General features: G+C 32.6%; 5 protein-coding genes, 1 long non-coding RNA gene and 1 pseudogene across 7 annotated transcripts; 2 read left to right on the forward strand and 5 right to left on the reverse strand.

Annotated features, from left to right (window-relative positions):
* Positions 1-6,015: 6,015 nt before the first annotated feature.
* On the reverse strand, positions 6,016-7,488 carry LOC131655953 (glucan endo-1,3-beta-glucosidase 11-like). The gene has a single exon (XM_058925752.1). It carries the CDS (start codon positions 7,323-7,325, stop codon positions 6,282-6,284), a length of 1,044 nt encoding a protein of 347 aa, XP_058781735.1. The 5' UTR covers positions 7,326-7,488; the 3' UTR covers positions 6,016-6,281.
* Positions 7,489-10,309: 2,821 nt separating this feature from the next.
* On the reverse strand, positions 10,310-11,267 carry LOC131658207 (uncharacterized). Its single transcript, XM_058927529.1, has 2 exons — positions 10,857-11,267; positions 10,310-10,744 (listed from the first exon to the last, which is right to left on the reverse strand). The coding sequence occupies exons 1-2, from the start codon at positions 11,265-11,267 to the stop codon at positions 10,310-10,312; spliced, it is 846 nt and encodes a 281-aa protein (XP_058783512.1).
* Positions 11,268-11,366: 99 nt separating this feature from the next.
* LOC131658208 (uncharacterized) lies at positions 11,367-12,904 on the reverse strand (annotated as a pseudogene).
* Positions 12,905-15,608: 2,704 nt separating this feature from the next.
* LOC131661672 (uncharacterized) lies at positions 15,609-21,391 on the reverse strand. 2 transcript variants are annotated; one of them, XM_058931280.1, is made up of 10 exons: positions 20,875-21,391; positions 20,595-20,722; positions 19,886-20,027; positions 19,537-19,809; positions 19,305-19,452; positions 17,868-18,818; positions 17,485-17,723; positions 17,328-17,401; positions 16,534-16,642; positions 15,609-16,058 (listed from the first exon to the last, which is right to left on the reverse strand). In XM_058931280.1, exons 2-10 carry the CDS (start codon positions 20,648-20,650, stop codon positions 16,035-16,037), a joined length of 2,016 nt encoding a protein of 671 aa, XP_058787263.1. In that variant the 5' UTR covers positions 20,651-20,722; positions 20,875-21,391; the 3' UTR covers positions 15,609-16,034. The 2 variants fall into 2 exon arrangements, with proteins under 2 accessions (XP_058787263.1, XP_058787262.1); XM_058931279.1 differs by having other exon boundaries at positions 20,803-21,391.
* A 13,907-nt stretch (positions 21,392-35,298) lies between these two features.
* Positions 35,299-37,331, forward strand: LOC131661675 (uncharacterized). The gene is made up of 2 exons (XR_009301219.1): positions 35,299-35,706; positions 36,795-37,331. It is a non-coding gene; the product is annotated as an uncharacterized LOC131661675 (long non-coding RNA).
* A 960-nt stretch (positions 37,332-38,291) lies between these two features.
* LOC131661673 (nucleobase-ascorbate transporter 1) lies at positions 38,292-43,010 on the reverse strand. The gene is made up of 14 exons (XM_058931281.1): positions 42,823-43,010; positions 41,415-41,512; positions 41,077-41,253; positions 40,626-40,726; positions 40,469-40,544; positions 40,261-40,320; positions 39,988-40,175; positions 39,809-39,905; positions 39,632-39,718; positions 39,482-39,540; positions 39,287-39,378; positions 39,078-39,155; positions 38,804-38,964; positions 38,292-38,714 (listed from the first exon to the last, which is right to left on the reverse strand). The coding sequence occupies exons 1-14, from the start codon at positions 42,896-42,898 to the stop codon at positions 38,502-38,504; spliced, it is 1,563 nt and encodes a 520-aa protein (XP_058787264.1). The 5' UTR covers positions 42,899-43,010; the 3' UTR covers positions 38,292-38,501.
* Positions 43,011-46,973: 3,963 nt separating this feature from the next.
* On the forward strand, positions 46,974-52,750 carry LOC131658209 (uncharacterized). Its single transcript, XM_058927531.1, has 12 exons — positions 46,974-47,163; positions 50,336-50,496; positions 50,581-50,821; positions 50,958-51,048; positions 51,131-51,258; positions 51,349-51,442; positions 51,526-51,664; positions 51,747-51,904; positions 51,982-52,102; positions 52,190-52,360; positions 52,440-52,499; positions 52,598-52,750. Exons 1-12 carry the CDS (start codon positions 46,974-46,976, stop codon positions 52,748-52,750), a joined length of 1,707 nt encoding a protein of 568 aa, XP_058783514.1.
* The last annotated feature ends 19,339 nt before the right edge of the window (positions 52,751-72,089 follow it).

Below are 72,089 nucleotides of genomic sequence, written 5' to 3' on the forward strand. Positions count from 1 at the left end.
GTGTGAATCAATCAAAGCTTATATGAGAATTTGCTGTGCTTGAACCGAATGATGCGATGAACTGTGAAATGCTTCATGTTAAATCAGAAATGATACAGAGTATTAATAAAAAAATATTGTTGGTGTGATAATGCTTGAAGTTGATTCGTGAAGGGAATAGATGGAAATTAAGTGTTGATTGATACATTGATTAGAGAAGAATATTATTGTTGAAATATGCATTCCATGTGTTTGCCTAAATGATTGTATGATTTTATTGTTTTTTGTTGATGACATTTAGTGTTAGAATAAAGCATGCTTGTGGTGCTCATAATCATTTAATCTTGTTGTTTTAAAAGTGTTGGTTTGAAGAAATTCATGAAAGTTTCGGTGGTGATTAAATGCTATCATTCTAAGCTTGTGCGTGAGTATGGTTAATGAATGTTCGGTAACAATATGATTGTGTAGTGTCAATGGAGTTCAAATATACATGCTGAAAATTGTGGTTGTGTTTGATGGATAATTGTTGGAAATGATAATGATAATTGTTGCATTTGTTGTAAGTTCTAGATTGTTGCAAATTAGTGATTGAGATAATTGTGAGATGATGTGATAAGGTGCTGGGAATTGCTTCATGAAGAAATCTGAATTGGAAATGTAGTTTGTCAATAGAGGGAAGCATGGTTTATGTGTGTATTTTTTTTAGTTAAATGTGAAGTTTGATCTTACTTGATGATGTGCATATGCTGGAAATTTTGAGATGCCATTGCTTATACTAGTTCATGGAATAATCACAAACTATTAGTTGAAAAATGCTTGAGGAGGTTGTCACTGTTTGTGTTGCAAAGAATGTTGTTATGAAAGGTCCTATGTGCTAAAGGTGATTCGAAATGCTTGTTAATTGTGATATGGTCTCTTGTTGCTATTCTTGAACTTGAAGCCTTATGCATATTCCGTGGATTCTTAAGTCCTTTGTTTCGTGGAGTTACTTGTTGGATGATTTACAAACTTAAGGTACAATATTAAGGACTTGTTGTTTGTGCCACTTAAAAAAAACATGTCTTATGCCAACATTCCAATTTGTGTTTTGTATGCTCTCTTGTGTCCATCACCATGTATCAATGTCTTGTGCTTATGTGTGTTTTTGTAACTTGTTGGGACTGTTATAGAGATCTTAAAGTGCAGAATTTTGGTTGGCATTGTTTGTGTCACATTTCATTTATTTTGCCTTATGAAAGTGCTTGGAAACTATGGAAATAAAATGTGGATGGGTTCTAATTGTTGATATGAGATATAACATGGTTTGTGAAGTTAATGGGGACTGTTTTTGAACATGAAAATGCAGTTTTTGTTTTGTTTATGTAGTTGTTGGTGCACTTCAATCATTTTGTTGATTCATGGGAATGTAGAAACTAAAAGAATTTGTGATGTATTTGGCTTATGATTGAGTTGTTGATACAAGGTGGACATAGAGTTTATTTGAATGTTGATTGATGCCTCAAGTGCTGGAAATTTTTCTGCTATGCTTAGCTTTGCTTGTTTTTTCCAATTTTCCATAGCGCGTGGTGTGTCGGTTTCATTTCAAAACGTCATAACTTTTGAACCGTGATTAATTTTTGAGCATGTGAATAATGTTTTTCATACGTAATAATATTTTCGGAGCTGATGGTGAGTTTTATTTTTAGTTTCGGCTGACTTTTTTTACCGTTTTCGCTACTGCCCCTGTTCCGAAAGTCGTGCTTCCGAGCCGACTTTGTAATTTCTGATTGCATATTTGACTTCTTTAGCACGTTTTAACCTTGTAATAAAATTTTGGCTTAATTCTGACAATTTTAGTTTTCACTGTTTTTACCCGGTTTTGCCGTTTCGGTGTACCGTTGTGCATGTAAATACTTGTGTTGGCTTCCATAGTTTTAGTGTACATATTTGATTTGCTTTTGAATACTATCTCATGTTTCTTCTTATTCGCTTTTGTTATGTTTTCACTTTCAATTCCGTTATCCATTTCCGGTTCAGCTTATAATGCAATAACGCAATTCCGATTGCGGTGTCTTGTTATCTCTAACGTGTGTGCTAGTATGCAAGGCAACATGGAGGCTCTGGTCGATGCCCGCTCTCGTGTTCCGCTTTATTTGCGGGACACGACATTTATCCTCTCTCTGATTCGCGTTTCTACACGCATCCTTTATCATTATACTTGCTTGTCCGGATTTCTGTTTCCCTTGCAGGTGTATGGTATTCGTTGTGCCCGATGCACACGTTGGCGCGTGATTTACTTTCATCGCGTCGACTCTTGATTGCTTATGCGGATTTTAATCGGAGTGCTGACATGTTTGCTGTTGCTTTTGCTAGCTCGCTCGCGGGATCCTATTTCACTCGCTCTCTTCGCTTTGGTTTACGGATCATCATCCGTTTGGTATTGATTCCGTTTCATTTTACTTTTCTCGCACTTTATCGCTTTCTCGCATCATCCTTTAACATGAGAAGTAGGACCTAGACATGCATCTGGCCAAGCCCTCGAAAGAGGCTCTGTTTTTGTTGGTGTGTTTATATTTGTGCTTTGCGGCAGGGAGTCACGGTGTAATAAGTCCTATATGGCACTCCGTTAAGTCCTCATGGAAGGCACGCGGAAAGGGTTCGTAATCAACCCCCGCCTAGTCTCATCGAGTCTGTTTGGTATGCGCACGCCTCGCGTTGCTTGCTTCCGAACGTGCCAAAGATCTTGTTATCGAGTATGTCAGGTAAAGGGTTCATGCAATCGGACCCCCGCCTTTCTTATAGCTCGCGTCGCTCGACGTTGATGCTCGGTGTACGCACGCACCGTTTTCCTTTATGATCCGTGACGGCTTGGTTGCTGAGAGGGGTCCGCCTTCTTGTCTATGGCCCGATCATTTTCGCGAGGTCTAATGCTTGGTTGACTTGGGTTGAGCTGCTCCCCTTGGCTATGGCGGGACCGCCTTTCTACCACTTGGCCAGTGCCTTTGGTTTGTTTGCTTTACGAGCGGATGCTCGTTTGTGTGCTCATTGTTTGCTTCCCTTTTCCCTCGTAGGTTGATTAGTTTAGTTTAGACTGATACCCTTTGTATGATAACATTAGGTAGCAAGCTTTCCCCCTTAGTTTAGGTTTTCCTCATGCATTCTTTAAAACACAAACCACACTCTTTGATTTTCTTTTCTTAAGAACTTGTTATTTCCGCTCCATTCCCAAGCATAAGTCTCCAAAGGTCGAGCAGCGGAGTGTGAATGTAACTCGTTCACCTAAAAAACACAAAACAAACAGAAATTAGTTAGCCGAGCTACGGTTTCTCTGATTCCTCAAAAAGGATACGTAGGCAGCGGGGTAGGGCCCGTGCGAGCATAACTCTTTCTTTTCCCTACATTCTGCATTCATTTTAGTCCAGATTAGCGTAGATTTGTTACACACCCATAGTTTTAGACACATGCGTGGATACCATCGAGTACGATGGGCGCGAGGGGTGCTAGCACCTTCCCCTCGCGTAACCGACTCCCTTACCCTTTTTCTCTGGTCGTGAGACCGTTGTTTTGTTTTGTGGTTTGCTGGCATTCCCTTCCTTTTCAGGATAAATATGTTAGTGGCGACTCTGTTAATTTTCGCGGTAGCGACACCGGGCACGGTCCTCAGAAACATCCAATAAACTTCGTAAAGTAAAATTATCTCCCGGACAACATACTTAGATCTTACACAAATACTTCAGGTAACAACGGTATCCAAATATCAAATTCAAGTATACATGTTTTTAAATGCATGGTGTTGTATTTACAAACGCCCAGAAAATACTAGACATAAACATTTTTAAAAAAAACTACACTCTCGTTTGGCTAGTCTTTGAGTAATATGATATTCCCATCTTCTAACACCTGGTTCGTACATACAGACTCACTCTCTTTAAATACGCAAGAGAGGATAAAAATGATTTACTTGTTGGAAAACATTCTCAAAAAGAATCTAGAACGGAAACAAGAATGACATTTATTGCTTTATCCGGCTCATGAGTCAAAGTGTGATTCTCAAGGCGAGATTTTGAAGACTTTCTTGAGTTGTAGCTAGAGATGCCTCGAGGTCTTCCACCTCAAGAATGGTATGGCACCTGTTGTTTTACGATTTTGAAAAATTGTTAGGATGAGTCGCGGAACAGTTCGCTCTCTTTAAGACGTTTCACGGTACTCTCTAAAATTATGCAAAACTAATCTTAGTATTTGGTATAAAGAATAGTAGTAATAATTTCTCATACAAGGAGAAATTTAAATAATTCTTCAAAAAGAATTCAATAATGGTCGATCACTCAAAATAATTTCTCAAACAAGAGAAATACAAAAAATTATACTTGATCACTTCTCAACTCAAGCAAGGAGAAATTAACATAATTTTCTAAAGAGATTTCAAGAAAGTACTTGAAAAATTCAACGAGTAGAAAGAAAGGGAGGAGAAGTTGGCATTTCGACAACTTGAAAAACACAGAGTTGTAAGAGTGAGGAAGAAAAAACCCAGCAAAAGGAATTTTTTTTGTGTTTTGAAATGAAACAAGAAATTTCCTTATTTCCTTATATAATAAAGTGAATTAGCTAAGATATCTCATTTAAGCAATGTAAGACTAAGGAATTTTTTCAACTAACACATAATATGGGACTTGATTTAAAGAACTTTTTCAAATTCATCTCCCTATATCCTTATAATCTGAATCACTATATCCTTCTAATAATACAGTAGGAAATCTTTGATAATGTAAACTGAGATTCATGATCCTTTTAAAGTACCGCATGACTCGCTAAATAGTTTATCAATGCTTATTACTCAATCTACTAGTAAACATACACAACAATCTTATGACATATGCAATGACGGGTCTAGTACAATCAGAGGCATACCTAAGACTACCAATAATTCTCACATATTGAGTTTTTCTGACACTTTCATTAGTGTTCTTAAACAGTTTCACACTTAGATCGTATGGCGTGCACGCAGATTTCCAGTCAAAATAATTATATTTCTGTAAGATCTTTTCCACATAATGAAATTGATCCAAAGAAATTCCTTTTTCGGATCTAGTGATTTTGATTTCAAAATTCACACTCACTTCATATAGTTTGCTTTAGAATTATACTCTCTCCGTCTCATAAAAAGTCTCATTTATTTTTTTGTCTCAAAATAATTGTCTGTTTTTTATACCAATGTAACATTTATTATTATTTTTCTACTACTATACTTTTATTTATTATCTTTCATTACAATTAATAAAACTATTCTAATAAATAATATTAATTTTATCACTAAAATTAATAAATTCAATATTTTTTAAAAAAACTCTGCATTACTTACGTAAGACAATTTTTTGTGATATGAATAATATGAATGGAGTATATAGAAGATATATAGATATGAAACTCGGATTTTAAAGATATGTATTTAAATATTAAAAATGGATATTAACATACTAAGTGAAGCTATGTAGTAATAATAATAATAATAATAATAATAATAATAATAATAATAATAATAATAATAATAATAATAATAATAATAATCTTCAAAAGTAAGTTATCAACACTTATTCTACATCTTGACTATTAATTCTTTTTAATCTAATGGTTAAAAATAATACGTAATTAAATATGGAGAGAGAAAATATTACTTATTATTTTTAACTATTAGATTGGAAAAAAAATTAATGGTTTAAGATGTGAAATAAGTGTAAATAATTTACTCTTTGGAACAAGAATATTTCTCCTTAAGCTTCAAATATGAGAACTAGTTAAAACATAGGCTAAATTACAGTTTTGGTCCTTTATTTTAATATTTTCACGATTTTAGTTCCCTTATTTTGTTCTTAAACACTTTTGGTCTCTCATCTCCATTTTAGCTTAAAAACACTTATGTTTTTAAAATGTGATACATAAGCGTTTTTTTTGCAAGCTAAAGTGGGATGAAGGACCAAATATATTTAAAAACAAAATAAAAGATCTAAAATTGTGAAAACACAAAAATAAGTAGACCAAAATTATAATTTAGCCTAAAACATATTTCCATAGTCAACCACTCTATTTTATTACTGTTACACATAATAAGGCGACTAGTAACATTCTAATATGAATTACAAAATCAAAATGTATCTCCAAAGCAAATTTTAGTTACAAATAAATTTAATTGATACAAACAAATTCAAAGTAACACCCAAGATTACAAATGATACAATCCAATCCAGAATCCATTGAAACAAATTTCCAAGTGATCACATAAACTATGAATTAATATCTCAGGTCAACTAGTTTCTCTTCCATCCCTTTTATCCCTCCACCGTAAACGGAACATCATAAACCTTCTCCATATTAGGGTAAAACATTCCAAAATTTCTCTCCGAGGTAGGCCCCACCTTTCCATTCTCATTAAAAAGTGCAAACAAATAAACGGTCAGATTTGCATTGGGTCTCAAGGGGGTCCCACCGTTAGTGAGAATCTTTTTAACAAGGTTACCGTTGTACGCAGCAGCGTTCTCTGGGGACGCACCCACCTCATCACTATCTCCTTTCGAAGGCCACCCTGTCTCACTCACAACGATCCTAACGTCGTCGTATTTAAGACCCGAAAGCGCCGCAAAAACGGCGTCGATTTGAGCATCAAAGATGTTAAAATACTTTAACCCGTTACCCGGATCCATGTTACCCGGGTTCTCACGAAACAGAGCGTAGTCTAGAGAAATGACGTCAGCGTTTGACTCGTAAGCGAAAAACGGATACACGTTTACCATTAAATACGACGACGTTTCGCGGATGAAATCAAGCATGGGTTTAATAACCGGTTCGATTAGTTCCGGTTTAAATGAACCGGTTGAAGATGGATATGAGGATCCGAGAGCAGAGAGTGCGATTGGGGAAGAAACTTTGATGGTGTTATGGAGGTTGTTCTTGATAAGAGCTTTGTGAATGTTTCTCATGGCGGGGATAAGGTATTTGGTGGTGTTATGTGGGTCGACGAAGACTTCATTGCCAACTGCGATGGCTTCGATGAGTGTGTGGGGTTGGTAAGCGACGACGTTTCTGTTGAGCCATGAGATTGCGTAGGAGAGTCTCTTGGCTGTATAGAAGAGCTGTTCGTTGGGGAGGTTGACGGTTACTTTGATTCCGGAGCCGGATAGTGCTCGGAGAACGGCACGGTCGGTGTCGAAGAGTTTGACGCGGTTGATTCCTTGTGATTTGAGGAGTTTGACGACTTTGAAGGCTGAGGGGAGGTTGTTGGCTATGCGACCATAGTTAACACCAATGTAGTTACCTTCTGTAAGTGCAAGTAGTGCTGTGAGTGAGAAGATGGAGAGAATGAGTAGACGATGCATGGTTAGAAGGATATGAAAGAATGAGAGTGAGTGTGTGTGAGAGTAGAAGAGAGTTGTATGGTTTTATATGCATGAAGCATGATGATGAAGATGATGTTGGGAAGGGAAAGGGACCCAGTGAATGATGATAACACGTTGCTCAAAGAAACACGACCGTTTTTATGTTTGTACTGGTTGCCGGTGCGATAGATTCGATGAAATGTAGTCTACACTTCGACTTCAGTGTAGGACTGTGGGGTGTTTCTTTTATTGGATTCGATTTAGTCCACGTGTTTTCTGCAGCGGTTTGGTCAAAAAACATGTGAGATTAGAGTGACTATATGACAAATAAACGTTCATTTTGTTGAAAATAGAGAAGGAGTTAATTGGATTTATTGACGTTTACTGGATGTTTTACTCCCAAAACTACTTTATCTTTATATAATTCGAACGTTGGATTTTGTTTCATTGCTGCTAAAGTTTGAGTTGGCAAATTGTAGTTGTTTGAATTATTAATTGAATAGTTTTCCAATAAATACTTGAGAGTTTGTGGAAGTTAATCGGTAATTGATCAAGTGTTCCATAAATTCTTACTATATTTTGTAAGGGGAAAATTTAAAATTTATTTCTAAAGTTTACTTTATCAACATATACTTCACAATTTATTTGTGCAACCATTGTCATGTTTTTCACTCACATCTGATTCAAATATGTACACCAATCCTCCAACACAAAATTTAATATTTTTTTAAATTCAATTAAAATTTTTTTTTTGATAATTAATGAAAGTGATTTTGATAAAAATATATACACTTTGATGAGAAATGTACATTTTATTTTTATATAATGTATCTGCGATGAGTACACAGTATGGATCAGAATTGATTACACATCTTCTAAATTTGACTCTTTGGGATAACTATTGAGGTGAAACATCATATTATGTTGGGAATGACTTTAGTCCAATGATTACTTCAGTTATTCCTTAAGGGTGTCTTATTCCACTCAATTAGTATATGGCTTACTACTTCCTCCCATAAGAGGGGCTGGGTCGGGTTAGATCACATGCTCGCCATGTGATCTTGTCATCCACTACCGAGGAATTCACCATGTCACTTAAATGATGGAGAGTTAGTTGATCGGGCCCTTTAGGACTTTATCGATGATATCTCAATCCCCAATTATTCAAACACAAGGGCAATGACGTCTACTCTTATAGGGTGGCGTAAGGACAGTCCTACTTGTACTTGTTCTCTACCATTACCACCATGACAATTGGAGACAAAACAACTGGATTTGTGTTTCCTATTCTACCCTTCAACGGATTTATTTCTTCAGCTATAAAAAGAAGACTTGGAAGAATTTGAAATTAACTAATCAGTTCTAAAAACTACACCAAAACGTTGCACAAATTTTGTTGAGATATTCTTTGTATAGTTTTGTATTTTTAGCAAGGAACTTTTGTTCATATTTTTCTTTCAACACTTATGTGTTGTTGTACTTAAATATTGTGTAATATGCTTATTAGAAGCATCTCTGTAATACACATTTTTGTAATCAACGGTTATTAATAGGTTCCTTGAGAGACTATGTTTAGTCAGGATTCTCAAGAAGGCTTTGGTTGCGATTATAGTGGTTTGGCAATAAGGATCGGATGAACTTGTTAGGATTTTCAACAAGGTTTATCGGACGCGGTGTGGTTGTCTACAGCTTGACATTAAGGATTAGTTGAACTTGTTAGGGTTGTTAACAAGGTTGATCAGACTTAGTGTGGTTGTATTTGTCTTGACATTAAGGATCAACAAACTTGTTAGACTTGCCAACAAGGTTGATCAGACTTATTGTAGTTGTCTGTAATCAGTTGATTATATTGGATTAAGTCCTTGTTGATAAGGCAAAATCACCTTGGTGGGTGGACTAGAGTAACTTCGTCAATAGTGAACCAGGATAAAGATGATTGTGTTCATTTATTTTTAGTCACTTGTTAGCTTTGTGTTTGAGTTGCGGAAAGGTTATATTTGGTGAAACCCAATTCAAATCTCCCTTCTTGTGTTTCTCGCACCTTCAAAATGGGACAATTTTTAAAGTTGAGGTTGAATGAGTTTTGGAGGGAAAAGAGGTTGAGGTGGCTAGAGATCATTGAATATTTTCCCTTGGATGGTGATCCAACGCCAAGAGCTTACCAAGGGTTAGGATTGAGTTTTGAGAATTAGTTAGAAAATGTGTTTCTTTGAGTGTGAAATTGAGTAGAGATTCATGTTTGTATTCAACTGAATTTAGTGAAAAAAATGAAGTGGAAGTGTGTTAGTTTGAGTTTCAAAAGTTAGTTAGTTTGAATGGTTTTGGAGGGAAGTAACTTTTAGGGGTAGTTTGGTCATTATGATGGGATAGGTGGTTTAAGGTTTTTTTAGAGGTAGTTAGGTTGTTACATGGTTACAAGTTGGTTGAAAGTTTGTTAAGGAAGTTAAGTTGGTTAGAGAATGATTAAGGGTTAGTTTGTACCGAACTTTAGGTAGTTAGAAATGAGGTTGAAGGTTGGGAGCGTGGTGGTTTAGAAAGTTTAACATTTAAGTGTGGATAGTAGTTAAAGTGAAATTATATAAAATGAGTGGCTTTCTTGAATTATTCCCCTTGTACTTTAAACTGTTTCAAACTTGAATATTCATGATGCATTGTATGCTGCTTGACGTATGTTGACAATCATGTTGCAAAACTATGTTGGATGTCCTTGCTTGAATGGCATGATGGCACCTTGTATCCTGTTTTTGGTTTGCACATGGTATGAGTAGCGCTATCTCAAAAAATTTGGAGGCCCTGATCTAATTTTAAAAATGGATCTTTAATGAAAAATATAAAAATAATTTAAATAAAAGTATTCTCTATTTATTTAAATTGTAAATAAAATCAAAAAATAGTCATTCTTATAAATAACATTGAAAATAATTATATTTTAAATAATAATATTAAAATACAATTTCAAGTTAATATTACGATCAACATTCTATCTATTTAAAAAGAGCTATCCTTCGAACACTTTTTGAAGCAAAATCATCAACCAAGTCTTCATATTGTATTGTCTCTAAGATATCATTCTCAATTGCTATTAATGCTAAGCCATTAAGTCTTTCTTGTAACATGGTAGACCGCAAGTAAGACTTCAACAACTTTAATTTTGAAAAACTTCTTTCAGTAGAAGCAACTGTTACAGGAATGGTTAGTAAAATCCTATATGCAATAATTGTATTAGAAAAATAATCCATGCCTTTTAAATATTTTAATATATCAATAGGTCCTGTTATTTCTTCAGGCAAGATATTTCTTAATAACTTTAACTCCACGCATAACTCTCTCCCATCAATATCAAACCGATCATTATGTTTCAATGCATGCTCAAAATGATTACAACAAGACTCCAAGGTTGCATCATCTAATGATTGTAACTTATGTGAAGTAAACAAGAAACCAAAAATACTTTCATACTGTTGGTACTGCTCAAATCTCTTTTTACGAGATACAATGGCTTGATTAAACAAGGTAGAGAAAATAATTAACCCTAAAAGATTCCTCTTCAGATAACTCAACTGACGGGGTAATCAAATTTTCATCAAATTGTCTTTTTCTTCTAATTATTCGTCTTTGAGGAAATACTGGATCAATATTCATTTCAATAGAAATTTCTTTAGCATTATCCAAGGTCTTATCAAAACGACTTTCTCTATATCTCTCAAAAAAAGAAATCAGCCCTTTTATTTTTTCCATAGCAACATCAATAAGCATGTTCTTTGACTGTAAAAGCTTGCTAACCAAATTAATTTCGTATAATATTTCAAACCAAATAATTATACTCATTAAAAACTCAAAATCACCAAGCTCATTTGTGGCTAAGGATCTAGCTTCACTTCTTATTTTAGAATCGAGATCTATTTCCGACACTTCAAGCAATGCTTCTCTAAAACCTGACATATGAGATTTTATAGCGTTGACACTATTTATATGACTCTCCCATCGAGTAGATGATAATGATTTTGGAGTCAACCCTTTGACATTATCTTTTAAAATTTTTCATCTCTTAGTGGAATTAGAAAAAATAGTATAAATGCGTTGAACAACTCCGAAAAAGCTTTTAGCTTTAACACACGAGTTATCCATGTCACACAACGTCAAATTAAGACTATGACAACCACATGGAGTATAAAAGGCTCTTGGATTCATGTCTAGAAATTTCTTTTGTACACCTTGATGTTTTCCATTCATATTTGACCCATTATCATAACATTGTCCTCGCACATCAAATAAGTCAAGATCAAGCTTTTTCAATTCATTTTGTAAAACATAAAAAAGCCCTTGGCCAATTGTATTATCCACATTCATAAATCCTAAAAAAGATTCCTTAACACTTACGGAATTTGAAGAAACATTCACATATCGTATTATCAAAGACATTTGCTCATGGTGACTAACATCAGGAGTACAATCAAGTATCACTGAAAAATACTTTGCTTGTTTGATTTTTCTAATGATCTCATTTTTAATTGCAGAAGCAAGCAAAAGTATTATCTCGTTTTGGATACTATGTCCAAGAAAGTGAACATGAATATTATCATTTGTAATACGTCTAACCTGTTCTTGGATAACTGGGTCAAATTCCGCTAACATTTCAATTAAGTCTAAAAAATTGCCATTGCTATTTTGGTACAATCTCTCATTAGAACCACGAAAGGCTAAACTATGTTTAGCAAGAAATTTCACCATTGAAATAATTCTTTTTAAAACACTTTTCCAGTGATCCTTTTCTTTGTTAATCAATCTTTGAGATGTTTTATCAATAGTCTCAAAATTTTGCATTCTATGACTCAACTCATGCCAAGTAGTCATATTCTTAATATGTTCCATGCCTATTTCATGTTCTCTAAGTCTTTCACCAACATGTGCCCAATCACAAAAACCTAATTTGCTAATTGATCTTTACCAATCCCTTTTTTAAAAACCTTACAACAAAAACAAAATGCTCTATTAAGCTCTTTTGAGTAAACAAGCCAATCTCTATCACACTTCTCTCCATTTGATAAAACTCTAGTATACAAATTAGCTGTAAATCGTCTAGACGATTTATCTTTAGGACCCTTCACAATAGAGAAATCTCTTTTAGGACCTTTTGTAGCTAATAAATCAATACTTTTGGAATTAAGAGAATCCCAAATTCTCGGATCAAATATATCTTTTCCATTGTCACTAACATTATCAACATTTTCAACATCAACTATTTCAAAGTCTAAGTTATCATTTGCAGTAGCATTAACATCACCATTATCTTCTATATTTTCAGTAGTTACCACGTTTTCAAAAATTTCTACATCAACATTATCAGCATTTTGATTTTCAACTAAATTTTTTTATTCTTTAAATATGAATTTATCAAGAGCTCCCAATTGAGATTGAGTTAATTCATCAAGTCTTTTCTTTTTCTTACGCCTCTCATATCCAGAATCAAACTTTCTAGTTTTAGGAGGTAATTTAGAAGACATGTTTCAAGAATAAAAAAAAAACTGAAATTTCCTGTTGTTCTTGATCAAATCTGAGATGTTGAGTTTGAGAAGACATCAAAGTTGAACCGATAAAAAAACTAAAGATAATGAGTGATTAAAGAATAAATTTATAATTTAACAAATTAGCAATTCAAAAATAAATTTTTATTTTCACGAATAAATTATGAATTTTTTTTTTTTAAGAATTTATATAATTAAAGAGTTTATATTAAAAGATTATATAACTTATAAGAAATTAACAATAAAAAAACATTAAAATTTGTAAAATAATAATAATAATAATAATAATAATAATAATAATAACAACAATAATAATAATAATAATAACAATAACAATAATAATAATAATAATAATAATAATAATAATAATAATAATAATAATAATAATAATAATAATAATAATAATAATACTAATAATAATAATAATAATAATAATAATAATAATAATAATAATAATAATAATAATAATAATAATAATAATAATAATAATAATAATAATAATAATAATAATAATAATAAAGAAGTAAAATTTGTACAATTAATAAAATATAAAAATATTGATGAACCTGGTAATTTAGGAAGTAACTTTATTCTTTCTAATGTTAGTGCAGAATTTTTTAAAGCTTTCTTTCACTTCACAGTAATGACAATGCCGTGACCACCACTATCAATCTATCATGTACGGCGCGTAACCTATCTAGCAACAACATATTATATTACTATATCATTATATATATAACCAATGTCGTGTGTATTTTATGGGCTGGACTTGAATTGTTATTTAACTTTAGGCCTTGTGCAGTATTTTAGGCTTGATTGGGCTGGATTTGAATTGTTATTTAACTTTAGGCCCTGTGCAGTATTTTAGGCTTGATTGGGCTGGATCTACTCAGCATAAAATAAAAATTTGAGGCCCTGAATTTTTTGAGGCCAGACTGCACAGGCCCAAATCCGGCCCTGGGTATGAGTATTGTAATGAAGTTTGGACATGAATAGTTGACTGCACATGTTGAGATGAGGTACTGAACATGAATGATGCATTGTATGTATTTTATTTGAATTGTATGTATGGTTCTTAGACTCTTATGCTTGAATTGAATGATGATTATGGACATGTCTGAACTGTGGATGCATTTCTCTTGATTTTAAGTTGCCTTGAACTTGTGCTGTGTGATTGGCTGCACTGCATGGATTGTATTATTGCATCATGAGTGTTTGTTTGAATCTATTTACACATGTCCAGCTTGAACCATGTTGATGATGACATGAACGTTGTACTGATGGATCAGCATACGCTTTACAATTGGAATGGTTTTACAGGTTGATAACATGGTGTAAGGGAGCAAGTCATGCATAGAACCAAGCATGGTTTGGAATTTTTTAAGCCTTCTTATACATGAAAAAAATATAAAGGTCAAGATGAAGTGGCAATGGGTGGAATTGAAGACCAGGATTAGTTTTATTTTAGAAGTAAAGGTCAATGGTCAAGGTCTATGGTCAACTGTTTGTTGACCAAAAGCCAACAATTTATCCAAAAAGTCAATTGTTCTAAAATGTAATTTTTTCATTGTAATTTTTTCTCTCTTTTGTAATTGCACTTTTTAGCCTTGTAATGACTAATGACTTGTGATCCAAGTGATTTGAATGAAAATAACAATTTTCCTCCTTTTTCAATTTGAAATCAAATTGTTTTGAAATCCTTCAATTTGACTCTAATAACCATTGTATGCATCCAACATTGTATCTAAAATTGTAGCAGGAATTGATCATGAATGGGAAAGTCAATATAATTTAGTCAACAAAAGTCTACCTTCCATGGTTGACTTGTTGATCAAAAGTCAACTTATTGCCAAATGTAAATATCTTCAATTCTTCTTCTTTATTTAAAGTCTTTCTTCTTTCTTCCCTAGTGAAACTTAATAGAATCCTAATAACTTGCATCACAAGCAACATGAAGAACCAAATATCATTGAGGACAAATTAACAAACCTTTGACCTAAGATGTCACATGAATGCCATGATATCTAAATGAATGATTAAGAGAGCTATGCATGTAAATGAGCAAGAGCTATAAGCTAGATAAAATGTGAAAAAGATATGGCAAATTTGGGGTATAACACCGGACCAGAGGTAATGTTAACATAACACTTTTTATTTATCGATTAGAGGTGTATTAACCTAACCAGGCCAGAGGTATATTAACATAACACTTTTTACTAATCGGTCATAGATATATTAATCTAACCGAGTCAAAGGTATATTAACATAACACTTTTCACTTATCGATCAAAGATATATTAACCTAACCGGATCAAGAAGTATATTACCATAGATAAATATATTATCCTAACCGGGTGGATTCTGGTATATACAAAGACCGACACCGTCGAAGGTGTCGAAGATGAAGCCACTGCTATAGCTACCCTTCAAGTCAATTTGAATTAATCCCCTACAGAGATGGTTGACTCTACCGATAAGGCCTTTGAAAGGGCTAAGTAAAGTACAAGTGCTAGACAAATATATCAAAAGAAAAATTAAGAATATGTTGGTAAGTAAATAATTAATATACTTACAAATTTAAAAGGAGTCTTAACGAAAAGAATTTTATATTTAAAGCAGTAGTAGTATTTTATTTCAATTGTTTTTAAAATAAAGAGGTCCCATCTTAAATAGGAGTACTTCTTAAATATAGAGTGAGAGGATTGAATGCCATCTTAAATAAAGAGGTCCCATCTTAAATAGGATCTAACTATTAAAATTTAAAGCATTAATATGTAGTTGCTCACTTCTAGATAAAACACGGGCACAATGCTAGTTAGAAATTTATATACTCGGTGGTTGTCAACTATGCAAAATTGATGTGTTGAATATATATACATTGAAGGAATTAATTACTTTGACTAAATTTACACGTTTCCTATACATATATACATATGATAACTTAGACTATGCAAATCGTAGTAAGAGAAAAGATGGAGCTTAGGTGAAAAGTGTATAAACAAAATTTGTCACCAAGAAAACGAATATCTCAGACTCTTTGTATGTAATCGTATGGGATCGCAGAAGAAGCAGCTGTACACCCGGATGCCTGAACGCCCAAACACCGTGTTTCTGTGCAGTTGATTGATGTCAGGATTGTCAAACTAGTTTTGCAAACGCAAGAGCGGTATCTTGATAGACATAGCTAAACTTTCTTTTTTTCTTCTGCCTGGAATTGAAATGAATATTATATAAGTGGCCTTGAGAATCAATTAATGTCTTCAATAATGATAGCTTATTTCCATACAAAGCAGCACAACTCAAGAATGCTATCAAATTTATTTGATCTATAGAAGCAATAAGAAAAAATAGGCTTATTCTAATTTATTTAACAGAAAGTAACATGTAGCAATGCTGTAACTTTTAGAAGGAACTACACGCTCCAGAAACAATTTTGATTTGTTTTGTGCATTTTAAAAGAATTCCATTTTTCGGTCAAAAAAAAAGAAAAGAATTCCATTTTAAATCAGTGAAGAGAGTTTTGCTCCAGCTTATTTATCATTTTTCCTCAATCAAAACTATATAAGCGTCAACATGGAACAGGGATTTTAAAAACTGAAGGGAGAAAAAAAAGCTTATTAAATAAGAGCTAGAATAAGATTTTCCACAACAAACAACATTCTACTCAATTTAACGGTTCTCACCAGATCCACTGCCAAACAAGTTTTTCTATTGCCGGTAAGATCTGACTGATGTGATCTTTGGCATCGACCATATAACCTTTGGATAAACTCCTGCATATGATTATAGATACTGCATATGACCATGCCAAATTAAAGTTAGCGACAAATATTTATTCAGCCTTTTCACAAATGGGAAATAATTGTAAATTATCTTTAAGTCTATCATTGTGTTACTTTTTACCAATTCCTTACTCCTTCATTGAATAGAGTCATCCTATTTTCCAACTAGCTAAATTCTTTGAAAGTCCAAGGCCCCTTCTAAGATCAATTTTTGTGAGCCACAAGGCTCATTCTACTGACACGTTGATTATGGAGTTTCCTAGTCAGAATCAATCCCTTAAACTATTCTTAAAATGTATTTTCATAAATATATTGCCATAATACATTGTCAACAAAATGGTAAAGCCATCATAGAGTTGGATTTCTCAGTTCTCACTTAGATGAACCGTGTGCCATATTTACCAAATTCCTTACATCTAAAACAATGATTGGCTTCACTTCCAATATTAATTTCCCTATTCTACCAAAAATGACCAGTGTTGCCTTGAAATTCAATTAAAGAAGTACACATCACTTTAATATTGAATGTCTCATGTCAATGTTACCCTTAAATATAATATTGACTTTATCATTAAATTTATCAGTGCAATGGCTCAATGAGTTTTAAGTAACACCGTCTTTCAAGCTATAGTACAAAAATGTAAAAACGTGATAGATAAATTATTTGCCAGTATAGGAATAGAATAAAAATATACCTTAGTCGATGCCTGTTGCAGGCTGCGAAAAAGGCAACAAACCCATATACTATGCTTTTGAGTGCTCGGAAAATCTGAAAAAGTAAGTATAAAAAACCCATCAATTCTTTGATGAAACTACCTACATCCAAAAACTATTGATAGGCCATCTTACAACCTGCGAAAAAAGATCATTCCAAAGAGAGCGCCACACGGAAACTTCATAACTGCTGACTGTGGCTTCAGAAGATGAAGCCAACCGGATTACACTACCAAGAAACTGCCATGCCTCTCCAAGTATATTAAAAATGCGTGTGCATATTACAGCCAGAAAACTGAATAGTGTCATGACTAGACGAACAGGGGCATATAGAAATTCCCAGAGAATCCAAAATAGAGGATATAAGACACAAGTAGCTGCAGTACATTGAAGAAAAGAACATGCAGGTAATTAGTATAGTTTGTATATCAGATGAAAATTATTTACTAAGCTGTTAAAAGCAATGGTCAACTTAAAAAATAACAGACAGCACTAGAAGTCCAAAACACGTGATGACCTACCAATCCTCCAAACAACGGTGAGGATAAACCATAGTGGCAAGAAGAGTAGTTCCACCACATCTCCCACTAGATTGCAAGAAGTCTCAATCCCAAACCAAATGACAGAGAATATGCTTTCTAATAGTTCAAACAAAATATTTAAGCTTGGGAGAAGAAATCCAAAAATCTCCACCACTGACTCTATAAGAGGTTGAACAAGAACTGAAAAAAAGGACCGTGTAGTATGTGTAAAGGCGAGAAACCACCTAACAGCCTTCTGGAAGTTATGTAGAAACAGCATTGTCCCTAAGTATTTGACCCTTGAAACCATCTCCCAAGTTTCAATCCAATCAAAAAGAGGCCCACATATACGAGATGCAGTTGCCTTGAGAACTGGAACATTTTTGTATAAATCATAGAATCCAATGAGGACAGTGACAAATGACATTATAACATATAACAGTCTAACAAGTGGACACATCCAAGGACGATAAAGATTGCATAACACTGGATATGACTGAAGGAAGATCACCCAAGATGGAAGACCAGCCTCTAACAAAGTAAGCAATCGCAGATCAGATACAATAACATCCCTTAATTTGAATGGGAGGTCGTGATCATTAAACCTAAATAACAGTAGAGCATCATTATACTGAGTGGTTTCAACCCCATCATCAGAAACAGATGCAGACCTCGGGGAACAATTCAACGAGTTATTAATTTCAGCTGCTGAATAGCTATCAACATCAACTTCAGCACTAAAGGAATTCAGTAACTTTCTTCTCTTATAAGGCCCAGAAGAAGGAGGTGTGTGCAGCGTGTCAGTTTTCGCTTCGGCATCATCAGAATATGCTCCAGTTATGGTATCCAAACTATCTTCAAAAGTTACGGTATCATTGCAAATGTTATCGTCATCGTCATCAATGGATACATTCTCTGAAAGAATCTCACTAGCATCATAAAATATTTCCCCTGTCAAAATTTCACAAAGAAATGTTTATTGAAAGTCCGTGTTAGTACAGAACTAAAAAACAATGCAGCCTCTAGTATCGATCATGTAAGATACAATAAACTCTTTAGTCAGTGGTCATGTTTGGAAAAAGGATAAAATAGTAAACTAAGCTTCTAGAATATAATTCTAACTTTTCAAACTCAACCCTCGCCTCCACCCAAAGAAAGGTTAAGGAAAATTGAATGGATAGAGAGGGATTAAGTGGGAAAAAGATGCCTCCAGTCTCTTTTGCTTCAACTCTATAACTAATTAATTCATATATCAACATTTTATGAGATGTGTGTGTGCGCTGAGCTATATGCCTGTATCAGTACATATGTATATGTCTGCTCTCACAGGAAATCTGAAAGCTACAGACAGCTAGATGCTTCTTACAAATGCTATCCTAAATTTATATGTAACATGTACATTGACATGAAAGCAATGATAGGAATTCCTGTTACCACCTGAGGCAGAATCCAGGTGCCCTTTCAAAAGTTGCCGTTCGGAAAGTGTTCCTGAGAACCATGAAGACATACAGCTTGCAGCTTGAGCAATATTGTCAAATTCCCATCTTTTCATAAGTTTAGCTTCTATAGCCAGTGATGTATCAGTCTGAAAAATAAAAGAAAAATCAATAAATGATTGTACAGACAACAAACTTTAAAAATAACAAGCTTGCCAGAGAGATTGTAACACCTGGAGCTCATTAAAGTAGTTGATACCACGAACATTGTTCCATGCAACTTCAAATACAATAAAACCATGTAGAGTTCTATGTAGTTCACTGCTGAATTGTAAAGAATTCCTTATGTTTTTAACAGGAAGCAACACTCTCTTTCTTGATGACACTACTGCTTCAATCACTGAGAACAATTTCTTTGGTTTACTCGTGCTTGGTTGAGAAGAAACCTCCTTCCCTTCTTTTTTTTCTCTTCGATTTTTGCTGTATGCAAAAGGAGACAACCTTGACTGCAGATAAACAAAAAACAATTAACTTGTATTCCAGGAAACCATTACTTCAAATGATTGTGGTGTGTTTAGCAACCTTGGTAACCATCAATTGCCAAAAGTGTGCTCCCCGTGAACCAAGATCTCTCAACCATGGTCTATTGTCAACAAAAATATACATTTTTTTACTATCATTTGCGAGGAAAAGACTAAGATCTGCAAAATAAGATTGCAAGTCTCTGCAAAACAAATCACATACATGAATTAGATCAGTATGAGAAAAACACAGTAGTAGATAAACCAACAACAACATAAACATAAACATTTTCGGTTACAATAACAGAAAACTTTGTTGAATTCTTAAATCACTATAACTGAAAGAATCAATAGCCTCACGCCAGCTGAACATTCCAATTCCAAGAAAACAATGTGACTATCATTGAATCTCTAGAAAACAAAAAACAGTAAATTACCTATGAACCAGAATCCAAGAACTCAATACTAATTATCAAATAATTTTTAAAAAAACGTAGAACGTAGCACCAGGCTCAAGAATGAAACAAAACTCATTTCAATTTTAGTTGACAAAAAATTTCACATAAAAAAAGAAATAAACGCATGATCCAATAAAATTCAACCCTATAATTATAACCAAAAAATAAAAAATAAACAAATTAAAGTCAAAGTCAAATTAAAATCAATTCCATCATCAATTTCACAACAGCATTTCATTTCATCAATACACCATCAAACATTCAATTTCAAAGCACCAGCACCATCATGCATGCATAATCATGAAAACATACCTAATTTGCAACCCTGTAAGAGGAAAAATGCAGCGTTCATCGTCACATTTCCCCATCTAGAGAACCAACAACACCTTCAAAGCCTTTATTAGTATCACCAAAACCTTGAACAAATTCTCCACTATCACCTGTTTCAAATTCCGAAAAACAGAGAGTCACTCTCTACAATGCATTCATTGATTCACGGACGAAGCATTAGAAAGAAGACCTGAGAGATTGAAAATGAAATTGAAATTGAAATTCCAGAAAAATGAAGAATGAAATGTGAAGAAACAAGAACCGCCACAGAGTAACTTCATAACAGATAGCAGAGCAGAAGGAATTAAAGAAGGAGATAAGAGTTCATAAATGCGTAGCACAGATAGGTTTTAATTTCAAAGCGTGTCAGCGAATTTCTGTTAGCGATTGTGCCAATTTCAATTCGTTTCAGAAGAGAGAGAAAGAAAATGAGGAGAAACAAGAGAGAGAAAGTGGTTGAACCCAAGAACACGTTCGTTTTTTTATTTAATTATTATTATTATTAATATTTTTTTGGATATTTGTGTGTTAGCGTGTGTATGTGTTTTGTTAGAAATCTTTAAAATAGAAACAGGGAAAATAAATGAAAACAAAAATGAGACGGTGGTGCAAGGGTAAAATGGTAATATGTGGTGACGCATTGAAGAGAGAAAAAAGAAAGTAAAATTTTCTTTTCTGAAACACAAAGAAAGAAAGGAAGGAAATGAAGCATTGAAGGCGGGAGCACGCGGTTTATTAAAATGTGGGTTCTGCAAAAATTATTGATGCTAATTTTGCTGTTTATTACTTTATTTAGTTGTCATTTTATTTTATAAAAATTAGTCATCTAAGTTGATATTTAATTTAATCAGGAAAGTTTAGTTTAAATTAATTTCAGTATTTATATATAAAAAAATTATTAATCTTTTGTAGTTGTATTTTGAAACATCCTATTACAACAAAAAAATAATACTCATTAATACAGTTTCATAATATCGAAATAGCCTTTAATTAAATTAAAGAGTGTTTGTTTCAAGGTTGTAAAGGTTTATTCCTAAAAATATAAAAGTTATAAATATAGATTCTTGTATTTATTTCAAAATTAAAAAATTGATTCTCGAATATAAAATATTTTAGGAATAAAACAACATTCATATTTGTATGCTTTTATTTTCAAGGTAAAGGATGGGCATATATGATTCTCATAAAAGTTGGAATAAATTTAAATAATTAGATATAATTTTACTTTTACTTTTATACTCACAAATGTGATAAATATCAACAAAAATATATTTGGGTTAAGATTCTCATAATTAATTTTTCAGAAAACATAAATATTTATGTGTAATTAATGAAACAAACGTCATGTGTGTTTATTTTAAGAATTAAAATTATAATCTTTGACAATATTATTTTTGCGACCATTATTTTCAAAAATTGCATTCCTAAATTTTTGGTAATTACTATATTTTGATAGGAATATTATGAAGCATATTTAATTTTAAATTTTAATATAAAATTAAAAAAAGAATGAACATAATAGGAAGTAAAAAGTTATATGTGTTACATTTTATTATTAATAAAAATATAGGATTTTCATCTTATGTAAAAAGAGAATTATATCTAAAATAACTTTTTAGAAATAAAATAGTATCTAAGAATTAAACAACAACTGAGTCTTATTTTATTGATCGATTGAAATTGATTATATGGATCAACTTTTATTATAATGTTCTTTTTATTAAGGATCACGCTTTTATTCAAATTGTCCTATTGTAGAATTAGAAACTTCAGTTATATGTGTCGGTACAACCACTTAAGGGTATTCGCAGTGCGATTTAGGCGATTTTGACGAAAAAAATCATTCAAACTGCAAGAGAAAAAATTGTGCATTTTTGGTTTGGTTCGGTTGACTTTTAGAAAAAAATTGAACCAAACCAAACCAAAGCAATACGGTTTGATTCGGTTCGGTTGATTTGATTTTTTACAAATATTTTATTGAATCATACATACACATATAGATGACAACATAACTTTGTATTTAGACATTCATACACTATCAAATTAGACAAAAGTGGAATAATAAACATAAAATAATAGCATAAAACAATATAAAAATTATTATAATGAAGCAAAAAGGCTTAATATCCTTTTTGGTCCCTTACCTAAACCTATGGGTCCATTTTAGTCTTTTTTTCTTTTAAAAGGACCAAATTAATCCTTTATTTTTTATAACCGTGTCATATTCGTCCTTTCCGTTTATTTCTCACTAACGGTGTCAATTTTTCTTACATGGCATCCTAGTCATCATCTTCTTCATTCTCTTTGAACCCAGAAAAATCCTAAATTTTCAAACCCAAAATATTTTGAAACACTATTCATCTTCTTGGTTAAAATCAAAAGCACTAAAATATCAAATATTGGACACTCATATTCGTTACTCACTTTCTTCATATGTTTATCAATCATAATAAGAATCATTGTCCTTTTCGTTACGTGTGTTTGTTTAAGGTTTACTTTTTTTTAACGAAAGTTAAACACCTCAGATTTGAAATTAGGTGTATAAAATTCAATCAATTTGTCATAATCAGTGGAGGGAGAGAGAGTTAAATACCCCATATATGAAATTAGATGTTCAAACCACTAAACTTAATAGTCAAATATTGTGAACAAAAAGAAATTATTGTGGATATATGTGGGTATGAATTTTGTTAATCTTTCTCTGTTCTCTCTCTCTATTCCACTATGTATTACATTTTTTCTGCAACTACTGTAGATAATTTTCTGGAATATGATTTCTTCATTATTTAAACAATATGATTTCTTCAATTTGGTTGAGAACTATTCCTTAAGGAGCTACTTTTAAGGGTTTAATTTTAAGTATGTTTTGATGATGGTTTAAGATTGAGAACAAAGGATATAGAATTTCTCCGATTACACAAATTGCAAGAAAAATAAAAATTGAAGAATATTTAGATGAGATTTTAAAAATTGTAAAAAAGGAGTTTTAGAAATGGGATAAATTTCTGGAAAATAGTATGAATGTTGCAAGAATGAGATGAATTTATGAGCAATGGTATGAATGTTGCAAGAATGAGATGAATTTATGGGCAATGGTATGAATGTTGCCAGAAATCTGGGTTTTTGATGAATACGTGCCACATCAGCGTTATGTGTATGCCAAGTGGGCTGTAATTTTGACTTTGACTAACAGACCTAACGGAAAGGACTAACGTGACACTATTTAAAGACATAAGGGATTCAATTGGTTCTTTTAAAAGAAAAGGGACTAAAATGGATCCAGAGGTATAGGTAAAGGACCAAAAAGGGTATTAAGCTAACAAAAAAAAATAGAAGAGATGAGAGATTAGTGAAGATGAAAAAGAAAAAACAAAAGAGTTGAGAGATTAGAGAAGAAGATGTGCGATAAAAACGAAGCTGAAATAGGAAACATTTGCAGAAAATTGAGAAGGTGAAAAAGAAAGAATATAAGAGAGTAGATATTAGAGAAGAAGAGGGAATATGTATGTGGTAAAGAAGGTACGATAATACTATTAGAGATTTGAGATGATCGGAACTGAAATCATATGTGTAAGGATGAGAAAATTGTTCGTAATCATAAGGCTAAGGTATAATAGGTTTAAGTTTGGGTTGGATGTGAGTTAAGTAAGAGTTGGGTTGTAACATAATGCAGTTTGATTCAGTTTACAAAATATAAACCGCAAACCGAACCTAATCGTGCAGTTTTGTTAAAAGATTACCCAAACAAATCCGAAACAAATATGGTTTTTTGCGGTTTCAGTTTGGTTTGCGGTTTTCTATTGGGTTGGGTTGGTTTTGAACACCCCTACATCCACTGTTCAAGTTGGCACATACAATTCAATAATAAAGTTTGTAACCTTTGTTTCATTTGGGTCGACACATGTATATTACAGGTAGACACATACTAAAATAAATTATTTTTTGTGTCGACACATACGTCAAACAGGTCAGCTCATGTAAGTGCTCAAATAAGGTTGTAGTTTCTGTTTTGTTTAGGCCGACACATAGACTTCTTCAGGTTGGCACATGCCGTTACTTTCAATACCATGTGTCGGCATATGCATCAAACAGGCCGATACATACTGTTTCTTGAGTCACTTTCTTTAATTTTTTTAATTACGAATTTCCTTCTTTTGCCAAAATATTTGGTAGATTTGGGGTTTTTGTACAAGACAGACCAAGAAGGAATCGCAGCCTAGTGAAATCTCTGTAGATAAATCACGCAAAAGAGTAGCGTGAGAACGATAAATTAAAGGGTTAATAGTAATTCACCCCCTGTAATGTTAGCAAATTTTGCTTTCCCCCTCCCTACCTTTTGGCAACGGTTTTTTCAAAAAAATCGTTGCCAAAACCTGCCTTTGGCAACGATGGAGGGGTAAACTGAAACACGCTCATATTACAGTGGGTAAACTACTATTAACCCTAAATTAAATTGGGAGTCTTGTGTTGCAATAGGTACAATTGGTCGTGTGTGAAATCTTTATAGATAAATAACTAAAAGGAGTAGCGATAGTCGCATAGTCTGATAGCTATTGTGTCTTGGTCTTGTTCAAGATCAAAAGAAAAGAAGGGGTTGAATCAACATCAAACAGTTGGGTTTGTGGGTTGCTTTCCGAACACTTCTCTAGTAATCAACTTTTTGCATAGTAAGAAATTATCTTAATTCCAAATTGGAATTAGGGGCAGCCTTACCCACACGCGAGAACAAAGTGGGGAACTGCCTAAACAAGTCCTTGTGCCGATCTCTCTCTTATCTCTTTACTCGCTTTTACTTTTTCATTATGTAATTTGTTAAATAACACTGTTTGATCGATCGACTCGTAAGAATTTATGTGTAATTGTTTTGTTAAAGTTGTGTGTTTATTAACTTATAATCATTTGGATTAAAAGTGGTTTTCATATCAACACAACTCAAAGAAAAATTCGGAAAAGCCGAACGCGCAACAAGTGTTCGACAAAATGCTTAAAATTTATTGGAAATAGGTAACCATTGTGATTTGTGGTAAACAATAGATTGAGAAATGACCGTGTTAATGTTTTTACAATTGTATTAATTCCATATGGCTTGCGCATATCCCACTTTCAATAACTAAGTTCGTTTAGACTATTTTTATCAATCTAGATTAAAACGTTCCGCTTGCACCTTTTCAAATAAATTTTTCTAATACGTAACATTTTAATTTACTATTTTAGCTTGGGGATCTATTCATCCCCTCCAGATAAGTCGCGGTAGTCTAAGAGTGCTAATTACAACTTTTGATTTGTCAATATTTTGGATCATCCATAGAGAATAACAAACTGTGGCATTTCTAAAATTTTTAATCCCATTAATTTTTTTATCGTAATGACTTTTTAAGAAAAAATTTTGAAAAAATTTCAGCATAAAGATTAAAAAGGTACGACGATAAAGGATCTCCATACCTAATACTATAAGAGGTACCATAAATTAGAATCGAAAACAAAACAATCCGGACTCATTTCATTATAGTATTAGTCATATTAGTTGGAAGAACCATGAAATTCAAAGAGCTAAAAAGAAATTCCACTCAATTATATACTAGGCCTTGGCCATTTCCAGCTTCGGATCAACCACCTCTTTCTACCTTTTCTTTATATTTTTAATATACTCCATCCTTTTTAAATTGAGTCATTCTCACTTTTCAATATAGCAATGATTATTATTTTTTTTATTGTGTCATTTAATTATGAGTCTGTACATTATTTCTAACATATTAATAGGATTAATTTAGTAAAAGTGCTATGTCTTATGATGTCAATATTGTATTTTTTAATATGTGAACAAAAATTTTAAATGACACTCATTTTGAAATTAATGGAGTAATAAAAAGCTTTATACTACGCCTCGTTTTGAAACTGATGGAGTAATAAAAAGCTTTATACTAGACGCCAAGAATATTGCCGCTAATTAACTAACCTATGCAGATAAATACTACTAGTACTAAGCAATTTGAATTTATAGATGTGCACTGTAGTTATACAATGATTATTATTATCCAATAATAATTGACACAAACTATTACGTGTCTCTCACATGGGCGAAAGCAGCTTGAGCAACGAGCATCTAAAACAGAAAAACACACCACGCTGAAACTTCAATTGGACTCATCTCCCAAGTGATAGAAAATAAAGTATGAGAGAAAAGTGATAGAGAACAAAACCGAAGCACGATCCATGTTGTTGGAGATTCTTTAAATTATTAATCCCTTCTTTATCATCTCATATTCTCTTTATTGGAGAGAGTTACATAATACTTGTGATAGATCTTTTTATATTTAAATTATTACTGTTATAATGTGAGATTTAATTCCTTACTCAAGATTTTACGTGCTTAATTATTTTAATGGTGTTGTTTTTGTAATTTTGCTCTTTGTAGACATTTGTTCATGTTTGTGTCAGTGAATGATTAGCTGATTTTTTTATTGACTGCTATAACTGATTGGTTAGAATTTTTCTTTTTGGCATCTAAATTATTGTTTTGCAGATGAGTCCAAAATTGACATTTGTTTATTTCTATGAAATCATGATTCATAACAAGTTGGCAAAAATTATGACTTTATCAAATTAGAATATTCAAAAAAAATGGCAACCGAGTCATTTCTAATATTGAAGGATGCTTGATATGCATAATTGAAACAGTATAACACTATACAAAATCTGCGGTTGAAAAATCCCCAAATTACATGTAGTACTAAATCTAAATCATTAATTTTAGATAGGTTGATTTGTTTTACATCTTCATAAAATCAGTACTAAACAATCTTAATCATCCATTTTTGATCGAACAATTGAAATTCTTGTGTGTAATTCAATTAAGTATAGTCGGACTAAGATCCCCTGTTGTAGAAAAAGGCCAAAGCTACATGCAATATTAGATCTCAAACATTGATTTGAAATCCCTCGGTTAATATTACAATTTCATAAAATCAATTCTCAATAATCTTTATAGTTGATTTATGATTGGATCACCGAAATCTATTATAATATAATAGCGCACAATAATTGTGGGCAATCTAATTCGGTAAAGATGAACCACAATTATTTGATGGTAAAAAAAATCACATTTACGTGCAGTATTTAATCTAAGTTGTTAATATTAACACAAACAATAAAATGTTTAGAGAGAGAAGTTTTCCCCTTTCTCTAAATTTAGGGTTCTCCTCTTTTGATGGGTGTCACCTCCCTCCTTGTAGGGGCTCCTCCTCCATCATCGGAGCTATTCACCACCATTATGGTGGTCATCCCCTCATCAATGGAGGTTCCTCCCCCAATCGATGGCCCAGAGTGGTGTCGACATGGAAAACAACTCCCACCGGAGCCGCACCACCGGAAGATAAGGAAGCCTAGAGTTTATGTGTTCATGTGTGTGTGTGTGTTTTCATGTAATAGTTTATTTTATTGTGCTTGTTTTATTGTGGGTTCTATTTTTTCTTGCTTGGTTTGTTCTGTTGGGTGTGTTGTTATTAGGCTTAGGTTGTTTTAAGTTTGTGCTCAAGGTATTTGATGAAATGTCTCAAAGAAACTTGGATGAAGGAAATGTGTTTTTGAGTAAGAATCTTACTAGGAATGTGGCAAATCAAACTTCTCTTTTCAGTCAACAATTGTTTCATCCACAATTTGTGAGATTAGTCAATATTGTGAACCTGAATAATCGATTTAAGCGTGATAAAGCTAGTGCCAAAGCTAAAGATATGATCTGTAATTGGATAGATTTAAAGATTGGGGTTCCAAAAATCACTTGTCTCTTGCAGAAGAACTTTGATTGGTTGATTAGATTAAAGTTTTAGATTGGTACCTTCCTTTTGGTTTCTAACCTCTCAAAACTTTTCGATGTTCTTAGCTTGTTAGTCTTAAATATTACTGTTGTTGTTAATGTGTGGATGAGAAATGCCCTAACATATTTTCTTTCTCTATGTTTGTACTATCTCTTTTTCATCTAATGAATGAGATAGATTTCTATAAAAAAAATCTAAGTCGTTTGTATAAGATCACTTAATTACTAATAATGGTAGCAAAGCGGGTTAGCCGACCCGTCTAGACCCACTCTGTTTAAGTCCTCCAAAAATGGGGCGGGTCTTTTGAGATTGGTTGAAAATATACATGTTGATACTCTTTATGGTAGAGTATGATTGTCGGTGAAGACAATAAAAGTTATTGTATTATTTTCAATCAAGGTGTAGATTGTTGGAGTTGATTGAAAACATACATGTTGAAGAAGTTCCCTATTGCTTAGTTTTGTGAAGGAAAAGGGAGTCCAAGGCTATATATAGGATTAAAGTTTTTCTAAGTCCCACGTTGCTTAGTTTAGTGATGGATGAGAGAATTCAAGGCTATATAAAAGTACTTTAAGCTTGTATTTGACTTTATTTGTTCTCTTATGCTCTTGTATTAGAGTGTTATGAGATGTAATTAAATATTTGTTTTGGAGGGTGTTAGTGTACTAGGGGTCTGGGTTAGTTAAGGGTATATTATATGTTGTAATAAGTTTCACAGAGTGTTATTCTCTGGTTGTCATTTAACAATGGTCGTGATTTTTTCTCCGGTTTTGGAGTTTCCAAGTTATTTTCTTGTGTTGTTATTGAGTTCCTCTTTTTTTCTGTGTGTTATTTTCCCAACAACTAATATCAGAGCTTTTGGTTCGATCTGGGGATAGGAGTTCTTAGTATGCTCTGTGGTTGCAACTTTGTTTGATTTTCCACTTAAGAAAAGAATGGTAGTATTGAGAAATAGTTGTTAAGCTGCAGTCAAAAGTTCTGCCGTACACTTTTTGGATTAGAGAAAATTGATGAAATAATTGTTTATGACATGTGGAAAGTTTAAGTCAAATATGTGTTGATAAAACAAGATTACACAAGGTGCAAGAATATGTTGATGGTTGAAGAGTTTTCTACCAACATGAAAGTTGCACCATAAAGTTTCAACTTGGTTTTCAGCATGTGAAAATTCTTGGAGTGATTTAGCATCAAGTGAAATTTATTCTTCATAATAAAGTATATTATTGTCAGTGATGACAATGTGAAATTTTGAACTGGTTTATCTTCAAGTGTAATATATTCTTCATGATAGAGAATTCAAGGCTATATATAGGATTCAAGTTCTTCGTTATAAGATGCACCAGTCAAAAGCACTTTAAGCTTGTATTTGACTTTCTTTATTCTCTTACACTCTTGTATTAGAGTGTTGTGATATGTAGTTAAATATTTATTTTGAAGGATGTGAGTGTAGTGTGGGTCTGGGTTAGTTGAGGGTATATTATATGTTGTAGAAATTTTCACATATTATTATTCTCTGGTTGTCATTTGACAACGACCGTGGTTTTTTATCCAGTTTTGGAGTTTCCACATTATTTTATTGTGTTGCTATTGTGTTCCTCTTTTTTCTCTATGTTTTTTATTTTCCCAACAGGGCCAACCTAGGCTTTCGAGTTCGAAAGTCAATTCCGCCCTATTTACCAATGAGATGACCTATTTGCCAAACTTTTTTTTACTGTTTGATTTACTACAAAATTTATAAAAAATTTAGTCATTACCAAAGAGGTCGACAAAATATTTTTTTAACAATGCATAATAGAATTTCAACAAGCCTTAATGTTAATGTCATATTCTTTAACATAAACAAAATAACATAACTATGACACCGAAAATCGAAAACAAACAAAATAAAACATCAAAATAACCCCCTTGGTTTAACCATGCTATGACATTAACACCACGATACCAAAAAACCAACAAGCACAACCTAGTTAAGGAGATCCAAAGACACAAATCAGCAAAATAAACTAGTACAAAGCTAAACAAAGACAACCAAGAACCAACAGCAAAAAAACTAATATCAAAATTTCCATGACAAACACTTCATCAATCATCATCTATGTCATAAACATATAAAGCTTTAGTTGATTTCGTAGAAATTGACTAGAACCTTCCACCATTCCTCTCCTCATCATCATCCACTACACTTACATAAAAAAATGCAAAAAAAAAATGTCACAACCATATATTATATGTAGGCAAACAGAGCACATATAAATGAAATAAATCAATTAAAAATCATGATTAAATATGATTACATACCTGAACTATTAAAACTGTGAAACCAATTGCGAGTGCAAATCAAATCCTCCATATTTTCCAATAATAACGACTTCTATACTTGTTAAGAATTATAAAATCGATGCTAAAAGTCGATTCAGATGCAACACTAGTCAAAAGAATCCCTAAAAAATTATGAGTCATGAAAGATAATTCTTTAAGCTGATACATATTCTCCTTCCACCACTGAAGAACATTAAAGTCATCATAGTTTTGATAAGTAGAATCCAATCCAGGCTTCTCCAAGTAAACATGAATTTGAGACTTTCCTATTTAAGTTGCAAGTTGTTGACTGTGTTCTTTTAATACCTATTCACTACTACAAAAAGCGCTTTTAACCTCGGACGCGAAATGCATTTTTACACCAGCTAAAGAAGCGAGGTAACAAAGAGTGTCATGAAAAGTAACGACCTAACACCTCGGTTTTTAAAACACCAAGGGATAAATTTATTTGCACATGGGTTCGAACCCCATCATCTGCACTTTTATTGTTTACATTACTAGCGCCTCATATATCTCAGCTATCAATAAAACAGATGGGTAATTTAGATTGTTTTTTCAAAAATTAAAACTTGTTACATTATTTACACAGAAAATTAATAAAATAATTTTTTTTACAAACTACAATGTTTTTCCAGAATTGTCCAAAAGATTATATGTTGGATCTTCAATTCCTTAATATTCCGGGTAAGATTAAGTGTTGGGTGCAAATATATTTTCTATTGCTTTTTCTTGAATTTATTTCTGATATAAACAAAAAACAGGTTAGATAAATAAATGATTCTCTGCTCAAATAAATATTTAAGAACACAAACCTTAAACCCAAATAATTTTCTGCTCTTGCAATCCATCATAAAAAACTTTCCATGGCAAATACTCTAGCAAATCATAAAGTGGGGGATGTATATATTTTCAAGCACTTCATGATGTTTCATTATCAATTTGTGATATTCATAATGCTTTTATAATGTAAGTTTTTTATGTTTCACGTGAATCACTAATGGTAGTGTCTTAAACATTGATAGTCATGAAATGGACGACAAGAATTTGTTTAAGGACAATAATCAATATCCTCAACTATAACACAAAATTATCCCCTCGGTTTTGTTAAAAATCGAGGTGAAAAAGCTTCTTTTTTTTACATTACAATCATTTTAAAAATTAAATTTTTATCCCTCAACTTTACATCATTTGTGATTTTGTTGGCCCCTCTTCAATTTTAATTGCGCGTCTTTGATAATTAAGATATAAAAATTATTTTTTTAATGGCGTAGAATTGATGAGGGAAATACTTTATTATTTATTATTTATATTTTCTTTTACATATTTAATTAATAATTTTATTTTAATTAATTTTAATAAACAATTAACCATTTTAATTAATTTTTTTAAATAATTTATAATTAAAACTACTAAAATAAAATTATGATACCAAGCTCATTTCATTGGACCAATAACCCAATACTCAATTCACAAAGTAAATGTCAGCCTATCTATATAAACACTAAAACTAATTACAATTTAATCGATGTTGAACTTGCAATGGAGTCTTTTACTATGCAAATGGTTCAAGAAACATCAACCTCAACATCAATTTTAGAATTTTATTTTCACCATTTTAAATTATATAAACAAAACTTAATAAAAATGATTAATTATTAATTAAATATGTTAAAAAAAAAGTGAAATAAATAATAAAGTATCCCCTCATCAATTCCACTATTTTTATCCTAATTATCAATGATACGTATGCAAAATTAGAGGGTACTAATAAAATTTTAAATAATTAAAGTTGAAGAATCAAAAAAATGGTTTTTAAAATGAAAGACTAAAAATTCAAAATCATCAAACTAGATGGACCAAAAGTGCATTTAAGCTTAAGTAAATTTATTACTAAAAAATGAATTTCTTTGTTATTTATACCATATGACAAGATTGTTTTTCAAAATTTGATAACAAATTAAGATTGTTAAGAATATTTGTGTATCGAAAAGTCTCGACTATAGCATGTAATTAGTTGTAAATTTTTCTATATATAATATAATCACCGTAGTGCTTTTTAAACACACGATTTATTCAAATATCTTTCACTCTCTTATACTTTAATATGATATCAGAGCTTGTTGAGATTCAACTGTTCGTTGTATTTTACCCGGTTGACCCACTTTTTTCTAATGAGAAATTTTTTTGGGTGACTCCTTCTAGTCACCACCATACTTCCGTTGTCGCGATTGATTCCAACAACTTTTTGGAACACCACCCCCGTATGTGAAGCGGGTCACTTTGTTTTCTTCCTTCATACCTCCACCGGTCGACACATTTTTCTCGCGGTCCATGTGGATGACATTGTTATCACTGGAGACTATACATAAGGTATACAACGTCTCAAAACTCATCTTTTCAAAAAAAAATAAAACAAAAGACTTGGGTCCACTCAGATACTTCTTAGGCATTGAAGTTGTCCAATCCTTATCAGGCATTGCAGTCAATCAACGCAAGTATACATTTGACATTCTCAGTGAAACTGGTATGCATGATTGTCGTCCTATTGTTACTCCTATGGATCCCAATGTCTAACTTCTTATGGGTCAAGTGGAGTCATTGAAAGACACAGGAAGATATCGACGACTTATGGGTAGATCAACTATCTTACAATCACTAGATCATATATTACACTTGCGGTGAGCACTGTGAGATAGTTTCAAAATGCTTCTTGTGATAGTCATTGGGATGCAGACATTTGAATTCTTAGTGTCGCGCCGCGAAAAAATCACAGAGTCGTCACCGAACTTTATTTATTCCAAAGGAAAGAGAAAATATCGAGAAAACCCCTAAAAGTGAAAGAAAATGGTCCCGCAACCAAATTCGGGTTCGGGAGTCAATTATGCAAGGAGAAGGTATTAGCACCCCTTACATCTGTTGTACTCAACGAGAACTATTATGTTTGTTTTGCGTGTAAGGGTGTTGTTATTTAAAGGTTACTTGCTATATGGTTATTGGATTTAATTAAAGGGGAAAATAAGGTTTTAAATTAGTGAGCTCATCTCGGGTGTGAAACCTCATGCCTACGTATCTCCATAGTGCAATAAAAAAATCAGAGCGTCGTATTTCGTGGGGTAGAAAAAGGTTGTTTGTTGGTTGCTTTTAGTGGACGATGTTAACATTCACATTCTAGCGTCGAAGTGTAGCTGCTCGTTGTGTGGAGACTTATGCGTTACCTGTATTGCGGTAGAACGGAAATAACACGCCTTTTCAAAAAGGTTTAAAGTTAAAAAAAGCCCTAAGGCAAGATGTCTCATTTGATTGGTTGAAAATTAATTGTAGGAGACACATGGTAGATGGTCCCCCAAGGTTGCGGGTATCTAGACATGCGGGGTCGGGAAGTAATACACCACCAACTCCTTTTTCGTTTGTTAATTACGAAAGTTGTTTTTGATATGTATAGTACTAAAGACTATGAAATGGAGGCGAATAATTTGAAGAATTGGGTCAAGCGTCTCATATTCAAAGACACTCTAAGATGAGTTAAGAAATGCTCCCGCTCACCTCTCTCCATCTACTTAAGGTTCATGACGTACAAAATGTATCATATTTTTTAATGTATTTTGAATTTGTTTAAGAAAAAGAATTTTGTTTTGTTTTCATGGACATAATCAAAAATGAATAAAAATAAAAAAGAAAATTTGTCCTAAATGTTGTCACGCAAATATTCTTTTTAGAGTTTTTTGAATGGCAAAAACTAAGGGAACATGCATTGTTTTTTGGTTTATGGTCTAAAATACTATTTTAATTTAATTAATCAAGTTTATGAAATTTAATTGATTAAACTAAATTTTTTTAAAGGAGAAGGAAAATTATAGGTTTACTTGTGACATTAGAATGTGTTTTTATTATTATTTATGCACCAAAGAAATCTAAAAGAATGATAGAAAATTAAAGCACTCAATTAAATGAAATAGAAGTGCAAAGCTGAAAAATTGATGCAGAAAACAGTCTTGTTACTGGCCCAATAATATAAGCCCAGTCAAAATTTTATTGTTACTTAATAATCCAGAAATTAAAAAAAAAATTGGGCTTAAGCTAGAATGCAGAATTGGGCTGAAAGGAAATGGGAAAATGCTAAAAAAAAGTGGAAAAAAAGCTAGAAAAACGAAAATAACAAATAAAAAAAATCCGAAATTAAATTTAAAAAACAAAATAAAAAAATCCACATTTTTTTTCATTTTCTTCCTTCATGCTTTCCAACTCAACTTTATGAATGGGTTTCTGGAGGATAGGTGAAAAAACATTAAATATTACTCAAAATTGATGAAACAAAAGTGTTTCTAACTCGATTTTTATGGGTTGCATGAAGCTATGTTTAGTTTTTATTGTTTTTATGATTTACTTAATTTTGAAATTTCAAAAATGGAGGTTTTATGTCAAAAATAGGTTTTTGGTGAAAAAAAATTATTTTTTGTAGAAGCTATTATTGTGATGCCAATGCAATGCTATCATGTGAATTAAATTTGAATGAAATGCTAGAATATGAAATTTGTTCTTGAGCTTAAAGAAAAGTTATTTTTTGCGCTGAATGGAAAAGTGCTTATTAGTGTAAAAGGGCTTATTTTGACTAGTTGTTGTACATTGCACCTAAACCAAAATTGTTGCTATACTATATACAACCTATTGTTATATTAAATGCAAATTGATATACTATGTCAATTTTCATGCTATTTTAATATGAATTTTCTCTATTCTAATTTTTTTTCTTTCTAATAACCACTTATTGGGATAGTAGCTTAACTTAATCAACCAACACACATTCAACTAAAATTCAACTAAAGACATTCACACAAGCAAGATCATGATCAATGGTATGGAATGAAAAGGGTTCAAGGCTTACCGACGGAAAGATTTACTCCGGCCAGTGTCGAAATTTTGCCGACAAAATTAACAAAGAGAAACCCGAAAATTTTCAAGAGGTAATACTTTTATTATGCTTCCAAATAATCATTTGCTTGATGATAGTATGAACATAAATTTGGAAGATGGTAGAAAATTGACAAATGCTTAGATCTTGAATTGGTAGAAATTGATTAATGTGATGAAGCTTGAATGTTGAATTGGTGAAAATTGAATATTGAACTTGTTGGAATTGAAATTGATAGATTTTCTTGGAATTGTTGAACTTTGGATGGAGATTTAGTTCCACCAATCTAGAATTTCCATTTAAAATTCTAGATGGTGATGGTGATGGTGATGAACTTTAGTAATGGTTAGGGATGAAGAAAGTAGTGTGAAATGAAGAGAGTGTGAAGAAAAATAAAAGTATGAAAATGGTGATTAAAACTAAAAAATAGTTAGTAATGGTTTAGGTTAGAATGGTTAAGTCCCAAAATTGTGAAAAAATGCATGTATATATAGTTTTTGCGATTGGTTGTGAGCCTTTAGATTGTGATCCAAATAGAACTCTTATCAATGGTTGAAAATTCATTAGAGACTTAGTTGCAGATCTTCAACCGTAGCCGTAGTATGAAAAGTTAAGAACGCTTGAGATTGAATGAAAATTGGTGGGAAATTGGTTTGATTTTGTGTTAGTTTGGAAACTTTAAGAAAATTGAAGTTAGTTAAGAGAGTTAAGAGAATATGGGTAAATGCACGAGTTTGGGAATAAATAGGTAGTTAAGGAAAGTTAGAGGCGAGACATGTTGGAGTTTAGCATAAGTATCAAGTCTCAATGTAAGACTAATTGTCATATCCTTGTAACTTGAAATTGCTTTGAATTTGCCTTTAAATTCCTCACTTTTTGCCTTAAATTTTTATGGATTAAACCATGTCTTTGGGTGCTTTTGAGAAGTGTTTTCTTGTTAAAAATAAATACTATTAGATGGTGCAAACCATGATGATCAAATTCTGAATTTTGCATAGATAGCATTGCCTTGAAAGTAGAGGAAACCATGTCTTGAGTTTAATGCATAAATGCAGAATTTTTCCTTGACTTTCGAGCAACTTTTGAATGACTTTGATTCATGATACTTGTTGATTATTTGATGTGCCTTTTTCCTTGTAGCAACTTGAACACCACCGATGTCGGAAAGTGGAGACAGAGGCATTGAAAGAAGGCTTGATGGAAGTTGATTTTTGTTGGAAATCTACATGTAGCATAACCATGACATAAGTCATTTCCTCATGAATGGTGATGAGTACTTTGTCAAATCAATATGGAATAGGTCTAGGAGAAATTATGGATAAAAACTGAGTCGGTGGTTGAAAGTTGACTGATAGTTAGTTGTTTAACCGAAAAGTCAATTGTACCACAAAATTGTAATTTTTTCCGCTTTTTCCTTGTAGTCCACTATTATGACTTGTATCACTGCAGATTTCGGCAAATTTGAAGACCAATTGACTGATATGTTTACAAAGTCTCTTAGAGGTTCTCGAGTGGATTACATTTGTAACAATCTCGGCTCATATGACATATATGATCCAGCTTGAGGGGGAGTGTTAAGGATATTTGTATTTAGAAAAGTCTCACATCGACTATAGCATATAATTAGCTGTAAATCACTCTCTATATATAATATTGTCTCCGTAGTGCTTTTTAACACACGATTTATTCAAATATCTATCACTCTCTTATACTTCAATAAAGATCTTAACACACATTCTAATTCATCTAGATCAGTCATTTGATTTTATGGGTGGATTAAACACATTGTTTCAATCACATAGTGTAAATAACAGACACATCAACTTTTTTGCAACATAATATTTTTAAAAGGTTATTAAAAAAACCTATAATTATGTTCTGACACTCGACAATATATCTGGTGAATACATATTTTATTCTACGTTGATCTCATGAGAAAGTAAAAAACAAACCCGAGTCATTAAATTTCATATTATAAGTCCCACCATGTCTAGTGCTTGAACTATAATAATTTGGCCTCATGGACTTTTGACTAAGCTTTGATTTTCTCAAACATAACTTTTGTCTTTTTTTATGTTGACAATACAATTGTCATTCATATTACATTGAAATTGATTGTCATTTTATTTGTGACACCTAAGATGGCTGACTTCTATCATTTTCACTCGTCAATACTTAATTTCAAATTGTAAATATATTTACCAAGATTACTATGTTCACATACCAACTTCTAGTTAATAAGTTGATGCTCATTTTCGAACTACATCAAATTGAGAGGGAATCTTGTTAACGAGGAACTGATCTTAACCTTTATTTAAATCATTTATTTTTTTTAGATTTATCAGACAATATAAATTTTTTATTATGACTTACAATTACATGTAATTATTGACACTATTAGCCATAGAAAATGACATAAAACCAAAAACCTTGATGGACAGATTTCTTAGTTAGAATTTAAACTTTGATTTGTCATGTTGTAAGAAGTCAACTTCTTTACTAGACACAACACAACATTTGTTGTCAAAACTAGTTGTACTTTATCGTTAAGAACTTGCACATACAATTGTTGAGTGTAGATAGTACTCATTACTTGGGAAAATTTTACCAACCTCATAACCATCAACACAAGAATAATAAACTAGGGAAAATTTTTATTTTATTGAAATCTACAAAGCATGGTTCCAAATGCTTTTACAATCCTCTGTTGGACCAAAATTTATATGGTCCACAAAAAAAAAATTGGGTGATGTTAAAGGAAGAATAGCATTTGTTAGTCATGAATTCCTGAATGTGCAGATCCAAAATAAAACCTATTCTACTCTCTTCAATTTCTCTACACCATCATCATGTAGGTGGGAAGAACTTGTTTAGATTGAATGGTAAAGTATAAAACTCTTCATTTCTGTTATCACCTCTAAATGTTCTAAACTTCACCCACCACGGCATTCCTCGATCTTTCTTTGATTTTTCAACTTCAAGAGTGTTGTCGAGGATCACTGCTACAATCAATCCTACTGTTGGTGGTGACGAGAATATCGTGTTTAAAAATGCATTGAACTGCAAAGATAAATAAACAATATAAATATTAGTATAATGTAAGTGTCTACAAATTGAGTAGGAATAGTATAGTGTTAGGGAAAACACACCCATAAGGCGTTGGTATGAACGGGGCCATGGCGTGAATTAGTCCAATATTGATCGAAAAATTGGGGAACGGATATTCCAAGGAACAATGTGAGGCCAATGATGATAAGGTTTCTCATGGAGTTCATGTTTGTAAACTGAAGAAATGATATTCCAACAGCACCTGATAAACAATGAAGCATACATATTAGTGATGTAAATTTTACGATAATCAGTGCATAGTGAAACATTAACAATGTATGACAATGAAATTTACTCGAAATGCCGAAAACATACCAACAAGGCCAAATAGAACGCAGTACAATGCAGCGAATATTGGGAAGGGTATAGATGCAAATACAGCACCAAACTTTCCTGCAGATAACAGAGAAAAAAAATCATTGTGAATCAGTCTTTTTTTCCTCATCACTAGTTGCCAGCTACCATATTGGATCAACATTGTTGCTTTTAGTAGCGAAGATTGTGTTTGAAGCATTAATACCAACCTAAAGTAGCAAAGAATATCATAAAACCAGCAGAAATCTGAACAACTCTGCGACTTCCAACTCGAGTCAGGCCAAGGAGTCCCACATTTTCCCTGGAATAACAACCAGCCACAATGTTCAAGCTATCGTAGAAAGACAAATGTATCGATATAGACCAAGCAACTTGTAATTGAACTTCAATGACAAGCAACTTACACAGAAACAGTGGAACCTGTCCCCGTTCCATAAAGTCCATCAAGCAAGATACCAATCCCCTATGAAAAATTAATAAGATAGGCTCTCAGGCACATAGATAACTATCATTAGTATTAATATCACTGTTATTAGCATTTCGAGTAAATTTACCTGCCAACCGATGCCTCGACTCAACACATAAGCAGGAGGTGGAGTGGCAATGGCCAACCGAGATGCTGCCTTATATGCACCAGTTGACTAAAAACATAGTCACACGGGCTTGAAAATAAATCACTAAAATAGAGACGAGAAGTTCTTATAAGATAACTAGGAAATAAAAATAGGTACCTCCACCATTGAGACTAAAACAGCAGACATCATTGCAAATGAATGACCGGCAGAAAATGTTGGAGGACCCCACTGTAGAGGGTACGGGAACATGAACCTATAAGCATAAAAAGAAACCTGAGAAATCACCATAGTTATTAAACGAATCAGACGAAACGATATTGTTTATTCTGAGTTACCATGGAGCAGTAGATATCAGATTAGCTCGGTCTGTGCGACAATGATGCTGTGTCAAGGAAGGTCTGTGTCGGTAAGCTCCACTTGCAGTCAAGATGACAGAATAGATCCAAACAATTGTGACACAAACCAAAACTGGGAAACGTTCAAAGATGGGAATGTCTCTAAATGGCCTCACATGCTTGAGATACTGCAATTTACACCAAATTAGTCTCTCTGAAGAAAATAAATATAAATTGGATAAAAAACCACTATGATTTCATCGTGTCACTTACTTGCGACAATCCAACGACCAACAGCAGCATTGGTATACCAATTTCTACACAGTTCCCTAACTGGAATGAAAACAATATAAAAAATGCATAGCTGTGATATGGAAAATACCCTTTACTAAAACACGAATTTAAGATATACTCCTTAAATATCATTTTTTGAAGTTACTAAAACGATTATAGATAAAATAGATTTTAAAACCACACTTACGTCTGGAAAACCTCTTTGAATTATTCCTAACCCAACCAATCCTACTACAGGTGCCATACCAAGAGGACTGAAAAATCTGCAGAGATTAGTATGTAAATGCGTAAGTATAATTTTAATGTAATTAGAAATGTGTTAGATGCAGCTAGAGATAGAATACCTTGAAAAAAGCCCCCAAACTTGGCTATAACCGAGGATTATTTGAATACTTGAGGCAACAATTAAAGCTCCTTGTATAGCCCGCATTGTATGTATAAATCTCTGCAAACCAATCACACGGCAAGATCGCTTTCAATACCCTACCAAATAAAAAACTTATTAAGTATATATTTCTAAGATTTGGGATTTACATAGAGCCATTTTGCATTAAACCATTGTACTCTAAACTTACAAATTCATCTACTACCACATCATAATTTGGATCTAAAGTTGGTAAATTATAACTCTTAGTTTATCGATTATTTGCATTTCTTAACTAAAACCCTCCTATGTTCCAACCAGAATTATTATTGACGTTTATCCATGATATTCATAGTTTATCTTTTATCGTAGTTAATCCTAATGTTGTCTTATATGCACAACAATGATGAGAAAGGATGAAAGAAACTTACTTCATGAGGATCATTAATCCGTTGCAATGAAGAGTCACCAATAATATAAGCAACTGGAATTACATACGCAAATGAGCCTCCAACTACTGCAGGTAATCTTGTTCCAAAAAGTGCTTGGAGAAGTGTGTTAATGCCAGCTACAAAAAGAAGGGTTTGTATTACTCTTGCCTTGTCACCCTGGTTCAACAAAAAATCCAAACAACAAACAATTAAAATCATCACCAATGGAATCTCACAAAAGCAACAAGTGTACATATGATATTTACATATCATGCTGATAAAGGTTGGCAAACTTTTTAACATATATAAGAACATAAGGAAGGTGAAATTCAACTTACAGAACTTCCTCCCATAGCTGGAACGAGCATTGAAGGTATCATCACACTTGTGCCAAGCATCAAAATATAATTTTGAAATGCTAAGAGAATAGTTTCAGCTGCAAGACAAATCATTCACACAGTGAAGGGAGAAAAATGCTGTAGACAACGAATGACAAAATATAGATATGGTTATACAAAAAATCTACACTTCCCCACTATCTAAATACTCAATCATCTATATCGCATTCTCTAAACATAAACAATACACTTGTCCACCAGAAGTAATCTTAATTGAAGCACTGTCGGACACTAGGCACGTCCATCGGCCAAGATTCGAACATTGGTTTGTCCCGTCCTTCCGCTAGACATAAACCTGTTGGTAATGTAATTGTATACTACTCTATAGTACTAGAATAGCAAGAAAAAAAACGTGAAGGTGCCTAGTTTTTAGTGTAACAAGAGTTAGAAACAAGGGAAGGACATGTAAGATGGACCCAATATCTCTTATTCTAGTGAAAATAAAAGATAGCAGATAGCAGAGAGGGTCCTCCTGAAAGAGAAGAAAGACACAAAATTCTAAACTGTTGGACCCCAACATTATTAAATGGTGGGTCATATCACCATAAAAAATGTGCCTTTACTTCTTCTACTGTACTAATAATTACTACTTGCGTATACAGCATTTAATAAAAATCTTCAAATATAGTATCCTTCAGTTCCTACTAGTTTCTCCTAGTTCCAACTATTATCTTCAGTTTCACTCCTTTCTACCACCAGTAAACAACTTCATTTCAAACACATTACCACAGAGTTCAATAACCCCAGAAAAAATAAATACAAACATAATGTTTTAAATAATTCTTATAAATAAAGAATAAATTATAAACTGTTCTTAAAATATCCATTTCCATAGTCCAGCTTTACTTTATAAAAACAAGCTTAACAAAGAAAAGTCTTTTATTATTAATAAGTAATTTCATACAATATACTAAATTCTAATAAAACTATTGGCCTAGGGCTTACACCAATACAAGACAGGTTAGTATAGTTAAAAAAAATCGTATATTTTTTAAATAAAAAAATTAACAAAATAAGAAAAAACAAGTTTTTAAAATTTATTATAGTCCCACATTATCTCAACGTTATAATAAAAATTTGAACTTTTAGTCTCCATTTTCGGAACCAAAGTAACAAACCAGTACAAAACTTCAGGAGGTAAATAAGTAACAACCCAAATAGAAGAAAAAAAATGGTTTTTACAAAATAAATAAAAATAAAAAGCTAACGATAAAAAAAGGAAAAAAGAAAAAATGTGAAATGAGAAATGGTGAAAGCAGGTTTGAAAGTGGTTTATGCTTATGCATGTGTGTGGAATATGAAAAGTTGAAAAGAGAGAAACCTAAATGAGAGAGAAAGAGATTATTACCCCATGGAGGATTAGAGTCTATGCAGTATTCAAGGTCTTGAAGCTGTTCCATAGGAGGATGAGTAATGTCGGCCATTGTTATGGTTGTGTCTGACAGAGGAGAAAAACGGAGAGGAAAGAGAAGAAAGGAGGAGGAAACAGAAGAAGAAGAATTCAGAACAAAGTAAAGTGAAGTTATATATATAAAGAGAACAATTAAAGCATGAGTGAATATTTTTTTTAAATAAAAAGTAATTAAAAGGTGAAAAAATATATGTGCCAGTGACAGTGTATTGCTCTCTTCTTATTCTTTCATCTACAAGCTTTCTTTTTTTTTTTTTTTTTTTTTATTGTTTTCGTTATTATTTAGGTTTATCTATATTTTCAGTTTGAAGCGGTGGTGATTTACTGAATTACCCCCTTCAACTATAGCTTGTGGGGCCACTAGTTTTTAATGGGTCATTGGAACGATTTTAATATATTTGACTGTTACGGGGAATAGATTTTATTTTTTGAATTAATTTTAATATAAAATAAAAAAATTGTGATACTTTTATTCAAATGTAATTTTTTTTTGTTGAAATTTACTATTCAAATGACTTTTATATAAATATATTTAAATGAATAATCGTAGTAATTTCACAAAATTAATGTATTGAAAATTGTTTTTAAGTATAAAATCAAACATGTGTGTGAAAATTAATTAATTTAAAATAAAATTCTATTATTGAGAATCAAACACACTTTTATTGTGAAAGTTCTTGTTGGGTGACACACCAAAAACACATTTGTTGTCATTCAATTTTTGTTTAAATATGCTTTGAATTTATGCAAATATATTATTTTTATTTAATTATTAAAAATATTTTATTACACGTTTTCATATTGGAAAATTGGAAACCTTTTAAAATTTATTTTTTATTTAATTTTATTAATTTTAAATTTCTAAATGATCTTCTTGTATGTTGTAGTTATTAAGTCAGTGTACTGTTGTTGTTATTAATTTTATGTATTTAGATTACAGGTTGAAGGAGTTAAGGCGTCTAAACATAACTTCCATGACAAAATTATTTGGCCAAAAGGAATTAATCTCCTTTAAATGATCAACATGTGTGCTGAGTTAGAAATTCTATGGAATGACTTGCGCAAATGGGGTATCATCTTGCTGAGAAAGGGTTCTTTTGAGTTTGCCTTCTCCTCCTTAGAGGATGTTAGAAGAGTATGTACATCAAGAGCTTGGAACCTCTCACTGTGTCTTTTCAAACGTTTTCCCTGGACACGAGACTTCATACCAAGCATGCAACAAAATAACACTGCTCATGTATGGGTTTGATTCTATGGCATAGCTCAAAAATATCGGATGCCCAAATTCCTCTTTATTATTGCTAGCAACATAGATACCCCATCTACTCTAATATTGCTTTGACCAAACCTCTGTTAGATAGATCATTTGGACATTTGGTTAGAGTCCTCGTGGACATATATGTAACTAAAGAGGTTAGATATAGAATTCTTATAGAAATGTGGGGATATGCTTTTTTCACTTAACTAAAATACAGAAACTTATCTGAATTATGCTCATTTGGACATTTTGTTAGAGTCCTCGTGGACATAGATGTAACCCAATTGATTATTAGACCTAGTATAAATGTTACCAATATAACTCACATCAATAAGATTGCAGTTAGACAGATAAAAAATGTTTAGAGAGATAAGCTCTCCTCTCTCTCTAAACTTAGGGTTCTCCTCTTTTGATGGGTGTCACCTCCCCTCTTGTATGAGCTTCTTGTAACGCCCCGAATATTTCGTTATTAATTTTAATTATGCATTTTTGAATTTTTCTATGGAGTATGAAGTGGTTAGGAATTATTGGAGTTTATACTATTTTATTGGAATTAATTAATTAATTAGTATAATGAGAATATGAGCTTTGGGCCTATTATGAGGTCGGGAGTAGCATTAGTGAAGGTGTAAGTTAAGCCCGTTAGTATAAGTGAGAAAGAATAAAAAATAAAAGGAATTCTGAAAAGTTGAAGAGAAAGTAGAAAGAGAGAATGGCAAGATCTAGGGCAAAGGGAGAACCTCCATTGGTAGAGCAACTTTTAAAGAAAATTGCTAAGGTAAGGGTGAGATTCTTACTTTCTAAGGGTTGGCATGATGATGGGTATGGTAGAGGTTACGTGTTCATAATTTTATACTCATGTTTGTGTAGCATTTGAATGTTTGAAGTGTTGATGAGTTTGTGAATTGATGTGTGAATTGTGTGCAATTGATGAAGTGGATATGTACAATTGGATATTCTTATAACACTGTTATTAGACTTGTAAAATGAAGAATTAAGAGATGTATTGAATTGGTGGGAAAGTGGGTGAATGAAATAGAGTAAAATGCTGTCAAAACTGATATTTTTTATTTTGGGTACGCTGTAATCGGGTAACAGCCCTGCTGTAACAGATTACATCGTTTGAACCGTTGGAAAGCTAAAATTATTACCTTTAACATGATTACAATTTTGGGATTTTAAATTAATAATTGTCTGCTGTTAATTGATATTTCGTGTGTCATATAATGCGATGATTTTGATGATAATTGATGAGAAGGTTATTGGAATGATAATTCCATAATTTGTAGAATATATTACTATGATGTGATTGTTATTGTTGACCTGAAATGATAGGATTATTGTGTAGGCTTATGCCTTATTGTTCATGATGAATGAATGTTGTTGTATTATGATATTGCTGTGTGATGATGATAATTGTTGTTCGCCTTGATCATCAAATTGGTGAAGGCTTATGCCTTGATGTTTCATAATGATGTTGTTGCTGGCTTTGATTGGCAATTGTTGAAGGCTTATGCCTTGTTATTTCATAATTATGATGATGGCCTGGAATGGCATAATTGTTGAAGGCTTATGCCTTGTTATTGCATATTTATGTTGTCGCACGTAGATGTCACGTACATTGCATTGTTGAAGGCTTATGCCTTGTTGTTGGCCTAGATTGACAAAATGTTGAGGGCTTGTGCCCTGTTGTTGAAGGCTTACGCCTTGTTATTGTCCATTATTTGGCATTTTGGAGAGGGTTTATGCCCTGATGGTACCACATGTATAGTGGGGAGTCGGTTGCATTGCATTATCATGGTTATGATATGATTAATGAATTATTTGTTGTTGATGATTAATGACATGTTGTTGAATGATGAACGATGCTAATGTTGTATGAAGCGGTGAAATTATGTATGATCTATATCTCCTATATTATTTATCATCCATTCATTTATATTGTAAGATATCTCACCCTTATGTTTGAATATTACCCCTATGTTGGTAACATGCAGGTAATCACGAATGAAGGCTAGTTACCTTCAAGTAGATCGAGCCGGGATTGTCGCTTTGATACGTAACACTCGGGGGATGAACGTTATCATTTGTTATTTGTTTATTGTTGATTTAAGTGCTTATTGAAGTATGTCTACAGCTTGAAGCTGAATTTGTTGGATTAAAATGTCACGACGTTCCTAAGATTGAATATGTGGAATTCCGCTGTGTAATTCAAAGTTGTTTCATTTTGGAGATAATATCGTTTGAAAAGTTCATCCATTTATATGTGTTACGTATCTATTATGATTAAGAGCAGTTGTTTTTATATTATGAAGAAAATGTGACATCCTGGTTTCAAAGAATTGTTTTAAATGAAAATGTTATAATTTGATTTCTATTAATATTATGCGGGGTAAATCGGGGTATCACACTTCTCCTCTCTCATCGGAGCTATTCACCACCATTATGGTATTCATCTCTTCTTCAATGGATGTTCATCTCCCATTGTAAGTTTCCCCTCCTCTCTTTTCATTCCTCTAAAACCCTCATCCATGTTAGATGCATACATGTTTCTTCTCCAACCTCCATCAAGCTCCTCCCCCTCCTCTCCTCCATCAACCATCAAAGCTTGCAACCCCGAAATCACCTCCACCAACCGATGACCCAGAGTGGTATTGACACAGAAGATAAGAAAGCCCGAAATTTATGTGCGTTGTATGTTCATGTAATAGTTTATTTTATTGTGCTTGTTTTTTTGTGGGTTCTACTTTTTCTTGCTTGGTTTATTTTGTTGGGTGTGTTGTTATTAGACATAGGTTGTTTTAAGTCTGTGCTCAAGGTATTTGATGAAATGCCTCAAAGAAACTTGGATGAAGGAAATGTGTTTTTGAGTAAGAATATTATTAGGGATGTGGCAAATCAAACTCCTCTTTTCAGTCAACAATTGTTTCATCCACAAGTTGTGATATTAATCAATACTGTGAAACTGGATAATCGATTTGAGTGTGATAAAGCTAGTGTCAAAGCTAAAGATATGATCTGTAACTGGATAGATTTAAAGACCGGGGTTCCAAAATTCACTTGTCTCTTGCGGAAGAACTTTGTCTGGTTAATTGGATTAAAGTATTGAATTTTTACCTTCCTTTTGGTTTCTATCCTCTCAAAGCTTTTTGATGTTCATAGCTTGTTAGTCTTAAATATTAGTATTGTTGTTGATGTGTGGATGGGAAATACCCTAACATATTTTCTTTCTCCATGTTTCTACTCTCTCTTTTTCATCTAATAAATGAAATTATTTTTTATAAAATAAAAAAAAAAAGACTGCAGTTAGAGATAGTTTCATTAAAAAGATTAGTAAGGTTAGTATCAATCAGGATCCCCTCTTTTTCTCTAGGAGTAATTGATAGTTTAAATCCCTACAAATATTTCAATCCTCTAAATTGTTATCATTTTTATACATATTAGTTATCATATCACAAGTATTTTTTATTAGTATGATTGGGATAACCATAAATGTCAGTCACCCTACATATAAAATCAGTCTCACACAAAGAAAAATAGCAATCAATAAAAATGGTAGTATTATTAACAATATACATGTTAATGTTACTAGTCCATGTCAGAATCAGTCCCTTAACCTACCTCCACCAGCAGTGGAACATTCACTAACTTTGTAATTTGACATAGAACCTTCAAAATTATAAAACATTTTTCTAGAAGACAAAACATACAACTTAGCTTCAGAGATGAAAATATTATCTGGTTTATTATGTTGGATTTGATTTTTTAAGGTACAAATTGTTTTAGGAATTTTCAACTCTCGACAGTTTTATCTTAAGATCTTCATGCCTCTCGGCTGACTCTTTAAACGGGGTCTGTCGTAGTTGAAGTGGTGGTATTTTAAGGTGCTCCAATTTTGGTGTCATTATCAATATTTCTAAAAAAGGAGATATTTAGGTTAGGTTTAATAACTTTTATTTAGTCATTTAGAAATGAAGAAATATTACACCCTACGATCACTATTATAAGAAAAAAAATGTTTTAATTCTTGGTCATAATAATAAGTAAAAGTAATTTATTATTGAATGTTGTAATTCCTAATATATCCCTCTATTTTATTTTCCAACATTTCATTACATTTAATAAAGAGGATATTTTAGTAAATCTAATTAATATTTTGTATAAAAGTTAACTATATTTGATTGAATTTCTTAATAGTCCTGAAAACAATTTTTTTACTTATAAACCGAAAGATGTATGTAACATTAGTTGTCAGATCTTATTCAACTTAAATGCATGTCACTATATAAATGTGGCACACCAACCTAACCAAAACATTATTAACAAGGTGTTCAACTCACTAGAGACAATTTCGTTAGAGATATAATGCAAATTCATAATAAACTTATGGAGTTTATGGAGGAGATAGAACATGACAATTTAGTATAATGTATATGGCACCCAAAAAAACAACAAATATAATTGGCAACGACTTCTTCGAACTTCATCAAGTGCAACATTGACATGTCATTTTCGAAGAAGCACAACAAAATTGGAATTGGTATTTGTTTGAGGTACGAGCACAATATATTTATGGGTACAAAAGTTATGTTTTTAACCTCTCGTATATATTAATATTTGAGAGCAGTGAACTCAGTGGTATCTACAAATTGATGTTAAAGCTAGATTTAAGCATATTGTATAAACTTCGTATACTAACAGATCAGTAGTTCAAGACAATGTCGAAGTTGACTTTATTTCAATTAGTTGAGTGTCCTTCTATATATACTATTTTAATGTTCTATCTCCAACCAATGTGGGAATTTAGGATCTTATACACCTTTGACTTAACTCATCCTTACAACTCCAACCAATGTGCGACTTTAGGATCTTCCTAATAACTATTATTTTGACATACCTAGTCGATGTATTTAATAAAATTGATAAGCATATATGTATTGTGCGGGTATGAGCCAGGCTAGGTACTAAGGTACCCATACCCACGCTCATACCCGTAGCCCGCTTATTTTTGTGGGTAATTGCCCGTGCCCATTCTTGTATCCATTTTGCGGGTTTTATCATATCCGTTTGTGAGTGATTTTTTAGGATACCAGTTGAAGATGGTTACAATTTCCATCCCTACTGAATTCAAAACAAGAAGAATTGGAAGTAAAACACGACAAAATTGTTAGACTTTTTTTATCCTCGCCTAGAAAAATATGTCGGTTTTAGAGAATTTTTGAAGACAACTAGAATTACTTTCTCATGATGAAAGGTCAATTCACTTAGCGAAATTGCCAGGCCCGGCCCAAGGGTAGGCCACCTAGGCTGCTGCCTTGGGCCTCTAATTTAATTTGTAATATTATATGTGGCCTATAATGTTGTAATCAAGTGAAATGGAAAAGTGGTCTCTTTATTACTATTGTCATTGTGTAATCTCTTCCATTTTTTCATTTTGGTTTTTGCGTTTTGCTGTTTAGCATTAGGTATATGTAAGTGCATTTAAGATTTTTCATGTTAGACAGTTTTTGTTCTTACTTTTAATTCTTTATTTTTTTACGGTTTGTTTTTAATTCTTTAATAAGTACAACTGTTCGTTGTTTTAGTATATAAATGGATAAAATATATTGTTTTATCTTCTCATTATATATTGACAATAATGGGAATTTAGTAAGTAATCTATTAACAATATATAAAATTTAAAGTACCTGGAATTTTCACGTATGCCCTAACTGATTTAAGCTTAAACTAATCTAACAATTAAGGGCACATTAGTCTTTGTATTAAATACTGAAACATGGTTGATTCTAATTCAAATTTTGCTGACATGACGTCATTACAACAAAACTGTATCATTAATTTTCTCCTTTTTTTTTTTTTTCACCTTTTTTCACGTTTCAAGCATTGAGCAGCACGAAATGTAATGATTATATATGTAGTGTGTGCTTTTTTGTATTTATGGATGTTTGTTGGAATTACAAACCCTAGACGGCAGCTGCATCATCACGCAAGGGACTTAGCACAACTTCCTACAACAAAAACCTTTCAACTTTCCATGCTGCATTGTGCCCAACTCCACTATAAATAGCCTCACCTACATGTCATTCCTTCCAAAATCGTTCTACCAAAACTACTCAAGGTTTTATATATGTTTTCTCATTTGTATTAACGTTCTGTTGTTGTTAGTTTGTATATTAACATCTATTTTTTCAGGTAATCGTGAAAAGAAATTAATGGCGCGTCCAATTGAGTATGTGGGAGATATCAATGACTCAAAGGACCTATGGAAGATTTCTGTTAGGTGCAAACATATTTGGTCAGTCACAAGTGCTTCAAAGAAGGAACACCTTGAAATGATTCTCGTGGATTCTAAGGTTTGCATCCATGTTCATTTCTGTACACTTATTTTTCATATATTTTGGACCAGATGCTGAATCCATAATTTTTAATTAATGTAGGGATCTATGATTCAAGCTGTTGTACCTCCGTACTTGGTTGCCAAGTTCAAGGAATATCTCTGTCATGGTTGTTCATATGTAATGCAGAATTTTAAAGTAGGTTCCAATTACTTCTCTTTTAAGTCCACCGATCACAAACACAAGCTGGTGTTCTGTGGTTTAACTTCCCTTAAGAAAACGGACAACTCAGAAATTCCTGTTAATGTTCTCAATCTACTTAGTCTGGCTGACATTGTAGATGGCAAGTTCCAATCAAGTATTTTAGTTGGTAACCATCTTCTTGGACTAATTCGTAATTTTTAACCTCTGAGTTTAAACGTGTGTGAGTTTTGACTTATATACGCGCTTATCTTATATTGCACGTTCTTATGTTTCAGATGTTCTTGGTGGAGTTGTAGAGATTACTCAATCCCACGTCAGTTTTGATAACAGCAAGAGCAAAGTTGTTTTTTCAATTACTGATAATAGGCGAGATCCATATACACACACTATTATACATATTCATGTAATATTTTTATATGTTTAACGGATTCATTTTTTTGTATTGCAGCAAATCCATGGTTGTGTGTACGTTATGGGGTCAATTTGCAATCCTATTCAATGAGTATTGGACAAAAAATAAGGATGCTTGTAATATGGTTGTGCTTCTGATTAATGCTCGAATAAAGGAGGCTCAAGGTATATGCTTCTGAATTTTTGTTTTTTGATGTGATATCATAGATGTGTAAAAAAATTGACATTCTGAAATTATTTAATATAACTTTGTAGGAAACTGTCCTTTAAACGTATCCAATGCGTGGAATGGCACAAAACTGATCATTAATGATACTGGTTTTGAACAAGTTTCCAAGCTAAAAGAAAGGTATTTGCATCATCTTTTTTTTTATTAACCGCTTGATAGATAATATAATTCTAACATGCATTATCTTATTATTATTGATGCAGTTTTAAAGGTGATTTCCCAAAGTTATCAGATACAGGCGTGCAAGTTAGTGCATCACAAAATTCACAATACTCAGATTTCGATAAGTTTGTATGGAAGGCTGATGTTTTAAGTCTTGCAGAAATAGGGGGTTTGCAACAGGCAAGCGACCACGTACTTTGAATGTATATTATTAACTTTGTACCGCTTATCATTAAATTTTTATATTGGTTTTGTATGTTAGGAAACTACATGTGTAACTGTTGCCACGCTGGATAAATTTGATGTTGGACAATCTGGATGGTATTACGATGGATGTGTTGATTGTACAAAGAGTGTGACTCTGAGGGATGGAAAGCTTGAGTGTTATGCAAAACATATAAGTCCTTTTCCCGTGCCCAGGTATTGTTAAAGATTTTTCTGATTTTTTTTCTTTCTATATCTTAGTATGGCTTATGATATAGTATAACATGTTGTAGGTTTAAACTGGAAATATTGGCTGTTGACGGTAAATGCAATGCAAAGTTCATTTTTTGGGACGTCGACTGTGTTAAGTTGGTAGGCAAATCCGCTACTGAGATTATAAATGTTCTAAAAAGGGTACATGAGCTCCCTTCATCATTCTATCTGTCCATAATTCAAATAAATGTATTCTAACATATCTTTTATTTTTTTTTGTGAAACAAGACTGGGGAGTATGATCCGCTTGAATTCCCTTACGAACTTGATTCAATATTGAAGCGTGAGTTGGCTATCAGAGCTGTATTCCAGCCCAAAAATGGACGCCTTTCTGTGATTGGTTTCAGAGATGATCCGGAAACCCGTAGCAGAGTTAAGGAAAATTTTAGAGCTGAAGAGGTAAATGTCTTTTGTTGTAGCTTTTAACTGGACATTTAATTACATTGTAATATACTGATGGATTGTTATTTCTCATGAGCCAACATCTAGGCTTCGCATAATTGAACCAACATCGCAGGACGAATTTCCAAGTGTTTCTGTAAGTTTTGCATAATTCACTTACTGAATGTAGCTGATTGTTACCGTCTGCAAATGTTGAGCTTGACAATAACTTTTTTTCCATGCGCATGATTTCAGGAACCTCTGTCTGTCTCAGCCGATTATGATCCTTTTGCATTAAATACTAATCTTACCCCTTCTAAGAGAATTTTGAGCGAAGCTGTTGAGGAAATTGAAGGTGTCCAGCTTTCGTCGACGAAGTTAATTAAAGATATCAAGAAGGAAGAGTAGTGGAAGATGAGCACGGAATATGTGTTGTACCCAGTTTGTAGGATTTGTTTTTTTTTTCGCTGAACACTTTATTTTGATGTATTTTATGTGATTCGAACCTTATGGGACAAATCAAGTGTTTAATTTTAAGTTATTGTATTTCTTGCTAATTTTGAATTGCAGCAACTATGTTTATGTGTAGAATAATTCTATAATAAACTTATCTATATGGATAAAAAAATAAAGAAGTATGCTTTCTATTTAATAAAGTTTAACAAATTTCTTAAATTCTTATCAATACGTTGTTTACTGGCGACGTATAAAAATGTTTCGTTGCAACAATGCCATATCTTAAAATTGAAGGATGATCAATTTGTCTCAAATGAGTTGTTTCTTCTCCACTGCAAAAAAAAAAAAATCCCATTCCTATATGCTTTATGCCTCTAAAGATGCGTCGTGATTCAATATTTAATGTGAGTATTGGGTAAAAATATGTTAAACATAATAAGATTGTATGTTTTATCACCGAAGCTTACGAAGTTCTAACACCTGAATTCTTGAGTAATCTACGAACATCCGGTCTACCGAATCGCATTCTCAAATTGAAGGTTGGTACACCAATTATGTTGATGAGAAATTTAGACCAATCTCAAGGATTATGCAATGGCACAAGACTTATTGTTACAAGATTGACCAATCACGTCATTGAGGCAAGAATTATTTCTGGAAAAAATATAGGTAACCTCTTTTACATTCCTCGAATGTCTATGTCGCCTTCAGAGTCTCCTTGGCCATTTAAGTTGATTAGGCGACAATTTCCAATAATTGTCTCTTATGCTATGACAATTAATAAATCCCAAGGTCAATCTCTTGATACTGCCGGACTGTATTTGCCTACTCCGGTCTTTAGTCATGGTCAATTATATGTTGCCATATCTAGAGTTACCAACAAAAGCGGTTTAAAGATACTGATTCATGACAACGACAATGTTCCGCTGTCGACAACTACAAATGTCGTGTACAAGGAAGTTTTTCAATCACTTTGTTAACTGGTAATCCACATTTCCACAACCCATAATCTCTCTATGTTTTAATATATATTGGTAGTTATAAATATACTTAGTGTCTCATGCTGTTTATATATTAACGTACCTTAATTTTATTCAGGTTGAAGGCGAAGTCAACAAAACATGTCAACAGCCACCGCCCACCGTGATTTACAGCATATGAATTTTTATTTTATTTATTGAATGGTAGAGAAAACTGTGTTTATCTCATTGTTGTATTTGTTTGTTTTTTTTGTAGACTCGTTAATGTTTAATCAATTATGATTTAGCTTCATTGTGTCTTTTTAATAAATTAGCAATTGCACTTGCACTTATCTGGATATTGCTCTAATATGAACTGTATCATGTAGGTTTAGGGCATGTTGAAGAAAATGCAAACTCTAATATACAACATTGGTTTGAATAACCTATACTTTATTATAGTACACATCCCAAATAGATGGTTGATATCCATTGAAGATAAATAGATGGTTAATATTAAACAAATATATGTTCAAGAATTGCACATTTATTCTGATACAACCGAACGCTATAAAATTTTTATTTTTCATACAAACAAGTTACTGTTATACTTTCAAAACTCACAAGTTATTGATACAAATAATGCTATTTTTTCCAGCATTATATCGACTAAACTGAACAACAGAGTTGCTGCGATTTTGTAAAAAGATCACCATGTAACATTATTCAATCATGCAAACATTATAAGATAATCAACAACACTATATACATGTTAAATCGAACCAAATAACGAACGGTTGAACGAACCATACATTAAAATGAAAAGTATAGCAACAGAAAACTTTCTGAATTTAATTTACTCATGATATCTAATGTTCAGATTACGAATTTGGATCCACTCCTGTTTTAATGGAGCAACCTTCCCTTCAGTTTGTAATTCAATGGTGGATGCACCCATATAAAAAAAACAATAATAACAAGACACAATTAAATAAAGCAAATTAATGTCTAAGATTAAAACAGCAGAATACCATTTCTGCCAAATCAGGCCCATCAATGTTTAGAAGAAACCAAAATATTGTAACAACAATTCAATATACCATTACAGTCCAAAGGCAATGCTAAGTTATAATCAAAAGAAAATTGAAAAAAGCAAATTAACTTATGAGAATGCAGAATTCAACATCTCCTGCAAGCAGATGACTGCTAAGCTGCCATCCTTCAACATTCTCAAAAGTTGGAGTAACAAAACATTAACACGATATTCTGCAATAATCAAAACTGTATGCGTTAGACAAACACAAAACTGTTAAAAGAAAAAAAATACAGTTTCTTACATATCACCACATTAAATCCTGAATAACCAGGTTATACCATTATTAGACAGTCTTACACATAATTCACTTACCAATTTTGCATGTTGGCAACCATATCCGACCACACCTTCCATTCACTACCATACATACAAATAAGTTAATTACAACATGAATTTAAAACAACACAGTCTATTTAAAGATGTAAATATTTACTTATCTAATCAAAGTAATGGCATACCTTTCACCTTCAAAATCCACATACACGACAGACAGCCCCTCACACACATCGACGACTCTGTGGTTCACATCAAGACCGACTCCGATTATAACATCTGACACGGCCTGAACATATTCAACTACGGCGTAGGCTAAACCAAGCTTCTTTCCCTCATGCTTTCCCCTCCACTTGATGTCAACCATCTTTCGTTGCCACACACCTGAGATGTTCCTCAACTTCTTCTCCTTTTCCCATATGCATGTTTCACTCTCCGATACCCTCAAACCCAAAGTTACACACAACTTGGTAACCTGGTTTCTTTTCCATTTCAATGACCTCCTGAGATCTTGAGATAAACGCCTGAGCTTTCTTTTGACGGAAAATCGTTCCCATCGATCACGAACCACAACGTATTTTAAATTCCTACACAGTAAAAAAGATGTATAAAGCAGATTAAAACAACCGAAGAAAAATCTGAAAGAGTAAGAATGTTGATGAAAAATCATCTTTTTCACCTGCATGCTTTTGCTATTTCGGATGAACGAGACATTTTTTAGACGGCAAGGATTGATGTTTTCGCAGGTGTCAATCGCAATGCACTGTGGAGTAAATTTTCGTTGGATACAGCACTTATAGCAATGATGCAACTTTTGGAAGAAATAAACTCATTGCTTCTTGAAAACTGTTTAGCTTCGTCGTCATGATTGCATTGGTTATTGAAAAAACTTTTCCAATGCTGAGTGACATATTAGGTAAACGTGAACCTGTTGATATCTCCAAAATATTTTCAACCACGTTTTGATGTCCATTCAAACAGTATTTATATATCACATTAAACTCATTTTGCATTAATATATTAAAAAAATCTCCCACGTGTATAAACATTTTTTTTAATGATTCAATTAAGTACTAATTATATAAAATACTGTCTTGTGTCTATTAATTAAATAATGCAATATAATGTTTTTATTATTTTATTGCTATGCTATTCAAATTATATCAAAAATAGCAAATTTAATTGTGTCAACATTTTAAGTCTAAATTATTTTTTCTTTATGATTTCTTAGTAACAAAACATTTAATTGTATCAAAATTTTAAGTCTAAATATATATGTTATCTCCAATGAAATTTTTAGTCACAATGATTTCATATACCATTCATATTTTTTTTAAAAAAAATAACTGCCACCCCTTACATAGCAAATTATTTATTACAAACATCCTATGATTATAAATATATTATATTTGTTAATAATTTTTCACAACAATGCCATATATCAAATATATATACAAGGCTTTATATATATATATATATATATATATATATATATATATATATATATATATATATATATACACATTTTTGTTACGTACTTAATTAGTCGGCATGTCGTTTATCGTTCATATTTTAATGAAGCATACAACCACATAGTAACCAACCACTGGCCACAAGCACCATGCTATTATTTTTTTATTCAAGATGTATTAATTTTTTTTGTGTATTGGATTAAATTATTCTTCCCCAATACTTATTACTAAATTGCGGCTATTATATACATCATACCATTTGATAGAAACATCTTTTCATCTTAGCCACAGTAATACGTATTTTAATATAACAACGGTTACTATTTAAACCACAACAATGATATTCTTTTAATTAAACAAACGAAAATAATAAATATGAAGTTAATATACTTCAAAGTTGATATAGATGTAACATTCTACACAAAATATAAAACCAAATGGCAGATTGTTCACACAACACAGTGAGTACAATAAAAACACACAACTCATATTATACTACTCACTAATTTAATAAGTTAACATCATCATCAACTTCGGCGGAACAACTCCACAAACATCACGCCTGCAAAAGGATTCATGGAGAATTCAAGGACATCTCTGCATTGAAGCTTTTTCTCCCTCGCAAAAGCGTACCAGCCAAGACCAATATGTTTCTCATAAGTATTTCTACTTGCTCTAATAATGACACAGTGATATTCTTTTCCATCAATCAGATCTACCATCCTTATTGCATTTTGTGCTTTACCAAAACATGTTCTTGAAATTTCCATTGGAATGTTCTGTAATTTGACATAAATCTAATCAATTTAAAGAAAATATAGAGGATCATAAATATAAATATTTACTGCTTATTTAGATGCTTACAAGGGCATTTTGTCCGTTCATGTTTGATTCGGTGACATTCGACCTCCACCGAACCTCGCCGCTATAATCAGCCGTGCGTTCATCCTCTGTAAGAAATCCGTCTTTTATGAGTGTCTCATACATCTTATTTTGCTCATCTTCAAACTCGTTATGTATGTTACGCACCCATTCAAGGCTGTCTCTCTCTGGATCACTGAAACAGAGTAAAAAAAATATGAAATTGCTAGATCTGTCAATATACTGAATAAAATTTTTTTTGTCTTGCATCATCTCTTTACACCACCAAATTTCTTCCTCATGCATGCATAAATAATTGGGAGACTTTTAACTTATCTTTCAAAAGCCAAATTATTTGAGCATGAAAAAACCAATTACCTGCTGGTAGGAGAAGGAACAAAGGGGACTCCCCATTTCACCATCTTCAAAGTTAGACTGATAATAAAGTATTTGGTGTTTTGGCTGTCCTATTAGAAATCTACCTATATATACACTTAGATACAATATCACAATTTGGCCTGTAAATAGTTATGGGCCTGTATTGTAGAACCATGGTTGGTTAAGTTGTAGTTATAGAAATTACTCATTTTCTCATATATTTATAGGATATTCAGTATATAATAATCAATTTTACAAATTTTGGTTTATTTTAATAATTGATATTGATTGAATATAAAACATCATAACTATTTCATATATAATTTTAAATACGTTTAAAATATTTGTATAAATATAAGTATTTTTGAAATAGATATAAACCCATCAATACTTGAAATAAACATTCAGCAACTGTTATATATAACATCTATATCATAAACCAATAAGCTTAATAAAACATTGTCATCATAAACCATTTGTTCTTAAATTCATATTAAATTAAACATTCCACAGCAAGACACAGAGTGTTCATAAGTTCTTACATGACATTTTCAAATCCAAAATGGTTCAGCAAACAACATTAATAACATTACTGCTCAAATTACATGGTAAAACATCTTCCCAAAAATAAACAACACAATTGCATCCTAAACGATAACTTCACTAGCATTTTCCACTTGAACACTGCTCCTTTTCCATCATTTATCCTTCAGAGTGACGTACAAAAATGGAGTAAAGCGAGGCATCTCACATTTCAAAGTGTCTCCCCTTTTAAAACCTTTGGTCTTCACAAAATCGTACCACCCCTTTGTCATGTACTTTTCATAAGGACTTGGCACACCATTGCGATTAGCAGTGTTGATTGTACACCTGAATTCTTGATGTAAATCGATATCTCTAATTATAAGCTCCTTTTGATTCCTTGGTAAGCAATACTTTGATACCTCTTTAGGAAAATGCTGCAATAATACATAGATAATTCGGTTCAATTTTGTCTCATACATACATTGTATTAAAACTACTTGAGAACATCAAATCGATTACAAGACAAAATTCGATAACATATTTAAATTACCTGAACATTTCCTCTCTTAGTTTTTCCATTTGTGATTGCAATTTCCCAACAATATGTTTTCTCCCCCCCATTCGTTGCCACCTTAACTTTAAATGGATTGAATCGCTTCCTCCCAGTTTTCAACTGCCCTTTCTTAGTTCCATTCCCTACTACTTCATCAGGGTCTGAACCGCCAGAACCATTCCTATTAGTACTCATCTTTCTACCAGTTTCTTTGTTACCAACTCTTTTGGGAACGACATTCGATGACTTCTTCGTAATTCCTTCAATTATGCGAGCTTCCTGCCTGCCAGTATAGTCAGAATCAACTTCTTCGACCTTGACTTCATTGATAACAATACTTGTGTTGTTCATTGGTCGAACTAAAGCCATTGTTTCCCGAGCTTCTGCAAACCTAACTTTTTTTTGACAGATTTCCTTTTTCCAGAAGATTCTCCCACCTCATCAACAAGTTCATTAACTACTTCCATGGCAGCTTCCTCACTGAACAAAGAGAGACGTGTACTAAGATACTATAAAACACATAATATGAGATCAACAAAAGACCCATCGATTACAGGTATCAACATATCCAGCAAACATATACTAAAAAAATACATGCAACAATAATGATCAAATTGGGACAGAAATTGTATCAACAGACACACAAACCAATAGCATTCATATTGTTTTTCATTCAATGTCTCTAACAAATATTCCAAACTTTAACCTCCAATTATGAAATATGGGATATTCGTTGAATCTCAAACGCAAAGCCCTAATCGACCCAAATAAACACCAGCAAAATAAAAATACCCTAATACATACAAATTGATAACTAACTAATTTTTTTTCTTTGTTAACAGCATAGATACATCGTGTTCGACAAAAAACAAGTTTAAGTTCTAATTACCTGTTGCCTGAAACGGAGTCGTCTGAGATCCAACCATGACAACCGTTTCTTCGTCGATTCACCATGGGATTCTCGTGCGCTTTGATCAATTGTGAGGCGACTCGCTGACTACTCGATGTCATCTTCATCCTGTCTAAGGCAGAAAAAAATTGACAAGAGATAGGAAGTGAGAAGCTACAGAGAAGGATTATGAAACGAAAAAAAATAGAATGGAGAGATGAGAGTACTTTGGGACGTTTCCAATAACAAATGCAACAATTATTTAATTTTTGTAAGTTTCAAAGCTACTAATACTTCTCTGCAGACCTGTTATGTTCCTTCTACTACACGATTTCTTCTATTAAATCCATTATATTTTATTTTCTCTGGTATCCTAATTGTTTGCATCATGAAATTTATTTTGTATTGGGCCTTCAACAGATTGGCCTATTAAAACGGCTGTAATTATGAATATATTATATTTGTTAACAAATTATCATAACAAATCCATATATTCTATTATATATATATATATATATATATATATATATATAATTATTATTATTATCATTATTATTACTATTATTCTTTTTATTATTATATGCATTATTTTGAATTACCAAATACCATAACCTTTTTTACAAGTATTAAAACGTCTTTTTTATTTATTTGTCAATTCAGGTTATTCTTATATGCATTGTTTATAATGTCGAAATTCAAACGTGTCAGATTTATAATGATAATCAATATATACGTATATATATTTTATTGCTGTATTTTATTTAACATAGTACATGTTTAAATATATTACATATTTTGATCCAATTAATATGCTTATTGTCTAAGTATATACGGATAAACTTCATAAGATGTATCTTATCCACGTAATAAGAAAACCAACCGGCCCCGTGCGATAGCACGGGTCTCCCGCTAGTTTTCATCTTAAAATAATTGAATAAATTATTTTTTAAATTTATAAATTTTATATTGAAATTCGCTTTGGGCCTCTATATGTGTTGGACCGGCCCTGAAAATTGCACTAACATGAAAAGAAAAACATAATACTCTGTCATTGAATTTTTGGTGTTAATGCAATAAGCCTAATCAGAGTTTGCAAATCTAAATAATCGGAGAGAATTGGTAGCATGAAAGAATAAACCTTGAAAATGAGCGAACTTGAGGTATCTAAGTACTCAAGAGGGAGCTTGAAAATGGGAATTGGGAGGTTTAAACAAGTATTGGATACGTTGCTACACTTAATAAGATATGTTTGGTTTAGAAATATTGGGCAAGTAAATCATTCTACCAATGGGTTTTCTATAGGAAATTTCATCGGGAAAAAAATTAGTTCATGTGTTGCTGAACTTGAAAGTAGGGTCACAAGGAGTATAAGCTCTTTGTCTGCAAGTAAACCATTATCCTAAAGTAAATCTAATGTTTACTTTATTTGATTTAGTGAAATACCATGGTAGGATCTGGAAATTTCGATACCAATGGCGAATCTAAGGGCACCAAGGTCTTTGATACAAAATTTATGATCCAAAATAGACGTAACACATATAATTTCAAACCTGGAATGTCATGCCAACAAAATATTATAAATCTTGGTTAATAAAACTGTAAGAAAAATGTTTTTGGTTTAGATAACTAAATAGTGATCAACAAAGGATTATTTGTGTCCAAGGGACAAGTGTGTGTGTGATTATGTTTCCTACTAGCCTACTTGAGGCCATTTAAGGACTTATGTAGTTTATAAACTTTGTTGGACAAATTAGAGGTAGGAGAGGAGAGGTCATTCAAGTAACTAGGCATGGTCTTGATTCTGTTGAATGTTTAAGGGAATGGATATGTGTAGGTTCAACTATGGTGAAGGGAGAATGATTAGGGTTAGGTTGAATTTTTGTTACAACTGATCCTGTGGGAATAATGATAAGGTTGGGTTCTAAAGGTTTATGTGTGAACGTAGGGACATGATCAGGTTCTAAAGGTATAAGTGTTGGAGTATCAAAGAGGGAAATGAGCTATCATGATTAGATAAGATATGATATAATCAATAAAATTTGTAGAAGGTATAAGGAAAGATAGGTGATGTTCAAATAAAATCACATTTCTATAAAGAAAAACTTGATGATAATGCATATCATATAAGATAAAGTCTTTGGCACACTCTTTATAATCTAGAAAAATAGTTTTTCTAACTTTATCATCAAGTTTTGTGTGATAGACATGAAAAGTACATAACAAAGACAACCAAATAGTTTTAGATGAAAAGTATGAGGTTGATTAAAAAGAAATTCAAGTGGAGTTTTATTATTGAGAAGAGGTGAAGTGAGTCTATTAATGAGATGATGCACTAAGTGTTGAATAGAAAAATTCAAATTTTTTTGGGGTAAATTAACTTGAAAAAAAACAGAGTTTTAACAACACTGAGAATGTGTTGATGTTTCCTCTAAAGAGTTCCATTCTATTAAGGGGTTTCATCACAAGTTTTTTATTTTTTATGAATAGTATATTTGCTAGAGTAAAATTCATGTATAAGAAATTTCATATCATTGTCACTTCTTAAGAATGCTATAAAATTGAGTTTCAATGAAAGCAATGAAGTGTGTAATATGTTTTCTTATTTATTTTTTAAATTTTATTAAGATTATCCATGTAAGCCTATTAAAATTATCTATAAGCAATGCCTTTTAAGGGTGTGTTTGGTTCGAGGTAGAGCGAGGGGAGGGGAGGGGAAGGGAGGGAATATTTAAAATGAAATCTGTTTGGTTTAATTTTTAGGAGGGGGGAGGAGGGGAGGGGAGGGGAGCAAAATCCCTCCAAATGACACTTTTTGCGTTCCCCCGAATCGGGGGGATTCGGAGGGGAGGGGAGGGGATCTGAGTTTTAATATTAATTAAATTAATATATTTACTAAAATATCCTCAATTTTATTTTATTATTATAAAAATATTATTTTCTTTTCATGTTACTACTTTTCTTTTTGTGATTTTTTATCTATTGCTTCCAAGCCTTCCATCAATTTATTATAGTTATTCTTCACTTTCAAATTATTTTTTATTTAATAAAAAATATATCTACTATAATTTTTTGTGTTTTATTATAATTTATTTTATGTATTCAAAAGTTGTTATCAAACATATATATAATTACAAAAAATCCATCCCCTCCCCTCCCCTTCTCTTCCCTCCATTAAAATCTCTCCCCTCCCCCTCATTTGAACCAAACAGACCCTAAGTGTCTCCCAGAGAGAGAATGTTTTAAATAGAAAATAAAATGTTATTTTGTTATTTTAAATAATTTGTACTTGGACAAAAAGTTTCCCTCCGATTTAGTGAGGAATAAAATTTTAATTTTTGTCCAATCCTTTATCTGATTTTTATCATGTCTCATGAATAATTTTTAAATGAAAAATTAAAATTGTGTTATCATATTATTAATTCTTTAGCAAATTCAACGCACCATAAAAATTAGTGTCAAAACATATCTTAAAAACTTATGCAAATAAGGTGGAAAACATTTTAAATTGTTTTCATAAAATTTCTCAAATAATCTCATCAAACGTATGTTAATAGATAAAACAATTCAAACAAACCTCCTAGAACTATTAACTTACACTTATTCACTCAACTTCAATTTTTTTATAAAGCTTAAATATTTTACTTCAAAATCAATTAATATTTGTTTATATTTGTATTCACTAGCGACTAATATTTACAATGTTATTTTTTTTCTTCAACTATTATAAATATGTAGAAATGATGCTTTTGATTTCATATTTCATTCAAAAATAAGTGTTAGATATTCAACTAAATTTCATAAATTATTAGCTAGACAAATAAAATATGAAAGAACTTGTGGACAAATATGTAAGATACATGTGATATAAAATAGGAGTTTTATTACATTTTCTAAGGTATTCAAAATTTTAAAAGTTAAAAGATAATTAAACAATTTTCAAAATTTTAATAAACGGTAGAAATTAAAGTTACATGCATAAAAAAAAATTTGTGTATGAAAAAATTATTCTAAATATGATAAATAAATATTATTCAAAAATTTATAATCAATTTTTTTGTGATTCACGTGAAAAGTACATAACAAAGACAACCAAATACTATATATAATTTTGGTCTAATTATTTTAATTTATTTGAAATATAAACTTTGGTTCAATTACATTTTTTTAAAATTACTTAATTCGTAATATTCAATTACTATATATAATTTTGGTCTAATTATTGTATTTTATATTAAAATTTAATTTTTAACCTATATATATATATATATATATATATATATATATATATATATATATATATATATATATATATATATATATATATATATATATATATATATATATATATATATATATATATATATAATCTTTTCATTTATGATATGACTTTAGTAGATATCAAAACTTTTGGTTTAATTACTTTTGAAAACATCGTAGCATATTAATATTGATTAAAACTTAATATTTTATAAGTTTAGTTATACTTTTAGATCTCAAATATTAAGAGAAATTAACTTGTCACCCTCAAAATTATACTTGGCACCCAAAAAATGAATGAAATGACATAAATGTCCAACAAAAATTCATAATCACATTTTCTGAAATTTGCATGAAACACTGGATTTTTCAAATCTTTGGGCGATACCGAAAATTTGGCGAAAACAAGTAAGTTTCCGGTAGATTTATAAATTTTCCCGTATTTTTACCGGAAATTGTGAAATTACTCGTATTTTGTACCGGAAATTTTAAAATTTCCGATATTTTATACCGAAAACTTCACAATTTCCGGTATCTTTATAAAATTATAAAAATATCAAAATTTTTGAAATTTCCGATATTTTCTCCCATACCGAAAATTTTGAAGATTCCGGTATTTCTATTTTATTTTAAAAATGTTATTTTTCTTATATTTTTAATTTTTTCATTGAGGACTAGAAGTAGAGATGATACTGTTGTAGATCGGGCCATTGATAGAGCTGATGCTCGTGCTCGGGTGACCGTTGATGAGGCTGGTACCTCAGTCTTACATGCTGGACGCGTTCCTTCGACCAGTTCTAACCGGAAACAGAGGGTTGAGCAGGCGGGTAGGGGGTTTTTGTGCACCTCGTCGCCGGGGTGGTAGAGCATTCACTGTTGTGGATGAGCAGGTGCATCAGGATGAGGTTGCTGAGGTTGAGGCGCTGGCTGTTGTTCGGGAGTCGGTGGTTGTTGCTGAGGAGCCGGTGACTGTTATTGAGGAGCAGATACCTGTTGCTAATGAGGATGTGCCTAGATTTGAGGAACGGGTGGCTATGGTTGAGGATGGGGTTGCCGAGGAGTGGGTGGTGCATGATACAGACACCGCCACAAGTGAATCTACGAAGCCATTAGTACACACTGATGGAGCTTTTCCAGGAGGACCTTATGACAGGTGTGTTTTGACTTGATATGCTGACCATGTCGCTTATAGGATATGGCAGGGCGAGGTATGTAACATTGCTTAAGTGCTTAATTTTTATTATGCAATTTTTATTACACACTGTGTTTTAATTGTATTTTTTTGTTACAGGAGCGTCCAGTGCTAAAGGTCACTTCTCACAGGTCAAAGTTGAAGAACTTCCCGAGATATTGACGCCTGAGCAGGTGGCGAGGATAGTTCGGGACTTCCATTTGATGGAATTTGCTGGATGCTCTCTGACGATGTTGGACACCCCTCTATTATCAGCTTTTATTGAGAGATGGCACCCAGAGACCTCATCCTTCCATCTTCCATTCAGGGAGATGACGGTGACTCTGGATGATGTGCATTCCCTATTTCACCTTCCAAATGCTAGTATGTTTTTTACACTAGTTCATAGGGACCGGTGCACATGGTGATGGATGCTTTAGAGGTTGATGAGCTGGTCGTGCTTAAGGAGTTTGGTGACACTCGAGGCTTTCACCTCAGGATGTCTTAGTTGTGGAAGGTTTGTCAGGAGCTTATCGATGCAAAGAGGTACCAGACTACCGCTAGGGCATACATGCTACATCTAGTGGCATGTACTCTCTTTGCGGACAAGTCTGGAGTTTATATCGATGTCTGCTATCTTTCTCTATTTAGCGATCTTGAGACCCCATGTTGGGCTTGGGGAGTGGCTGCATTGAAGATGTTGTACACGGTGCTTGATGTCGCATCTCGTCCTGACACCAGACAGCTTGCTGGTTATCTGAGCTTGTTAGAGGTATATATTCTTACATGGTTTTTTGTGTTTTATTATAATTTACCTGAGTTTGATTATTTTTATTTCTACAGTGTTGGATCTACGAGCACTTCCCTCACATCTGTGAGCGGAATACCCAACATTGTGCAGCTGCTGACCCTTGTGCAAGGAGGTGGAAGGCCAGATATACCCATCCAGAAGGGGTGATTGAGTACAAGCGGAGGATGGATGCTCTGACGTTGGATGATGTCATATGGACGCCGTATACAGGTCACCGCGACCATCTTCCTTTTGATGTATCTTCTTTATATTCAGGGTATGTCAAATGGGAGAGCCATGTGGCTAGACACTTACCTGAGAGGTGTCTACGCCAGTATGGTTATATACAGTGCATCCCACGGGCGGTCCCAGAGACTCCAGCTGGTGGCATTGATTGTTGGTTTTAGAGTCACATCCTCAACCCCCTCGTGAGATCATTAATACAGCCGTTGTGGTTCAGCAGCCTGGGCAGTGTTAGGATGGTTACCTGGAGTGGTTCCTCAGTGTGTCACACCCTAGGGTCATACCACCTGCCGCAGCATCAGATGTTCCAGGGCCTTCAGGTACTAGGGCTTCTTCACCACCACCAACACCTCAACCTCCCTGATGGTGAGGTTCACGGTATTTTAGCTAGGTTGGCGGATGTTTCCCGTGGAGGACCTATGTAGATTTATTTTGTTATGATTGTATTATTTGTATATTTTGTACGAACATCTTATGTATGAACATCTTTTTTATTCCATAATCTTTTTGATAGTACATGTTTCGAGTAGATAAAGAAAATAACATCAATAACAAACAAATATAGTTAACAAACATCAGATGACAAACATCAAACAAGCATAAATAGTACTCTAAAACAAGAAAACCTAGGCACAGTTGGAAGACTCTGGACGAATCATACATTTCATTATGTCGTCAACAGATCTTTGGATCTGAGCATCCAACTCGATCAGACCTTTTGTTGTCCTACGACGAAATTATTTCCACATGGCCTTCACATCTTCATCATTCTTCAACTCGATTAAGTTTTATTTCACCCTTCCATTTGTATCAATCCAGTCCTCCCGAAGCTCGGTCTTTGTCACCCTTCTGTTATCAACATTTCTTTCAACGTGGCAAAGGATTCAGGCCCATCTTAAACTTGGTTTGAACAACAGGGTAGCGGCCATTGAAATACACTTCTACATTAATAAAATACTGAGGAAGATGCATTTTGTTGAAATGATGTGTTATCCGATAACCCTAAGACCCCTATTTATACAAATGGTGGTGCATTATAGACCACACAAATGTATCGGTGCAATCAGGACCCTCCAAAAGTGTCGGCAAAATCTCAACCGTTTAAAAAACCAAAAATTACAACATACCGAAAATTTAGTTAATTTGAAATTTCTGGTATACCGAAAATTTGAAAATTCTGATATACTGTAAATTTCAAATTAGCTAAATCTCCTGTAGGTTGTATCGGAAATTTCAAATTAGCTGAATTTCCGATATTTTGTATCAGAAATTTTGAGGTGCATATCAAAAATTTACTTCGAAAATTCTTTGTTTCTCACATTTTTTTAACAAGAATAAAATTAGTTTAAATAAAAATGGAGGGTGACAAGTATAAAATAAGGGGTAGCAAGTAGAATTCTCAAATATTAAGTTCTTATCATTTTTACTTTTTGATACTAACTCAACTTAAAATTCAAAGGAAATTGAGAGGAGAATTACAAAACTACTAAAGGAAAAAAAAATACAACCAAAATAGCTTTAAAAAGTACAAAAAATTAAAATCACACAAACACAATACTTTTAGAATTTAGACTAAGAATACAATTAAACATACTACTTTTATATATATGATATTTTTCCTAGTGCATTTGAATTTGTAGGGACTAGATTGTTTAAACTCAAAACATTGAAAAAGACATATGAATTATGAAATGTCATTAACTTGAAGTTTGAATTACGTGTAGGTAGATTGGTCATAAAGGATATTAATGTCAATAAATGAATTAGCAGATGTGGAGTAGGCACATTGAATGAACCAAACCTCTTTTGGGATGGCTCTTTCCTTACACTGTCTTTATTGGATGGTTCCTTGTTTCTTTTTTGTTCGTGTGAAGGGAAAGAATATGTTCTGAAAACTCTTGCAGTGGGGTTGCCCACTTTTTTCAACTTTGTTGGTTGAGGGTAGATTTGGTAAATAACTAAGTCGAAAGGTCCAGACAAGACACTAGTCATATGATAAGAGAGCCAGATTTTTTTTATTTGAATAATAAATATACGTTTGAATTGACTATTGATAGAATTGATTTTGATAAAATTGATTTTAACATGATTGAGTTTACTAAAATTGATTTATGTTTGGATACAATAATATAGAAGTGATTGATATCCATTAATGTTGTTTAAATAATTTTATCAAAATTAATTTTGAATGGTATAATAATTTCTAATACAAATAAAAAAGAAGAAGTAGTTGATGACAATTAAATAGGTTAAAGAAGGAAAAATTAAAAAGAATTGTAAAAAAAAACATATAATAAATGTATAATTCATCCTACTAAATTCAAAAGTTAGAAATTGTAGCTTCTACTAAAATTGTTTTTGGAGGAGTAGAATTGATTTTGGAAAAGTATCCAAACAAGAGAGAAAAAAACAATTTTTAAGTTGAAGTGGATTAGAAGTGCTTTTGAAGTTTGTAGAAGTCAATCCAAACATGCACAATATATGATTAGTGATTATTTGTGCTATATCATAATTCATTAAATTATTAGTAAACTTAGTTAATTACATTTTTCAAATATTTATACATATGTGATTCACTAAAGTTAGTTATGTATTTGTATAATGTAAAACTCTGTTTGGTAAAAATAGCGGTTGATTGATAAGTTAGCTGATGGCTAATGGTTTATGGCTGATGACTGATAGCTTATAGCTTATAGCTGATGACTGATGACTTATAATTGATAAGTGGATTCAAGTGTTTCGTAAAATTAGTTGTTCAACTAGCTGATTAATTAAAATGACATAAAAGACATTTAATATATAATTATTTTATTTTAAATTAAAATAAACTATAGAGGATAAAAGTGGATTATAGTTAAAATAATAAGGATAAAATGGAAGAAAAAATGATAAGCTATAAAGCTAAAACGTTATTTGAAATAGCGTCTGGAAAATAAGCTATAAGCTAGTAAAATAAGCTATAAACTCGTGATGAAAAGACCGTTACCAAACATGTCTTTTATTGTTATATGAGCTTATAAGCTATAATCTCAAAAAATGTCATGCCAAACAGAGCCTAAATCGAATTAGATAACTCGGATTGGACTCTTGAAGAAAGTGTCATAATTTAATTATGAAGACGTTTTGAGAGATGAGAGAGTAAATCGGGCAGGTGTGACATGGTGGGTTATGAGATTGCCCGACCCAAACTGATGTTTGGTTCAAACCGAAGTTGTCGAATTACAATGCTATTAGTGTGTGAAAATTTTCATGTTTCTAAATGGTCATTATTGTCATCTCTTCAAAGAAAAAACCGATCCTCCTATTAATAAGGAAGAAGTGAGTCTTCATATCCCTACTCTCTAGCCAAAGTTTGGGATGCAATCAGTTCTTAACCCATAACTTAGTCAATGAGCTAGGTCTATAAATAGAGGATTCTACATGCCATCCCTCTAAAATAAGTGAAAAGTCAAATATAATCCTACTCAAATTTTCTAAATTTGTCACCATTTCACAAATTTGCAGTTGGAAATCGAACATTTTGAAACTTCCAGGGCGATACAGGAAATTTCCCAGTAATATCGAAAATTCTTTGCAAATAGTAAGTGCCATACTGGAAATTTCTCAATCATACCAGAAATTATTTGGAAAAAATATGGGAGATACCGGAAATTTCAAAATTTTCGGAATAAAGAAATTTTAGAATTTCCAAAAAAATTCGGTATATCGTACCGAAATAATTTTAGAATTTCTGGTAATATTTTCCATATCATTTTTTTTGTTTTTTCCTTTCTTTTCAATGAGGACAAGAGGAAAGGACAACACCATTGCCGTCAGAACCACTAATAGAGCGGCAGCTGCCGCCAGAGCTGCTGAGGCAGATGCTTCCTAGCTACGGGCTAGACGACATGCTCCGACCGGTTCTCATCGAAAACGGATGGCTAAGCAGGCGCAGGGTCAGGGGAAGTTCTGCGCACCCCAATACTGACTTTCTAGATTTTCTGCTGTTGTGGAAGAGCCTGCTCCTACGGAGGCAGATCAGGTTCTAGTTGTTGTGGAGGAGCCTGTTTCAGTGGAGGCTGAGCGGATTCTAGTTGTTATGGAGGAGCTTGTTCCTATGGAGGAACCTGTTGAGGCTGAGATACCAGTTGAGGCTCAGGAGGTTCATGTTGTTGTGGATGAGGTAGTTGTTGCTGATGAGAAGGTACATGTTGCTGATGAGGAGGTACACGTTACTGATGAGGAGGTACATGATGCCAATGAGGCAACGACTCGTGCTTCTACGAAGGCATCTGTTCATACACATGAAGCCTTCCCGGGACGTCCTAGAGACCAATTTGTGCTCACAGGTTTGTAAGAACAAGATTGGTTCTGCATCTGACCATAGATTTTGATGATAACTTTATATGTTATCTCAAGGAACAATTATATACACTAACAGTTTTCTTTCTAGTGTGTGGTTTTTTCCTTGCAGGTTGTGACTCTAGTAAGAAGGTGTGTGATATCATCAGGTTCTGAACTCAACACTCCGAAAAAATACTAGTGTTGTGTTACTATGAAAGTCAAGATTATGGAATTCTACATATGCAACGGTTCCAAGGAACGTTAGTACAAAAGCTTCTTGTCGTGACTTTGCAAGGAAACTTTGGAGGCCTTCTAAAGCTTTATTTTTGTGTCCCATGTTCTAAAGATGCTGAAGATGAGGTTCAGCTGAACAAGTTCTAAATATCTGGAGACATCACTTCTGACTAAGTGTTGAAGACTCTAGAAACAAGGTTCTGCAGAACAAGCTCTGAAGACTCAAAGACTTAGGTAGTGAAGATTCAAGTTTTGATCATCTATAACATGCTTCAATCAACATACAATTAGAAGCCTCTGAAGACTTAGAAGATCAAGGACGGCTTGCGTGTGAGCATAAAAGTACTAACGTAAATTGTGACCTCTATTCTTATAGGATGGCGTAAGGACATTCCAACTTGTATTTATTATCTACCATTCCCACCATGACCGTTGGGGACTTTACAATTCTACTTTTCCTTACCTATTCAACCCTCCAACAAATCTATCCTTCTCTATAAAGGAAGTCATTGTAATAATTTGAAATCAACAAATTAGGTCTATAAAACTACACCAAAGTGCTGCACAAACTCTATTAGAGAAATCTTTGTATAGTTTTGTATTTTAGCAAGGAGATTTTGTTCGTGCCTTGCTTATCAACACTTTTGTGTTTGTGTACTTAGACATTGTGTAATATGCTTATTAGAAGCATATTAATAATACACACTTATAATCAACTTGGTTGACTGTTTCCTTGGGGGACTAGGTGCTAGTTAGAAGAACTGAGAAGACTGTGGTTGTAGTCATAGTGGTTTCATGATAAGGATCATCTGAACTTGTTGGGATTGTCAGCAAGGTTGATCATAAGCTTATTGTGGTTATTTCCTTGAGAGACTAGGTGCTAATTAGGAGTCTCAAGAAGTAATTGACTGCGGTCAATGTGGTTGTCTGTAATCAGTTTGGTTAAAGTGGATTAAGTCCTTATTGAGAAGGCAAAATCACCTTAGTAAATGGACTGGAGTAACTTTGTTAACAGCGAGCCAAGATAGAAATAATTGTGTTCATCTATTTTTATTCACTTATTAACCTTCTGTTTCAAGTTACGAAAATATTATATTTGGTGCAACCCAATTTATGACGTCCCCTTTCTTGTGTTTCTCGTACCTTCAATTGGCATCGAAGCTCCGGTTCTGGTTTAATTTGCTTAACCATGTCAGATAAAGATCCAGACAAGTTTCAGAAATACTATGGTTGATCCTACACCACTACCTCCACCAGTTATCAATGA

This window comes from Vicia villosa, linkage group LG3, assembly GCF_029867415.1.
Source record: "Vicia villosa cultivar HV-30 ecotype Madison, WI linkage group LG3, Vvil1.0, whole genome shotgun sequence".
Lineage (NCBI taxonomy): Eukaryota > Viridiplantae > Streptophyta > Magnoliopsida > Fabales > Fabaceae > Vicia > Vicia villosa.

Bases quoted from the DNA above. Each gene is read 5' to 3' on its own strand.
- LOC131661673 (XM_058931281.1), bottom strand. From the start codon at position 42,898: ATGGCCGACATTACTCATCCTCCTATGGAACAGCTTCAAGACCTTGAA. The intron at 40,545-40,625 runs GTATTCTATCTC...TAATCTCTGCAG, and splicing joins GTTTGGGGGCTTTTTTCAAG to ATTTTTCAGTCCTCTTGGTA. The intron at 39,379-39,481 runs GTAAGTTGCTTG...TTGTTATTCCAG, and splicing joins ACAGGTTCCACTGTTTCTGT to GGAAAATGTGGGACTCCTTG.
- LOC131661672 (XM_058931280.1), bottom strand. From the start codon at position 20,650: ATGGGGAAATGTGACGATGAACGCTGCATTTTTCCTCTTACAGGGTTG. The intron at 20,028-20,594 runs GTATGTTTTCAT...TTTGTTTTGCAG, and splicing joins CTTACAGGGTTGCAAATTAG to AGACTTGCAATCTTATTTTG. The intron at 16,643-17,327 runs GTATATTTTTAT...GGTCATATGCAG, and splicing joins TGCAACAGGCATCGACTAAG to TATCTATAATCATATGCAGG.
- LOC131658209 (XM_058927531.1), top strand. From the start codon at position 46,974: ATGCCTCAAAGAAACTTGGATGAAGGAAATGTGTTTTTGAGTAAGAAT. The intron at 51,049-51,130 runs GCGAGATCCATA...TTTGTATTGCAG, and splicing joins TTTTCAATTACTGATAATAG to CAAATCCATGGTTGTGTGTA. The intron at 51,443-51,525 runs GTATTTGCATCA...TTATTGATGCAG, and splicing joins GTTTCCAAGCTAAAAGAAAG to TTTTAAAGGTGATTTCCCAA.
- LOC131655953 (XM_058925752.1), bottom strand. From the start codon at position 7,325: ATGCATCGTCTACTCATTCTCTCCATCTTCTCACTCACAGCACTACTT.
- LOC131658207 (XM_058927529.1), bottom strand. From the start codon at position 11,267: ATGTCAGGTTTTAGAGAAGCATTGCTTGAAGTGTCGGAAATAGATCTC. The intron at 10,745-10,856 runs GTTAATTATTTT...ACTTCACATAAG, and splicing joins CTGAAGAGGAATCTTTTAGG to TTACAATCATTAGATGATGC.